This window comes from Lepidothrix coronata, unplaced genomic scaffold, assembly GCF_001604755.1.
Source record: "Lepidothrix coronata isolate B3197 unplaced genomic scaffold, Lepidothrix_coronata-1.0 Scaffold33, whole genome shotgun sequence".
In the NCBI taxonomy this organism is placed as follows: domain Eukaryota; kingdom Metazoa; phylum Chordata; class Aves; order Passeriformes; family Pipridae; genus Lepidothrix; species Lepidothrix coronata.
In genome coordinates, this window is record NW_016690213.1 from 3,472,100 (window position 1) to 3,544,188 (window position 72,089).

The following is a 72,089-nucleotide window of genomic DNA, read 5'->3' on the forward strand; positions in this document are numbered from 1 at the left end:
AACTTCTCTCTACATACCCTAATACTAATATGTGCCTAAATACTCGCTCTTTTCCTTGTGTGAGGTTTACAGACCTGTAGTTGTCATTTTCATCATAAGCCATTTTAAATTCACATTTATGTTTACACAGTAGTTAGAGATTGAGATGGGATTTAAAAACTAGGGATATGCATAGATTCATATTTTTGTCAAAGGAGAAGATTAAAATAAATTACTTCCTTGAAGGCTTCTTGGTTTGCCAGAAACCAAAGTTCAATATGTAAAAAAAATTATCATTTTGATGTTGAAAGTTTTCATATCATGTCCAGAAATGCAAATATCTTTGTTCTTTTCTCTTACTGTCTTTATCACCAGAAGGTTTTTAAGCTGATATTGCAAACATTTGTATTTAGTCACACTTGTGTAAAGTACTGATAACTTAAACTTTAGATATACTGTGAGCACTAATATGTAAATGACTTTAAGAGAACCAGTCAAAGATTACAAATGAATGAAAGCAGTTCTTAATCTTCTCTAAAAAAATGGTTTTTGTGGAATTCTCAGGTTTTCCCCTCAAAGATTCTCCTTTATTATGTTTATTTTCCTGTTTTCAAAGTCCATTCTGTAGCAAGGCAAAGTAGCACTTGCACCAACATGTAAACTTTGGTAAGGCTGTAAACATTACTTCACTTCAGCTGATGAGATAAAAGGATGTGCTTTACAAATAGCTGGACTGGTAATTGCATCTAGTAATTGAAGCTGCTCCTTGTGCAAGTGCACAGACTGTACTACTTCAGAAATTAGGTTACTATTTTGTTCCATTCACAGGAGTAAGAAGGTGAATTTTCCACTTAATGAAGTAATATGTGACAGAAGGGAAACAAGGATAGTCTAGTAGTCTGGATATATTCTTTACTGGTAATCTGGTAGAACTCTTTGCATATTTGTCTTATTACACCAACCAATGTAGAATACAGAAACAAATATTGTAGTTGTTTATACGAAAATCTCTTTTGAAGTATAGGGGCATTACAATAGCAGTTATACAAAAAATGAACAAGATTGGCACGTGACTATAGTAGTTCAAATTTGTAGTGTAAGAAAATAAAAAAATCACAGTAGGTTTCACAACTTGAAGCTTTTCTTGAAGAAAGCCAAGAAAGGACAAACATGAAGAAAAGAATGCCAACACAATGGATTTTTATTTTCAATATGGCTTTAACAAAAAAGGCTGAATGAGAGATGAGATTTGGCTGCTATCACTTAATTTCATTAAGGCCAGAAGAAAGAGCTGCTTACTAGTAGCTAAATGCTCAGTATGTGAAACAGTCTCTGAATGGTTGTGGGTAATAGGGGGGATACATGGCGCATGGATGGACTGAAGAACTGAAGTAAGTCAAAAGTCAATTTTTTTTCTTTTTCCTCAAAGAAGCAGCAGTAGCAGCACGAAATGTGAGGAAAGAAAGTGAGGCAGATTGGTGCAATTGTGTCTTACAGATGACTGTGGGAACTATTTTTTTCAATTTGTAAGATAATATTAAAAATATATTACATTAGTTTGATATAACTTTTTTGACAGATCTGGTGGCTTTTTTTTTTTCCTTTGGCCAGAATATCATGTATGTCGAATGTATTGTCACAATGTCTAAAGTAAAGCCATTGTGAAATACCACTGTGAATTTAACAAGACTTTAAATACTCTCCTAAGAGGCAGTGTTCTCCCAACCAAATGAAGGAAATATATATTGTAGTGTACTCTGGTTGGAAAAAATATAGCTTTTTTGTGATTAAGCTATCAACACAAGAGAGGATGTTAGGTGAGGTCGTACTCAGCAGCATTCTGAACTCTCTGTTGATTTCATTGATTTAAGCTGATGGTACAGAGCAGGCACTATCAGATGTGATAACTTTATTTGGAAGAAATTTGCAATTCTTGGGAAAACAAAATTAGTGTGGTCTAGACAAATCAGAGCAGTGATCTGAAATCAGAAGATGAAGCTGAAATACAGACACAAAGTTTTCTGCTTAAAATGCAGGAGAGTACAAAATAAGAAATAGGAGGTGCAGAATACTTAGTTTTCCCAGTAATAACAATAGTATGAAATTACATACATTTGCAAAAAGGGCTTATGCTACATTTTAAAACGTGATAAATAAACATGACACAAAAAAGTGAGAGAAGAAACTGATTATTCCTCCTCTTCTGGTGGTGACTATGAAGTCTCAACTGAAAATCGTGTTTTCAGAAATGTAGGCCAATTGATAAGAGTCCAGAGAGGAGCTTCCCTAAAGAAAACATCAGAAAACATGAGCTACGAGGAAAGACTGAAACTTAGTGAAGACTAAGACTAAACAAATTGACAGGGGTGGATTAGCATTCTGCTTAAGTGAAAGAGCTGGAGTAGATGGGTTTTTCTTAGTCCTGCACTTCAACAGTGGTAGTTCTGGATTCGGCTCTTTCAGCAGTAGCTGCTTGAATGAGAGACTATGCAAAAAGAGAGAGGAGTGGAGACAAAGTAATCACCACTGATTTTGTTATGCGACCTTGAATAACAAGTGGATAAAACCCCCTCATTTTTCTTAACTTCTCAGATACCAAAGGAATCGCTAAACCTCTCTAAATATGGAATGGTAATGCTCTGTCTCTTAGATCTGGTAGCTGTTACAAAAAAAATAGCAACTTGAAAACACAGAGATACAGTGCAGGAAACACCCCTAAAACTGGCTGCTAGTGTTAGTTTCCTCAATCATCACCACACGCTTGCTTCTGCCCGCAAGCAGATTTTGGAACGCACCATGAGCAGGATATATATCCAGATGGTCCCATGCAAACAGTCTGTTCAAGTGTATGAATTTCTACTTTTGGGATAAAAATATGAAGCAAAGTCTTGGGAGAATAATTTGCTTCATGTCTTTTGAGGTAAAATGCAGACTCTTTTCATAACATCAAAAAAGAAAGACTGAATTTTTTCATAATGCAGAGGCTTCCATCAGAGAGGTTTCCATAACTGTTCCTGATACCAGTTGAAACAATGAATATGAATCTTCCCCCTGCCACCCCTACCAGCCACCCCTACCAGCTTCAGCTAGACTCCTACTTTTTTTTTGGATCCATACATTATTATTTTGACCTTCATTTTACTGACTGAGGGCAGTAGAAAGTTTAATGTTTCCTTCATTGGAAGCAAAAATTGGTAAATTAGTTACTGTTTTGCAGCTTTGTTTTGCATCTCCCAAATTTTTAGAACTAAACCACACAAATGGAGATGTCACAGAATCACAGAATATGCTGAGTTGGAAGGGACCCACAAGGATCATGGAGTCCGTGCTTATGCCACATGGCTCTTGAGGTCTTGGTCCCTCTCAATACAAATCACCTGCCTCTGGCCCTTCCTTGAACGAGCTGACACAGATGTCCAGAACAAGTCTAAGGAATGGGACTCAGCTCCTCAGCTCAAGAAAAATACTGCACTTCTGGAGTTTTGCCTCAGTATTTCTGACCAAAGTAATTGAAATCTGTGATAACATTAATGTTGAACACTAGATAGCAGAGCATTTAAATGCCTGAAGTGATAGTGTTTGAGCTGTAGCCTTAAGCAGCTGCAGTTACATGTAGCCCCAGCTTCTGTTTGCCCTTACTGGGCTGCCCAAGCATGTGAGAGAGGATCTTAATTTGTAAAAGCTTCTTAAAATGTGACTGTGTTTTTTCCAGCACAGTCTAATTCTCTAGTCTAATGTAATCTTTGATCTCTAGAAACAGAGTTCCCTGATAATTTTTCACCAATGGCAAATAGTTTCAATGATTCAGGCTTTCTCCTCCTAGTTCATAAAATTACTATTAAGATATGCCTAAGCGTATAACATTGATGTATTTAATAAAACGTATTATTTATGTAGCCTAAATGGCTGATATTTGTGCCTGTAATGCATTTTCTTTTTTTTCCCCCACTGTGTCCTTACCGTGATTTACAAATCAGATTAGGTTTTTACTCTGCCTCTCTGAAGCATATAGTGAAACAGTTGGATCTCTTTTGTATACATTTTTTACCTGTTTATTAAACAAGCTCACTAAGCTTTTTATTTGTTGGTGGGGAAGAGTTTGATACCATACTGTCAGACGGATATTAAAGAAATCCATATGTGGAACCCTGTGAATTCACCTGTTGCAACTGTGTGCTATATCTAGATATGATCTGTGGCTGTTTTTGCCAGATACCCATAATCAATCTGCGCTGTGTATGCTGGCAGAGAACTGTTTTGTAAATCAAAATCATTGCTGTTACATGCTGATTTGTGCAGCGCACGGGCTCGCACATAAATAATCACTTTGCATGAGATTATACATATAGTCTCATGAAGTATTTTTCTTTTTGTTATCTTAACTTTTATTTAGAGAATGTTTGGGGTTTTGTCATAGAAATAATTTCCTGTCTTTCCCTGTACTGTTTGCACATACTTGTATGAGTGCTAAAGACATTGGAACTGAAACATGGGGATTTTTGTTGTTTTGTTTTAAATACTCTGCAGGAACATGAGGAAATTCCTTAATGACTTCAAACGCCTCTCTAAGTTGATGTGTGTAGGCTTTCTTCTACTGGGATTACTTTAACTGAACTGAAACCAAGTGAAGTGCTGCAGCAATGTATCAGAAACAGCTATATGTGGTTTTAATAATAAGTGCTCTTTGGAATAGTTAGAGGAGTTTCAGGGATCTTAACATCCTTTGAGTGTAATAATAATAAAGTGTTTGATTATGAACTAAATACTTTTAATGTACATGCTACTTTAGGAATTACTTTGTAAAATTAGACTGTGAAATAAATATAAAAGGCCACGTTTTCTTAGGGTGCTAATTATAAGTTCTAACTGTGGTACTTTTCAATATTACCTTTCTTCATCTACAAAGTTCAGTATGGCAATTTTTTTCCAACAAATTTATCTTGCGTTTGTCCTCTTCAAAGTCTTTTTTTCATTACAATCATCTCTTGATTCTCTGGATATCAGCCAGTTTATATCCATTTATACACTAGATCTATGCACAAGAGCTAGTTAATTTTCATTATGATGCTGGGCATCCTGCATTTTTGACCTGGTTTCTCAGATTGGTATTAAAGCTGAAAAAGCAAGCGCATTCCTGTAAAAATGGAGAAATGAAACTTTCCATGTCTGTCATGCAGTGTAAACAAACATTTTTCTGCTTAGGTGGTACATTTGTTGTCTCTTGGTAAATAGCTGCTATGTTAATGACTGCCAAAACAGGCAAACATATGAGTCTGTTGGTTTTAACGGCAGGAGTTAGTTCTCCCCTTCCTTTCTGTGCCTCTGCCTTGTAACCTGAACACTGGCTTAAAACCCTGTTAAGTGCAGTAATTTCTGCATTAAAATAGAGTGTTCTTAATTTAGAGGATATCATTCATTGTGTATCATAGTGGCTAAAGAGAAGATTTGTTCTCATCTCAGTGCTATTTGGGTATGGTAGTTTATTTGGTATGTGACCCAATCTTATATGTTCATAAGGCTTTTGTTTAGGCTTAAGAAATCCCTCTGTTAAACATATTGTTTACTCTGTATGAGCATTTCAAGTGTATTAGGTGAGACCAAGCATGTTAGGTGAGACTGGTTTGTAGATCTATATTCATCTGGCACATTATAGCTCTCATAACATGTTTCTAACGTAAAATGCTGTAGGCACATTTGCTGACTTAATTGCTGTCTGATATATTATTAAGTACCATATAGCTTTTACAGAAAACAGACTGTGGATCTTTCTTAACTAGTGAAATCAATAAAACTACAAAGAATTTTTATAACTTTAGATTAGAAGTTGCCTCAAGGTTATTCAATTTTGTTCCCCCTTTTCCCTTCTCCCTGTGTCTCACCTTTGTGACTCGTATTTTTAATAAATTTTTGACTCCTTATATTTGCACTTTTGAACATAAGCATAGGTACAAAGTTTTACTTCTTTGAAAGCCCATGAAGTTTGCACTGTGTTTAAAACTAGGATAGTGGATGAAGAATGAAAGAACAAAATTCAGGTTTGGCAGTAATGGTATTTTAATGATAGTATTTATGTTTGCTCTTAGACCACTTGGGGAATTGCATGTTGTGATTTATGACTAAACCACGCAAACCTCATTTCCTAGAGCAAGACACAAATGTGCGTAAACATAGAGATGCCTAACAGATGAAACTGCACCAAATGTAGTCAGGGATATGGATTTCTTTTGGCCAAAAATCTGGTCTGAATAGCTTGGAGGTTTGAAGGACACATTGTGCTTACCTTTTGGTGCCAGCATATCTCTGATAGCAAGGTATCTCTTCAGTTTGATGTGCATCACTGATCTTTTTGTAAATACTTGGCAAAGACAAAGCAACAAAGACACGGTTATCCTGAACAAGAAATGATGGTGGAGAGACAGCCCAGAAGTGAATGATGCTTAAGTAGGGCTGAAGGGTAACTTGGGGCTCTAGTAAGGGACCACTGCTGCTGGGCAGTAAAGCTGTAGTTACTCTTGAGAATCAGTTATAAAGTCCTTGTAGAAAAGCAGGGAGTCAGGTCTTCTGTTAAACAGCAAGAGGAACCTAAAATGCAGGGTGCCTCAGACACTGAAATGGGAAATTTATCATAAGTATCCATGATATTGCTAACTTGAGCACTGACTTTGTGAGAATTATGTTCTTCTTTCCTCCTCTGACTTTAATTGCTCCCTAAGTTATCTTCCTAAAATGGATTCATTGCTTGCATGCATTGTCTAGCACTGGTGGCACAGGAGGTATATACAAGTATCAAATGCAAGCTGAAATTGAATTTTCAGAAAGCTTTTCTACAGAAATGCAAACACAGCCTGTTTGCTACCAAATCCTCAGTCTCTTGCACCTGGGTAATCTCTGCTTACCAGCTTGGTGTTAATCAATGTTTGCCACCCAGCTCTGTGGGAACATCTGATGTTATGATTTAATCAACGCGAGTGAGGTAACCAACTTGCAGAACACGTTTTATTTAGTAGAATAACTATTATAAAGAAAAGACTGTGATCCAAATAAAAACTAAAAGTTGTCATAAAATTACTTTTACCTCATGGATGTGAAGAATGGTTGTAATTTCCATTTTGTGCAACCCTACCTTACAGAGTATGCCAAATTTCACAATTCTACCATTTTAAAAACAAGAACTTAGTAGGTATAAATCTGTGTTCCCTTACCAAAACAAGTTTTTAAATTTTTTTTTCCCCTAAAATTTATTCAAATCGTACCTGAGTTGAAACCCCTGGTATGAAAGGACTTGTTACTTTGAATGAGAAAGGAAACTCATTAGAAAACTAGCAGTAGAACTGTGATGAAGAATGAAAACTGTGGCATACAATCTATGTCTTTGGGTAGTAGAAGAGAGAAATTTTCTTGTGTTGGAAACTACGCACCACATAAACTGTGTTAACCTCTCACTGTAGAAAAATAAAATCCTTAAATTTTATGCCTCAGTGAAAAAAATTGTGTAAATAAAGTTCGAGTATACTTTGTCTACAAGTATTTCAGAATTAAGGGCAGGCCTGCCCAGGGAACAGGCTGCCCAGGGAAGTGGATGAATCACCCTCCCTGAAGGTATTTAAAATATGTGTAGATGTGGTGCTTAGAGACGCGGTTTTGTGGTGGATTTGTCAGTGCTAGGTTAACAGTTGGACTCAATGATCTTGGAGGTCTTTTCCAACCTAAATTGTTCTATGATTTAGACGTAACATAGTTCTGGAGCAGTGAGCAAGGCAGTAAAGGTAAAATGGTGGCTGTTGGATATCTACAGTATCTGTTTGGGCCAAGCTACTTGTCAAGATTGAACGCTCAGCAGCTCTTACTTGGCACAAACTAAACTTCTTTTAGGTCATGCCAACGGCTTCAGCCTCAGAGACTTGGAATAAGCAGGCAGAGATCTGAAAATCCAAGAGGCACATTAACTAAGTCCTTTTTCCCATGCCTCTCCCCACAGCTTTTGTATGAAGTTTGCAGGAAGTTCTGTCACAGTTTGGTGTGAGGAGAGTATAATTGTTGCAATGTTCTCGGGACAGTGCAAGCTCCTTTTCACGATCCAGCTTATACTAGTGGTACAATGGAAAACCTGTGCAGACGGAGCTGGAGATAGGGACTAGTTTTTCTAAGGAAACTAGGAAGTCCTTTTTCCACATAAAAATGTTTTAGTGACGATGATGGGGGGAATAAATGAAAAGTTACCCAGTATCTAAGTTTTTTTGCTTACCTACTTTTCTCTGAAAATGTGAGTTTTAATTAGAAAATTCAGCAATCTGACTATTAGGCATTGTAATTTGGATATTTCATATCCTCATTCTTTTATATGGGGGCATGATCAATAGCTGGAATAAGTCTCTTCAAATGAAACACAGTCATCCCTTTCTGCAGAACTGACCACTGTAAATTCATTCCTTTTGAGGAAACAGATGGTCTGATATCACCAGGTAAGAACTTCCATGAAGGCTTCAATATTTAGAAGTTGGAGTTGGAATATATAATTTTTCTCTGTGAATTAGTTATGTAGGTTGATTTTTACTTTTTTGTCTTTTAAGGGAGAACGAGATGTGAGGAGGCAAATATGTATGAGGTTTTTCACTGAAAACTCAATTTGAAACTTATCCTTCTCCAACTACAACCCATGGAAAACTCTCTTAAGATCTGCCTTTGTTCTAGTTAGTCTAATAAAGCTTTGCTTTGAATTTGCTGTGGTGTAGCAGTGCACATTTGCTTTGCATACATTTATCAAAGAACATTGTACTGCAAGGTTTCCCCTTGCGCTTTACTTGGGGAGAATTAGTCCTGGAGTTCCCATTGAATAGCAACTAATAGCAATTGTGACTACTGACTCAGGAATGTGGAAGATGGTGTAGTCACACTGGAAAAGCATCCTCAGGAAATGCAGGCTCTTCTCTAAGGAGCTGTCAAAATTCTGTCAACCTTCAGTAGATGGTGGAGACTGTCATCATGTATAGCAGATCCTTTGGTTGTTGGTAGTACACATACTCTAGGGTTATTAATATAGTAATAAATTATTCTAGGTGCTAAAGAGGAAGATAAGCTGTAAAAGGGTGTTATCCAAGGGGATCACTTATTTTAGGGTTATCTTGAATATGTATGCGGTAGAATGACATGGAGAGAAAATGAAAAAGCGGAGTTGGAAGTTAAATAAGAAGAAGAAGGTGAGATGAAGGAGAGATGAAGCTACAGAGACAGACACTGCAGCATAAGAATAGCAGAAGACATTCATTATTTTAGTGATGATATTAAAAGAAAAAAGTAAAGTAGAAAAGTGGGAAAGGCAAGGCTGCATACAGGAAGCTGAGAAAGCACTAAAATATGTGAAAAGGATTCAGTGAGATAGAAATAGATTCCTGAAGAAGCAACTGAATGACCTGAGACTGAATCAATATTTTTCCTTAAAATTCTGCTGAGATGAATTTTGGCTTAAACTTTTTGCAAGGGAGGAGGTGACAGATGGACCCAGAGAGGGTCTTACTTTTCATGTCCACACAGAATCTTTTTTTTTTATTTTTGTTTGTTGAAGGCATTAAAAAACACTGCTGGCAGGTTTTCCATTTCCTTTGGCTTTCTTGTCTAAAGAAATATTCAAACTGGGACAGGGGATGGGAAGCTGAGCCAGGTGGCAAGCCTATTCATCACCTATTCAGTGGTGAAAAATATTGAACGATCAAACGAAAGTGTCTTAAAATAACATTAGCACAGAGACATAAAAAACTGCCAAGGGAAGGAATTTATGTTAAGAGAAAACTTACAGTTTCCTTGTTTTAATGAAAGACTTAAACATTCAGTGAAAGGAAGTGTATGTACCATCTGCAGCTATAGTTTTTACTGTTGTTATTTTTTAGAGTAGTTAGAAAATCATAAAGAAATGCTTTTATCTGAAAGGAATTCAATTTGAATACTTTTATGAAAAATACCTTTTGTATGTTTATGTATGTGAGTATGACCTGTATGCCATAGGTCAACATCTCTAAATTTAATCCTAAAGAAGAAAAACATCTTTTTTCAGATTTTTGTTAAAGAAAAATTATTTCTGTAAATTACTGAATAAGCTGTGAGTTGGTTTGGTACATCTGACTGCTTTAAAATGTAAACCAAAACAACAGGAGAAAAAATTGTGTTTGAAATAAAGAAGCTTCAGATCTTGAACTGTAACTGTATATGACATATCATCCACAAATCACCAGTGTACACAATTTAAGGGGGCATTTTTTATAACCCCTTGCCTATCCCTTATTTTTCACAATTTGAAAAAGGTCACTTGGTGGCAAAACCTATGTCTAACCTTGCTTTGTCTACTTTGTGTTCATGAACTGGAGAACAGTGTCTGCTAATAAAGACCACAGTGTTTCAAAACCATTCTGAGGTTTTGGAGAATACTCCAAGTGTATCTGCTGGGACCCTCTAATATTTTACTGACAGCTGATATCTTTAATTATTTTTACTGTATTCAACTAAATTTAAAGGGTTTAGGTAGCCATGAATTTTTGGTCACTACCTGCTGAGGGGTCCCTTTCTTAATACCCAGCCATCTTAATCAAAATCATGCAGGAGATGAGAGCTGTGTAACAACACTACTTCAAAATCAAGTCATTGCTTTGTATTCCTAAAATAAAACTTGGAATGAATTTAATTAATGTTTATATGTTGGTAAACTAACACTGACCCCAGCAAATGCTGCTAGACTTCAGATAATCTGAAAGACTGAAGCTATACTGGACACATTCTGCCATAGAGAGAAGAGAAGTTTAAAGTATAAGATCTGCAATTTAGACAAGGCTTAGCCTAGAAAATGCTGTTGTAAACATCTTTATGCTACCTAAATTCTGTGTTAATTGGGTCCAGACTTTAGATTGTTGTTTAATATCTCAAATGCAAAATTTTGTAGTTGATTGGCCAGTGTAGAAATGCATGAGAAGAAATTAAGTGCTTCAAAGTCTTGGAAGAATGGAAAGGAAATACTTTTGAATCACAGATTTGGGTTGATATATTTTATCTAAAGCAAAAATCTGATATGTTTCTCCATCTCTTTTAAAGAAAAAAGGCACTTTGAGCAAATATTTTGTCAAAATATTTGGAAGATTTCTCACTCAATTCCACCCCCTGCCCTATTTGTGAATGCATATGAAGATTGAACTGTAAAAGCTTTAGAGACAATTTAAAAGAACTTCTGTTCTCCATCCAGTTCTCAAAATAAATAATGTCCCATTTTTAACATCACTGTCTAACAGTTTGTTAGATCTGCAGAAGTGGGCAGAAATAATGTCATATTAGCATTTATTAATTGTACAGATGCCATTCATCAGCCAACACTATTTACAAAAAAGTAAGTAAGATGGATTTCTAAGATCCACACTGCTTAAATTAAAACCATATTTCTTTATGTAGCAGATTCTATTTTTGAAGATTTGTTTCTCTGCACTTGAGTGCTTGGAAACATGATCTATCCTAGTCAGTCTTGTTCAAAGCTGCCCTGCTTGGTGACAGGGTTCTTGGGTGCTGCTGTTCTGCAAAAATCACTGATGAACTAGAAATATTTTGGCATACGCTTAGAGAAATAGAGGTGTAAACTGTCTCTAAAGGCATAGGTTCTAGTGTAAGAATGTCTCAGTGGCCACTGGAAAACAAAGAGATTAGAAATTAACTTTATTCAGATGTCTTTTACTGGTTTTAAAATCCAGTGCTCCATTTATATTCTGAATCTGGAGTTTAACAGAGCTTGAACTCAAATGATTGAATCAATTTAATTGTTTTATGTCAAGTAGCTCTTAGAAATCTCCCTGCTTGAGTGCTGGCTTACTGTTCAGCCACCTGGGGGTCTTAGAAAATTCTCAGACTTGTATCCCAAATGTATTTTTGAATTACATGCCGTGCTTAATGAAAAGCAGAGAGTTGATTGGAACAAGCAATATAGGAAATTAGTTTTCTGCATATATGAGGGAGAGATTTATAGTTCCTGTAGTATATTTTATGTCTTTGTAGGCTGGAAGGCAACACCTTGCATCATGAGAAAGCAGGCATGAAAGAACATGCTGGGTGATAAAGTTAAAAACGAAGAACTTTCTTGTCCCAGAGTTTGTGGGTTTGGATCCTGACACAATTGTGTTTCATGTAATTAGTAGTAAATGTTTTTTTTTTTTTAAAAAAAAAGGTAATTTCCATCATGACTCACTATGAATAGAAATACATTATATATAAACACATTGTTTGGTACCAATAGAGTGAGTTTTATTTTGTGGTTCGAGTAGTACTGTACTGAGCGTGATTTTCTGGAAGTAGAATACCTTGATTCCAGCTCTGCTGGTTACATATTTATGAATGATCTCTATACCTTCTTTATTTACAGCTGACATCTTGCATTTATTTACACAGAAACTTTTTAGATTGAGGTATCCTCTTCCTACGTGCAAATGACACGGCACGACGGCAAAAAGTTGGCCTATCACTATACAAATACTGTAGATTAATTAATTGATATTCCAACAAGGAAACTTTGATTTTCATTTTTTATCTGAATTTTGGCCCTAAAAATTGAGAAAATTATGAACTTCAAGGTGTTAGCTTTAAAGCCTGTCTGTGTAGAAATCTGCAGAATCACAAAGACTACCCTGGCAGTTTCATCCACATACTGCAATCTCATACCAGTTCCTGTATTGTAGCAATGACATAAAAGTAGATAGGTTGACAAATAGGTACACATCTTTGGAGCTGTGAAAAATGTGAAGACACGTTTTCTATCTTTTTTTTGACTGGATTTCCATTGAGAAAATATTCAGGAGTGGATTCAATGAGAGGAATTCTATAGAATTCAATAGAATTGCATCTTTGTATGCTTAATAACTACCTAAACAAAGGTTGAAGGCTGGGGGTAAATCCAATAAATGCAAGTTAAATGCTACTGTCTGACCCTTATTTGAACTGCAAGGTTGGATCCATCATAACCTAATTGGTTTATCCCCTTGTGTCTAAGGTACTCTGCAGTAAATAGAGTATTTTTACGTCCTGAAGAGCTTAGATTACAAATGAAAACTTTACTGAGCCTTGTAGATTTGATTAATAGAGGCTAAACAATTTGTGTGGCTAAAGATGCTCTGTTAGCATTTTGGAAATTCACACTAGTTCTGTATGTAAAACAAACCTCTGTTTAAACTGCAGCATCAGAGCTATCACAGTATAATTGGGTTATCATCTTATGTCTGAGATGCTCTGTAGTAAGCAGACTGTTCTTATGTCCTGGAAAGCTTAAGCCAGCCCAGTGGGAAGAATAGTGATTGTTCATTCTCTGTTAATATTGAATATACTAGTAATATTATACAACTTCAAAAAATTTTTTTCAGGTTGGAAAAGGGAGTCCAAGTCTATGTAATCATTTCTTGTAAGTAAGTTGTTCTCTGTGGTTGTGCAGGTAGCCTTCCTCTGTACTTTTGGTAACTATGGAAAGGAAGAAACAAAAAATGTGTTTTTCTAGAGTAACTGCAAAATACCATCACTCTGGTGTTACGGTAATGCAATAGCAAGTAAGATGTCTAAGATGAATCTATTAGTTTTTCTTATTAGAATATGATTTAAAAAACCCCCAACATTTCATTAGTTCAGACCACTGATCTTAAGTTTAAGTGAAAACCACTATGTTTAACATGAAGCATGGATCCTATGTTTGAAAACTTTTTGTGGGGTGAGATACTGACAGAAGGGTAAACTCTGAAGTAATCTGTGCCTCAGATTAAGTCTTCTGCTTCCCCAACTCCCATAAATAGTTCGAGCACAACGCAACTATTTCTCCTAGGATGCATGCATACATGAGGCTAGGCTGGGGAACATATCTGTGTAAATATTTATACAATATGTTCTGGGGATCCAGTCTTGTTGACACACTTAATATGCAAGAAAAACTCAATAAACTTGGGAGAGGGAACCCACCTTCAATAAACTCTTTCTCAGTGTGATTTTTTTTTTTTAATTAATGACAAGATTTTACAGAATCTGCAAATAAATTTGAAATATATCGTGAGGCCTTCTATCAGTAAACACTTAATATAAAGGGAAATGAGAAAGTCATGTATTTCATATCTAGATGTAGGCAACACTTGGGACAGCATGAAAAAGTTACCTCTTTGTCTGGAGCTAAGCAGATTTTTATGTATGTGCTGATGATCTCAGTTTTTTCATCCTCTCTCAAATTAGCTGTAATTGTTCATTACTCTTCTTGCCTATGAACTACACTGGGGAGAACACCTTAATAGTTCTTCATATGAATAGTGTAGGTGATCATACAGGTGTTGTCCTTCTACAGGTACTGTAGAAACAGGGGAATTGGCATAGCAAGCAACAGCACAGTCTGTGACTGCAGAGTTGTCTTGTATTCAATTTAACTGCATAGCAAAGCTACAAAGTGTATCTTGGGCTGTACTCAAAATTGTGCCATTTATCTCGTCTTCAAAGAAAACTGAGTGTTGGAAAAGTTAACAGTGAGGAATTTATTCAAGTATAGTGTGTATAAGCAACAGGATGTAACTGTATGACGTTTTCACAATCCTTTATGCTGTTGCCATTGATTCTACAAACTTTTCCTTATGTAGCAGAATTAGGTTTTTACGACGGATTGGAGGGGGATGGGGTCTTAAACTTCGGGGCGTCGGGGAACACAGATCGCCGCATCTGTGCCTTAGGAATCCACCTATCTTCATAGAAGAGTTCAGTAAGATTCGTTTCCTCACATGGTGGCACCAGTTCTAGATCCCTTTCCCCACCCACAGCGTGGGGGAGCCCAGTTCTAGTTCCATCTCCATCTGAAGAACCATTCCGACGTCTTGAGGGGCAGGGAAAGGGAACTCCAGTGCAGGGTTTTTCAGGCCCCGAGCCTGGAGGGGAGAGGTGCCCTCCCCTCCCCCCAGCACCCACGTGGTCCCATGGCTGGTACAGAGACAGCACACCGGCGTGGAGAGGAGGCAAGAGAGAGTTTATTGTTGGGGATGTTACATTTATAGGGTTTAGGGGGATTCACAGAGTAACCAATTAGAAGTCTCAAGGGGCTTACAGGAACACCCAATCACAGGATGGGGTTAACAAGGACCAATGGGGACACCTCAGGACACCTTTCCCAGGACATTCCTGCATGGGAGATAACCTGTCCTGGGGTGTGTTAGGAAGAAGAAACACGTGTTTGCAAAGAGACCACAAAAGGCCATTTTAAGACATGTTTAAACAAGTTTCTCATCAGATTTAGTGCTACAGGTTTTATATCCCAAATTCAGAAAAAACCTGTGTTTTCTGAAATCAGTCTGAGCTGTCACTAGAAATTGACACAAAGACTAACTTTGTTCTAGATGTTGGTGTGTTGAAGTGAAATTGTGTTTCCATTGAAGTGGATGGGTATTTAAGTTAGCACTTCCAAATAAGAGGACTGGATGTCATGTTGTAGTTTGGCTTTGGAATATGACAAATATTCCTAACAGAACTTCTAAAATTTCTGTCTTGCAAAATCAACCTGTGTGTCCCCTTTTCCTTCCTCCATTTAAGACAGTGGATATTTCATATTGTTAGGATTCAGTTCCCAGGACATGTTATTTTCCTTATACTTAAATAATGTGCATGTATCATGTGACAGAGATGGTGGAGAGCTAAGCAGAATTTTGTTGGTTCTGCAGCTCTGGTTATGCTCTGGTTTGGAATGAATGAGATTTTGCAAAGGACTCATGGACTTCATTTAACTTTCTAGAAAGTTAATGGGTATAGCTCAGGTTGGTTGACTGGGCTCTCCCTTTAATTGGTTTAAGAATAGGTAACTCTAGAGAACAGTTGATGATGTTTGTTTAAGACATCATCTTCAAGATGATCTTATTAACCACATTTAATAATTCTACTTTGTGTGTTCATATGTGGATCTGTCGGTAGAAATGAGCTATTAAGACATTATCTAATGCAGAGTATACTTAAATCACAGTACTATCATGGATCCATATTCCTACTTGGTGATAGGAAGCATGAGAGCATTTGCTTCTGGGAAATCTGTATATGAGATTTGTAAAATTTGTATATAATTGTCCTTAGAGAGATGCAATAGCTTCAGTGTAATAGCTGCAGGAAATTCCCTCAGTGTTATCATGTATGTTATATGACTACAATGTGCATGTATGATTACAAAGCACTTTAAGAAACTTACCGCCTGAAAACTTTTCAAAGTGATTCCAAATCGATTCCTTATAAACCAAGCTCATGAAAATTAAAATCAACTTTCTTATATAGCTGATAACCCCTTCTTATGACCAAAACCCTTACTTGGTTTCTATTACTTAAAATTGGAAAATAGGTAAGCATACTGGATTGTATCCATAAAGAAATGACACATGTACTGCAAGCTTACAATAAGATGCTGTGATTTTTTTTATTTTTTTTATTTGCAGATATCCTGTTTTTCCTCAGTTTACAAAGACAACTCAGTGTTGAGGGAACTGAAGACTGGGGTGTGCTGGGCTAACACAAATTTAACTGAAGCCAAGAATGCCCTGGTTTGGCTCTGGAAAGAGTACTAAGCAGCCAAGGACATTTGGAAGGCCAAATCTAAACCAGTACTCTGAGTTTCCTGTATTGTACTGGATACAACCATAATTATATGTTAGAATTTTATTCTGTCTATCCTGTCTTCGTATCTCGTTTTAACAGAGGATAGTCTGCTTTGTATATGCCAGAGCAGGATGACAATAGCTTCATGAGTGGCACAAACTATATGTCCTCCTTTTCTTGAAACAACTTTAATTTCTTGTCACTAATTCCCTGTTTTTTAGACAGAATTGACTATATGGCTCATGTTTGTCCTGGTCAGGATGTGGGGAAAGCTAAATCCAACATACAGACTGACCTAAAAAAGTTGTATTGGCACTGAGAGAGATTCAATAAGTAATTTATTTTGCAACATAAGTAGAAACCAGGGTGGTGTTTAAAAAATAAAAATAAATTGCAACAATTGTTTATCTGCTTGTGTAATAAGAGAGCAGACCTGGATTTCTTCAGAGGATTATTACTTGCTCCTGATCCTGTGCTTCAGTAATATCTCTTAACAGACCCTTCCTCTAGACCTGTTTTCACAGAAAATGTCTAGCTAAATATTTGTGTTAAAACACTCTCCCTTTCTGATGTTATATTCTGTTAGGAGCTAGAGTTATACTCCCTATCACTTTGAAAATTCTTTAAATATCTAAACCAAAATAAAATGCTTTAGTCTGAATGAAATATAAGATCCCCTAAGTGGTATCATTCTTTAATTTAGTTGATGATCCGTATTTTCGTGAATGTATATTAATGTGGAAATGAGTATTTAGCTTATTCATAGATATCCCTGTTTTATGTTTTCACCAAACCAATTATACCATCTAATTTAAATTATTTTCATCTTGTTTTCTAGAGGCTCCATGTGCTCTTACTAATTTAAAGCTTTCTGTCCTTCTCTTCCCCATTTTTCTCTCATCTTGCTTGTTACGCCTGAATTGAAAACATCTGGATTAAAAATGTTGAGGTTTTGATAACAAGTCTGTCTCTCATTTATTTTTCTTGTAAAATGCCACAGCATCCTTTCTATACTTAGAATCCAAGAAAAGTTGAGATGTATTGAAAGTTTTATCTAGAAAATAATTTTATAGAAAATCGGTGGTTTGATCAAGTCTGTTTTTTTTTTTTTAATATGAAGTTTTTACTTTATTTGGGGAGACAATTTTTCATTATACCCCAGGGAAAGAAAACTGCAATTTTTGAGTTTCAGCATCTGAGACCAAAAAAAAGTGAAAAATCACATGTATATTTAATGATTACAATTGTAATTACTGTGCTGTTCTGCTTGCATGTATTTTGCCAGCAAATCTCGAAGGACCAAATGCACACACACACACAAAAATAGATGAGGTGTTTAAAGTAGATGAAAAAACCTATGCAAGAATAACATGCATTAGCAAGCCATTTTTGTCAGGTACAGCAAAAGCTATGCAGAAATCTTGCATGTTACTATGTACCAGGAAGCAAATTCCATGCTTCCAAAGCAAGGTGTGACTGAAGGAAAACGAATGCTAGTACAGCAGTCTAGCCAAGGATCTCCCCATTTGTGTGTGTGTGTGTGGGTATTTTATTTTATTTCTAACCAATCTGACTACACTGTGACCTGCCCAGAAACAAGGACAAAGAGTATAGACTGGGTAATGAGCTTGTTATCATAGGTCCAGTGTTACCACTTAAAAATGGATTATGCAGATGAGTAACCTCAATCTCTTGACACAATTTGCAAGAGTGAGATTGGGAATTCAAGTCAGTGCAAATACTATTCAAGCTGGAACAGTTGCTATTGCAAAAATGGAATGGGTAAAACCAGGTATGAATGGCAGACTTGGGGAGTTGGCAGTTTGTTTACTGAATATCACGTGCTCAAATCTAAGGGAAATTGTTTTTCAGAAGTTGCTTAATTACTGATTCAGTCACGGCCACTGAAGAATAACACTTAGTAATTCTGAAAATCTGATTATCAACATGGGGTCCTGTGTCTTCACAAATGTTTTCTGTTCTGCTATTGGGCTATAATGCAACTGCAGAACTGATTTTTCTGCACATTCTGAGACAGTTTAACTGCAGCCTGAACTTTACAAGTCAGATGTAGTGTGTAATTAGAGTATTTGTTATGGAGTGAAAAAATTTTGAGCTCTGATATTGATTCATGAACAATGAAATAAATATTAGATGATGAGGAGTAGTATCCATTCATATAATAACAGGAAGAATATCCATTCATATCACATCCATTTCTTTTAGTTCATACTGAACTCTTGTGGAACTGTAGAACTAAAAAATGTCTGTGGCTCTGCCAAGGAGTGACTGCCTGAATTTCCACTGGAAATTCCAGTAAGCATTAGCACTTAATTATTGTACTCTACCTTAAAGGCAGGAATTAAGTGATGTGCAGCACAGCTATGGCCTTCTCCTTTTCGCATGTCTTAATGTGTCACAATATAACTGAAGTTAAGAACAGAGCTCCCTTGTTGATAATCTGGGCTTGCCAGGATCCGCAAGTACATAATAAATAACTGACTCCCAATTATATGACATAAATTGCCCCTGCTTTCTCAAGAGGATAATTGCATATTAATACATGCTTATTAATAAGTATGGTAGGTAGTGAAAAACAACCTAATTTCCTTCCCTTGTTTATAAAGCTAGACTTACCTATTTTTTGATATGTCCTACATACACAGAAGCTTATTCTTCCTTGATATAGTAATTCTCATAGACAAAAGACATAAAAGTGTCTGTCTTGCTTAAAACTTCAGTCTTGTTCTTGTGCTCTGACCTCATAGGAATATAGGGTCAACTCCTAGGATTTTGGCACTCCACATGGTGCTGTGTCCTGAGTGTTTAGGTCCTCAGTAAGATCATGTCTGGATTAGGTTTTGCTCACATTAAAGTCAGCCAGGCAAATAGCTGCTGCCATTTGATTTCTCACAGGCAAAGTTGTACTGCTTTCAATTAGCACTCTCCCCTTGTCTGCCCACCCAAACCTCCTGGAGACCAGGAATAGTGTAGTGAGTAACAGGAATTTTCAAATAGCACAGGATCAAATTGATTCCAGGCTCTACAGCTGTGTTGCAAACTAAGTTTGTCTGAAGTTTTATTTTAAAATATCTGGTATATTTATTTTCTGTATCTTCACTTCTACCACCTTTTAAAAGAAAAGCTTATTGGCTTGGTCATAAGAGTGAGGAAAGATTTTTAAGGTTGGGAAATAGCTTGCTTTCATAGCATGTAATAGAAAGTAAGTTTGAGATGACAAATTTTGTGGTGCTTGTTCCCAGAGCTTAAGCTCACGTAATTCCTTTGAACAGGAACTGTACAGATAATTATCCTTTAATATGCCATGACAAGAAATTCAAGTTACATATTTTGCAGTGTGTACTTGTGCTTCTGTGTGTGTATATTCTATGTGCATGTGAAGTGTTAGAGACCTGAAGTAATACGGTCCCACTGTGAGATTTTATGCAATGTACACTTAACAGATGTAAATGCTTAGTCTGGCAATCATGCCAATTGCCATGGAATAACATGCAATGAGCAGAAAACAATTTTGTGGTAACTGCAGCCCAGAGTGGTTTGATGAAAAGTCCAAGTCAGAAATTGCTTTCACGTCAGAAAACTCTGTATCATCAGAAATTCCTTAAATGTCAGCAAGGGTGTAGTCCTTACAAAAATCCTTGAATATTCTGGGGCTGTTTTTCCTTATCTTCCATTGTGTCTTTTTTATCTTCTTTCATCAGGTATGTGAGAAACCAAGTGTATAAATATTGTGCAGACTTGTATACACTTAGGGAATAAGTCTTACTCATTGGTGTATTTAAGCTTTTTGTTTTCAGAGCTGCTAAACTTTGAAAGAAGTAAAGTTTTCTGTGAAGAGCTGGCACTGCGAGAATCCTGTCAAAGGACTACCTTGCACAGAACCCTATCAGTCTTTCATCTATAAGCCAAACACATACAGTGCACTCATTTTTCTGTTTGGCACTTTTTGATTTCATAGAAAAGTTCCAGGGGACTTCATGCTCATCTTCCTTGCAAAACAAAAAAAAAAAAACAAAAAAAAAAACCAAAAAAAAAAAAAAAAAAGAAAAGAGAGAAGCAGAAAATAGATAGGACAAGCTTGACTTCAAACATTTTTTTCAAAACTATGACTAGAAAAGGTAAAAAGTCCACCTTGTTTTCATGACCGAAAACCAAAAGAACTTAGAAAATTATCTATTAGTCATTTCAAAATATTTAGAGAGCCCTTTTGCCTTTCAGGGATCTCTGTGCACAACAGGGTAACAGCAGGCTTTGAAGCTGAGAGTCAGAGTTGGCCAAGTCACCCTGCACAGGCTACAGAGCAGAGAAGGGACTGGGGAACAACTCAAGATGAAATGGGTGGGCTCTGCTCTTTGTAGAATGCCCAGCAGATGTTGCTGTTCAGAGCTGACTCAGTGCTGGGCATAGGGAAAGTGTGACCAGAAGGGGAAAGGAAGGAAGGAGAACTTTCTCCTTGCTTTAATCTTCCTATTTGGTTCTGTGCTCAGGTGAAGATGTCTGCCCCTGAACATTCAGCTATTTCAGTGGTCTATAGTCAAGTGCATACTATTTGAAAATCCTAAAGCCAAAAAGTATGTAAACTGTGTTTTATAATGGTATCTTAGATCCTCTGTAATCAGCTATAATTCAAGGTCAAGCATTTTTTTTTTCACTATGGGTTTGTCAAAATACTAGACTTCCTTTGTTCCTATTTCTTGTAACGGGTCTAATGAAATATGTGGTTTTGAAGAGAGGGACGTGCTTTTATGCTTTCTGGCTCCATTTGAACTGCATACTGATGAACAGTAAAATTTTAACAATTAAACTCTGTTTTGACGGTGTACGTCAACATCTGTTATCATAGGAACATATGGTTTTGTGATTTTTTTTTTAATTATGAAAGAAAAACTTTCTTATGTCCTTTCAGACATTAAGCAGATGACACACGGCACTTTTTTTTTCTTGCAGTGTTATACTTCAAAATCAATGTATTTTGCTTTTGTTTGTGTTAACCGGAAATTAAAAACTGGCACACCCTAATTCTGACTATGCTTTCACCATAAATTTTAACCACTTAAAGAAGTAGTCCAGTAAATAATGCTATCTGCCAAGGAACTATCTTAGGCAGAGTTTTCTGAACGGCTCCCTGCTACTCTGAAGAATTCCTTAAACTTTTGGTGTCAGTTGCTGACAGTTGAAAAAAGAAGCATGTTGCTGCCCTCACATTCTCACTGTCTAGTTCTTCTTAAGATTGCAATATTAAACCTTTCAAAGGTCTAGTAGGACAAACCTGATCTTGGAGGCATGATTTTAGATACTAGCTGTTTTAATGAACAGTGGAGGAAGAAAATCAGCATTATAGAATCATAGAGTGGTTTGAGTTGGAAGTGACCTTGGAGATCATTTAGTGCCAACTCCCCTGCCATGGGCAAGGACACCTTCCACTAGACCAGGTTGCTCAATGCGCCATTCAGCCTGGCCTTGAAGACTTTCAGGGATGGGACAATCATAATTTGTTTTGGCAACATGTTCCAGTGCCTCACTATCCTCCAAGTAAAGAATTTCTTCATAATATCTAATCTAAATCTTTCAGTTTAAAACCATTCTCCCTTGTGCTATCACTAGCTGCTGATGTAAAACATCACTCTCCCTCTTTTTCATAAGCTTGCTATCAGTCTTCTCTTCTCCAAGCTCAACAACTCCAACCATCTCAGCCTGTCAATATTATGCCCATATTCTAATAGATTTACGTGTGTGTATAAAATATATATTATGTATACATTTCTATTAAGTAAGCATTCAGATGTATTTTATCCTCTAACCCAGGACTAGTATCTATAACAGACTTTTTGTTTCCATACATATTAATGCTGTCTCAAAAGCAGTATTCCACATATAGAACTAGTATCAATAATTGGTTATTTTGAAGGTGGTTGTTCTCTGAAAATTCCTATACCCTGTTGGATGTAGTTGTGGTGGAGAGAGATCAGAATGCAGTAAGACATTCAAAATGTTTGATATGTGAAATTTATCATGGTGCTTAAGGAATCATGTAGTTTCATAATGATATGTGTATTACATGTACATAGAAAGAAAACAAACCTCAAATAGAGGACAGCTGTAACTACCATGAAGTACAGAAAAGGTTTAATGTTCATGCAAACCTCAAACTGAAACAAACCATTGAAATTACGAATGTGTATTATTCACCTATGCCACTTCTGACTAGCCAGTTATGGTAAAAGGAGGTAACTTCAGCCAGATGGTATAGAATATGCACAGAATTTTACTATTAGAGGCAAATATGAAAATCCCCCTCCCTGCTAAGTTCATGAATAATAAGATGGCCTCCATAGTAATCTGCAAATTTGAACCAGTTGCTACAAGATTATAAAAGCCCTAAGGCGGAGACCAAGTTTTAAGTGTGTACTTTACCACTCTTGTCTGAATCCAACTTTATTCTCTCAACCCTGTATTAAACTGCTAGCTGTCTTGTCTGGAAAAGGATATCAAGTTCGGTGTATCATGTGGTAGCTCATCCATCATTAACAGAGATTTAAGTAGACAGGAAAAACCCTCTTATTTGACTAGTATGTACATAAACAAGGAAGGGGAGGAGGAAGTTTTGAACAATGTTCTCTTTCCATTAGCCAAATAAACACACTGCTGCCTATTATAAAAAATTGTTTTGTTGCTGATGTTTTGGAAATTTTTGCATTCCATATATTGCATAATAACCAATAGAGTCTACCGTTTTCCATAGCGTTTAGTCTGTTCAAAGCTTCAAATCTCCTCCTTGGGCATGCTCAAATATAGGAATTGCTCTGAAGTAAGCTTTAAATTTAAAATATAAATTAAATTAAAGCTCTGTAAGTAGCTTGAGTTTAGGGTGTTTATTCAGAAAGAGCGATTATTGTGTGAATGATGGACAATGGTGCAGGTGGCCATTGAAATGATATTTATTGTAATCTTTTTTTGATCCATTATTAATGCTAAATCATGAAAGATAGAGAATGGATGGGCTGAGATCTAGAAAATACAAACTTCTGCAAATTTGAACTGAATTGCAAACACAAGCCAAAGGCATAGTTACCTAAACTATGGAAAAATCTTATAATGGGAGAAGACATGTTTGCCTATCTGAGACTATACTCTTTCAGCTGGTATGTTTATATCAGCTAAAATGTCACACATCCATTCCAAAGCTAGCAAGGTCAAACATCTTTCTTTCGCCTTTCCCAAAATTGCCATGACTGATGTATATTATTGCTCCAAAGTCTTAAGTCATGCCCTATGATTGAATTGCATGATAAAGAGTATTCCCATAGATTAATAATTAGTCTGATTGCCTAACCTGTACTCACTTTGGTAGTCCCTCGGAGGAATTGGCTTCAGGAATGACTCTGACGTGAAATGAGTGTTCCAAGGTTGAACCTTGTTTTACCAAAGCTAATCTCTGTTGCAGCCTATGGGAATTTAAAGCATTGAATAAACCTGAATCTCCATAGGGTTTTGTAATGACATGATATTCTGGGAGGGGGAAAAAAGTGTTCTTTAGGTTTTACTAAAAAATCCAGTTTTACAAACTGACTGCAAATCAGGGCATGGTATAAAGATGGCTTGATTCTACAAGCTAGAAAGACTACTTGGTATTGAGTTATTTTTCTTAAATAATTTGAAATTGTAACAGCGAATTAAAACTAATTATGATATAGTTCAACCCAAACATTCCGGGGAGATGTGCCAAGTTCTGTAGGGAATCTGATTTTCTTTAGGTAGTCCTTATGTTGTTTATACATGTTGATGTTTGATATACAAAACCATAGATAAATATGACTCGAGATGCTGGGTTTTGTTTGTCTTTTTACAATCTTGCAGTTAATTGCATTGCAGAGGAGGAGACTTGGTGCTTACATGTCTGAAGAATGATGTACTGTTTAGGGTCTGCCCCTTGAAGAAAATGTATGACAGTTTAGGGGGAGGGTAAATAAGACAGAAATTTATCAACACCAAGATAAGGAAAAGCAGATGTAGAGAAGAGCAGCATTCAAGGCTGAATTTACAAGCTGTTCATTCCTGGTGTACAGACAATGGTCACTGCTTTAAAAGTACCCTACTGGGTCGAGCAGCATGAGCAGAGTGCTTGGAGTTGGTCTGGGAGCACATGGAATAAATCATGCTATTTCCACCTTTCCTTGTCACTCACGACTGTGGGACTCCTTGTGGTCAGAGGATCATTAGTATTGTAAGTTGCCTCTACAAACAAAGTACAATTGCTAATCGCTGAGAAGCAGCATGCTCTGGTAAGGAATTACCTGCCTGCTGTTTTTGTGCTGTGTGTTCTCTGAAGTGTTTCACATGAACACAGCAGGATAAGACTTGCTTTCTCTCCTCTGGCTACACACTCATATTATTTTGACTTGTGTAGTCACTAAAGTGATGGAACTCAATGTATATAGAAGTTAGATAATGCTGGAAGGGTTGTCAAGTGCAGTTGTTTACTCTCACAAACACAATTTATGTTGCACAAACTGATATATCTTGCCTTGAAAAGCATTAATTTCTCCAGACAGTTTTTGGAAATGTGTCTTAAGACAAATTCTTCTTCTCACTAGAAACGTATTTCTAGCCTGAGCACACATATGGCTATGCTTTCTCCATTTGTTCTTGTGCCATTGTTTTTCTTTGCCTTAGATGATGTTTCTCCTTCCTGGATTGTCTCTTCCCCACAATGAATTTATAGATATTAGTCCTATCCCTTCCAAGCCTCTTGTATGAAATTCTGTTACTTCCCAGAGGATTATCAAACTTTTCTCTTACATAAATCTATTCTGAAGCAATCTCTTGAATATGACTGGCCATTTTTGTGTATATTTAGTGACCTACCTAAATTGATACCACCATAAACACTTTTAAATCCTGCTAGCTAATGAGAGAGTAGCAGATGTTTTTAAATCCAGGCATTTATCTATAACTCCACCTTGAATTCCAGGCTCCTGGGATCAATCTATTTATTCCTGTTCTGTGTCAACCAGTTGTTTCTCTATCTAGCCTCCACCTCCTGTGTGCTATCAATGTCTTCTAATTTTGCATCATCAGTATATTTTGTTGGTACTTTAGTGGGCTTTAGGATGAGTACCTTAGAAAATTTAAAAGATCAAGGAACTCCACCAGCGATACCCTTCATTGCTTTCCTTCTTGTGTCTACCTATTTTCCTCTCATCTTAACCTCATTCTAAAGCTGGCCTGTTGTCAAGGTGTATAGCAATTCAAACAACTTCAGTCCTTTTCCAAGTATGAGCATTAGATTTGCTGGTCTCTCGCCCTACCAGCAGAAATGGTAACTTAAAAAAGCCTTTATTATCTTTAAGTCTGAAAATTATTAAATAGGATGCAATAAAAGACTTGGGTTTGAGAGGGCTTTAGGGCTGTTTCTGTGAACAGAAGAATAATACGAAGAAGCAAAGGGCACAATAAATGGATATTCCCTCCTACCAGCAGGTTTGAGCCTTTTTTTGACCTGACTGGTTCCTGTTCTTCATGTATACATATTTAAATTACTACATGAAGTGTGCTTTTCTTCTTTCATGTGTGTGAATCTCCTTCTGTATTTTGATGTCTTTTTCTTTTCTTTATATTCCTGAACTGGAATTAGGGTATATGTAAATCTCATCTCAAGTTCTTGCTGTGGTGTGTCAATTGTGTGTGTGATTCTGTTGGGAAATCTATGATCTTTTACAAAAATTCACAGCTTTGCCTTTTGACCATTGGCTGCATTCAAGAAGGAGGCCAAGCTATGGAACACTGATATAGCATATGCAGTAGCTTAACCATAGTCTAAACTTCTGTTTTGTTTTCCTTTGGAAATGCAAAACCTTCCCTCAGTGAATGGAGATTTCCACTCTGTCTCTCTGCTTTTACAAGTGGTGCAGTGTGTTTTATTTTTGCCTTATGGGGCAGGGGGGCATGGGTTGAAAGATAAGAAAGCTGTGTTGTAGCATACTGGTTCCAAAAATGATAAAATGTGAAAAATAACAGACTTATTCCAGGGCCATGCAATCAAAATAGATTTTGCACTGGAGATATAAAAAGAGACTATGCAAAACATTCCTGAAATAATTTATGCTGAGTTCAAGTTTAAGCCAGAGATATAATAGTATGTTATGTGTTCTTTTGGCATTCTGTCTGTAAATCAACAAAATGATCTCAACTTTTGCACTCTGGTCAGTGCACTGATTCCCTTAATATTGTACAGTGAGAGCTATGGGCCTCCCAGTCTTTCAAATGGCTCATTTTCAAAACCAAAAGGCTTTATTGTTTTTTTTGTGCCATCTATCAACTCCTCTGACAGTGATATGCTGTGGCTTATTAATATTCATGGACTGAGAGCTATCTGCTTCTTTACTTACATATATTCTTCTGTGTTCTGGGCTGTCTTGGTGCCACACTCACAAAGAGAAGCATTCACATGTCTCTCTGCTTGGCAATTCATGTTTTTCTTGTGCTTAGTTATATCAACCACCTGTGTAACCTACCTGTTGGTAACCCAGTGAGTCAGTAACACTTGCCAGTCCTGGGCAAGGGCCAAGTCCTACTGTGGGCAAGGTAGCTTGACTTTTGCAATCCTAGTTCAGAGTCTAAAAGGTTTTTCAGTGTGTGTGTGGCCTGACTGTGCCAGTTGGCTTTAGGGCCAGCAGATGGGCCCTTGCTCTTCTTGGCTTGTTAACACAGATATAGGTATATCTCAAGGGTAAAGACATATCAGGGCATCTAAGATTGAATATTTTTATGCTGTGAAGGTATTTATTTTACTTCCTCTTTCTCTACCATATCATTTTCCTCATTGCTTCCAAATATTTTAACATCTTAATTCAAGGAGTGGGTTTCTTTTAGTTTGTTTTGGGTTTTTGTCAGCTAATTATTTATTAGCTGAAGTTCTGCTTTATTAGGAAAATACATGGGAGACTGCTGTGACTGGAAGGACCTTAAACATGAGCTAAATAATTTGAAGAAGCCACTTGCCAAAGACTGCAGAAGAGAAATCTAAATTTCAATAAAACTGATTAATCTGCAAAGTTAATGAAATGTCTGAGTAGCAGGCAAAAGTGTATTCAGTTGCAAAAAAAAATGTCATTGTGGATTTAGAGTCTGGTGCAAAATTTGTTGAAACAGTTAGTAGTTTTGTTGGTGCTCTCAGCTGGGGCTAGATGTGGCCTCCAAATGCAAGCATTCTTAGGACAAAAAAGCATTTTCTACTCAAAATGATCTCTCTATTCAGAGAGCTGAGATCCTGAAAGTCTCCAGAACTAAGACTTCACCAAAGAGTTATAAAAGTTGCATGCAAAGTTGCATACACTTTTGATAATAAGGTAAAATGAAAAATGTAGGGGAAACATACAAAGCCAACAGCAAATTATTTTTGTCATAAATCATATAAAATGTGTAACATTACAGCAATCAAACTTAGAATAGGAAATGCCCCCGAGATCTATGTATGTACCTACATGTTTATAGCATTTTGAAACTAACTGAGTTCCCATAGTGCTAGGGCAGGTGTCCCCTGGTACATGTGACAAAGAGTGGGAAGTAACAGCCACTGCTAGGGCAGATCCACCCTGTAAGACTGGCTGCAGCTTCACTGCCTCATACTCAGCCTGTATGTCCATCAAGGCTTGTACAGCCCACAGGTCCTGTCATAATTACTTTTAGTTCTAAGTGCCTGCATAATGGAAAAAATAGCTTTTGTCTTGAAGAAATTGTGTGTTTACAGTGTGCCTAGGAGGATCTGTGTTGTGTGCCATGAGTGGCTCATGAGGTGTTTGAAGGGACAAGACTACATGGGAACTTTTGAAAGACTGACCCAGGTATGGGGCTGAAACATGGCATAGTCAAGCTCCAAACCTTGCTTTGAGTGGAGTCAACCATCTCACCAGGTCCCAGATATCAGGAATCTTGAATGACCCATGTTAGCATGTTCCAGGTTTTCCTCTTCATCCTTGCAGAAAAAAGTAGTTTAGAGAAAACTGGTGTTGCATGCAATGTCAATGAGGGAGTTAAATTACTGGACAGTACAGATATATAGTCTGTAGAGGTCAAAAGGAGCCTGGATCCACCCTTGGATATTAGCCTAGCATGAAACTGCTTGGCACACTTTAAAAATTCATATTTGATCTCCTTTAAAGAAGTCATAATGAAAAGTATGTTTGTATTAAGACTGCAACGTGTTAGTGACATGAGAATGGGCAAATTACAGTTACTGGGTTGAGTTCCTTCTACGTTTATTTTTATTGAGTTACATAGTTTAATTATGCTGCAGTAGGGGATAATTTAACTTGTCTGAAAAAGTCAACTTACTGCCAAATTCACATATTTATAATACCTTAGGTTAGACTGAACTAGAGCTGTATTTTGAAAAGGAAAAAGTAAATTGATATTTTGCACTGGAAGTGTAAAATTTTTAGGACATAAGGCTAGGTAAAAGGGCAATTGGGTAATTTCAGTTAAAATTAATGAAGCAATTATGTTTTTAATGGCTTAAAATCTACTTATTGATATTTAGATAGGACACTGAATTAGTTGCGTAGCATCCTTTTGAAAGTTTAACAGAAATATTACATATTATAGCACTTACATGTAATTTTAAAGGACAACTGTCTGCTTCTATCCTTCGTTCTGATACCTTCTTGTTAAATTTATGCAGTTATCCTGTGTATGATAGTAGGTTGCTTTATGCAAGCAGTGGGAGGAATGAGGTATAATGAATAGCAGGAAAGTGTTCATTCTGCCTAGGGAAAATAAAAAAAGCAGCACATTTCATATACCTAATGTTTGTTAGGAATGGCTGAATGATATTTATTTTTTTTAATCAGAACTATGGAAAACATACAACATCTTGTTTGTGTTATATACTTCTCAGATGTTCCTCATTAGTAGGATCCTTTGTATCCAAGCATTCCTTCATCCAGCATTAGTTGTCTATTGTTATACACCCGAACTCATCGCAATTTGCTGGTATCACAGCTTAAAAATATCAAGAAATATTTTGATAAAAGCAATGTAACTTATAGTTCATCTATGAGAAAACTAAAATCTTTTTAAAGTCATAGTTTTATTTCTTTTTTAGAGGAAAAGTTGGATTTAATCTTTTGTAGGAGAAAAATATTATTTCTTTCTCTTTACTAAGTCTGAAAAAACTTTCCCCACAACTGAATAGTAAACCTTTGGCTCAGAGGGCAGGCAAATGAGATGAGGAGTTTTTCTATGGAGAATTGTCAGAAAATGAGGACCTCACATATTTTAAGTATGTATTGCAAAAACACAGGAATAAGATAATGATTTTAGATTTACATAATTTTTTAATCTATATAACATATGATGAAATTGTTAAATTATTATTGATTGTAGCCTCAGAAGTCCTATTTTCCTTATTTTTCTTCCTCTCTATCAGTTTTCTCAAGTCAGTTATACATCAGCAGCAAACAAAACAGACTTGCGCTCATACAGTCATTAAAAAACAATCTAGTTAAGATTGAGTATAAATTTAGCTGAAGTTGAGTTGCTTGAAATCCGTGAAAAGGACTTGGAGAGTATCTCAGTTAACTAGAGAAAAAGGTTTGATAGGTCTGATTCTAAATATGTATGGAAACAGGGTTATTTTGAGACAGCTAGTATATCTTTAAAATGTAACACTGTTGTCAGCTTGCATTAACACTTATTTGGCAGAACTGGCAGCTCTTTTATCAGTAAAGCACCTGGCAAACTGAGATCTTCATCAATGACTGATTCTCTTGGACTTTGCCACAGTACAGTCACACAGCTAGTGATAGGGAAGGTGCTAGTATTGGCTCTTCAGGATAAACTCCCAATTAATTTCAGAAGCATTACTGGCCTCTGTCTCATACTGTGGCTTTTACAATATTTTATTTTCCAAAATTTTACTATGAGTTAATTTGTGGTAGGACAATGTTCAGCATTACTGCTAAAGACTAGGCAATATACATGGAGGTAACGCATTGCAACATTTGCAAAATGTTACTTTTAAGATAATTTCAAATATCTCATATCTGCTATGTAATAATACCAAAAGACCTCAAATCTTTAAATAGCCTTTAAACATGATTAAGGAACAAACAGATTTGGTGAGGCATCTGTAGTTCATCACTGCAGTGTATCATGCTGTGAGGTTAATATGGATATGAATAGTACAATAACTTGTTAAAAATATGGATGCACGTGTGTAGTTTCAACCAAATATATTTTTACAGTGTTATAATGAAAAATGTGTAACTGTTGCTTAAAACCAACTAAGATTTTTTTTAATTATTTTTTTCCTCCTTAAAAAGAGTAGTTTGTTAACTTTCTGTTTCTTTCTAATTTAATTTTGTTAAAACCACTTCACAGCAAATTACACCAGGAATTCAGTACCAATCTAGCTTGAAAAGTTTGCTCTGTCTTGAAAGTAGAAGTAAGTTAAGTTTGTAATGGAAATTTTAGATGTAGCCTTGGCCTATATGCTGTGAGCTGGTACTGCTGTAATATGTCAGCTTTTTTTTTCCCAAATGTGCCAATTTTTGCTTTCACAATGAAATATGATAATTCAGTTATGTTTTCACCACACAACCTTTCTCTGTGTTCTTGAATGATGAGAAGAGAATTAAGAGTCCGTGTACATATCACAAGAACTCTCTAAGTTCCTGGTTTCCGTCTTGTGTTTGTAAGCTCAGTGGTGGTACTTGAAATGATGAGACCAGAAGAATTTGGCCCTGCCTCTGTGTAAGAAATACTGGCAGTGGAAGTTAGTGGTGTGTTGCAATCTGCTTTATGACATGTTGGGGTTGGGGGAGGAGAGAGCCCTACCTATCACATCTGCCTTGGGAATCTCCCCAAGGTAAACAGGAGGAGAACAGCATGTATGAGGGAGGACAACCCCAGTGTCAATGAGTAACAAAAACAGCCAATAAATTTACATCAAGGATGTCATCCATGACATCCTTGAATATATACTTAAATCTGTGATCTGAATGTACCATAGTACATTTTAAAAAAAAAATCACCCTTGAATAAATGAGAATATCTAATTGAAATGCAAGGCAAAGGGTCAAATGAGAGATTGAGGGAGAGATGAATTAAGAATAAAAATGAAGCAATGGTGGAAAAAAGAGATAAGAGAAAGAAATCTTTTCATCCAAGCTTGTCAGAGAAGGTTGCTCAGCATATATTATGAAATGTATTCTTTGGAATTATTTGTTTCTTCCTTAATAGTTCTCATTTGTAGCAGTTGCCACAAGTTATAATTACCAAGGCAAATGCTAGTTTAACTGAAGTTCACTGCAGATATTTGAATGGAATTCAATTTGCCTTGGATTTAACAGGGAACAAATATCAAATACTATTTTTACTAGTGCAAATTTGGGCTGAAAAAGTGACCATAACTTCATGAAAAATAAATCCGTCTAATTTTTAGTTTATTTGATATAAAAGGTGCCTCAGTTACAACATATTTATTGATCTGAGTTAATTGGCTGGAGAATTTGCATTTTCTGCATCTTTCACCAACTCCTCCCCCCAGAAAAAAATAAAAGGACTAGTTGTTTGGTCAGAGTAGAAATCACAGCATATGACGTACCTATTTGTATGCACAATGTGAAAGAAAAAACCAATAAGTGCCTGCAACTAATAGCTAATAAATATCTTATTGGTTGAAAATTCATTAATTTTTTGATTACTTAAAAAAAAGGTTATCAAAAGAGATATCAGTCTCAGGAGGCAGACTAGTTTTATCTTCTTCTATGAAAATAGAAGATTCTATTTTATTATTTTCTATTTTCTTCTTTATGAAGAAAATTTATGCTTTCCTAATGTTTTAATGCTTGTTTCTTGTGAAAATATTACCTTTCAAAATGCTGACTGTTTCAATTAATTGATAACTGTGTCATCAGGTATATTGCTGTTACCCCTGAAAACATTTGAGAAGCCTGAAACATTTTTTTGACACTTAAGGTGAACCAGAGACTTGCTATTTTGTGTGGATTTGTTATTTGGAGATACTGGATCAAGCCATCTCAAGCATAGGCTAATGCATATCCTTGTATCCCCTGTATCACTCAGGATAAGCAATACTATATAAAATATGTAATGCCAAACAACACAAGCAGCTCTAGAATCCCATAAAAGTGTGGGACATGATGTGAGGTTTTAACCCACAGTATTGAGGTTGTTGATTAAGTCATACAGGGGGAGAAAATGAGTGGGGAAATACTGAGTATTTGCTTTAATGCATTTGGAACATGAGAACATGAATAATTAGAACAACTAGGCATATTTCTCACAGAATCTAATGAGGTTGATCAATCCTATTACAGATTCAGCTCATATTAACATTGCAGACACAACTCCTAACATTCCAAAAGGGTCTTACTTAAGAGAGACCTCTGCAAAGATCATGAGAGTTAGCAGATGTTGATAGAAGCACTGTACTTGTAGGGAGAGTTTTGGAGGAACCACCATATTAATTTTGGTTGTCAAGTCTGATTTACTCATTATTAAACCAATCCAGTACATTTGGTTATGGAGTTCTATAGTAAACCAGAACAAGAAAGAGTTCAGTGTTAACAAATTATCTGAAAACAGTGTAAAAAAGACATCTTGTGGAACATCAGCCAAACAGAGAGTAAAAACAGATACCTACATTCAAACACAGAGGAGTTTTTTTCTACCTTTTTTTTCTGAAATTTTACTTTTCTCTTAAATGTGGTATATATGTTTGCTGAGGAAAATTTACCATGGATTTCAAAAGTTATTTAAGTTGTAAATGTCTGAAGTTTGAAATCCCCAGTATTAGACAGGGATTCAGTTTTTATTGTATAGGTGCTCAGCACCTGCTAAAAATCAAGCATTTTTTTCGGAGATAGACAGGGCAAGCAAAAACTGATGCACTTGAAATTACTGATTGCCTTCTGAAAAGATACACATGTAAGTTTATAAAGATGGAATTGCTTGGTCAGGGATGGAGAAGTAGCACGGCTGAAGTGAAAGTGGCTGGTGCTAGAGGAGGGAATTTAGATGAATAGCTAAGAGGTCGACTGAAGTTTCTGGACTTTAATGAGTGGAATAATTTAGATGTTGAATAAGTGATCTTGCTCTTATTCCTAGATGTTGATAATTTTGTCAAGTGTATTGCTATTCTCTCCTATGCATAAAGGACAACAATTTATCTACCTTCAAAGGAACCAGAGTGATTTAGGTACTGACTTTGATTGAATGTCTTTAGAAATATGTATAATCATCATGTGATTATATGAGTTAAATACCTCTTTCAATTATCATAGAATGCTACTGTCCTTTTAAGTCTGTACTGATAAATACAGAAATCTGATATTGCTGTCTTTTTGAAAATAGATATAGATCTGTTGTCCATTGTGTTTAAGCAGGAACCAAACAGATTCAAACAGTCCTAAAATAAAAGTGCTATTAAATTATACTGATTTGTCACGAGTCAGCTAAGAAATATAGAGTAAGGAAAACAAAACAAATTGTGCTTCTGACCTTTGATGTTTTCTTTTCTCTTCGTACTTTCTTATTTTGAGTGAAACATGCTTGAATGATGTACTATTCAAGACCAATTTCATTCTGAATTACTTTTACTGTGCTTCATACCTCATGTAATTAAAACAGTTGTTCAGAGTATGCAGATGACTTGCAGTTTATGTGAGATCATGTCTTCAGGAGATAATGCATGAAGTGTATTACCAGCTGCCTTTGAAGCATTTCAAATTTGTTTAATTGCAGTAGAAGCAACCACATCCTTTTGACACAACTCCATTTCATTGAGTTCCCATTTGCCCTCAGAATCATCCATAGCTGTCTTCCAGTGTTCTAACCAGGACTGAATCATACAGTTTTGGTTCATAGTTTCACCACTGTATACTATGTTTTGTTCTCTTATCAAACACGTGCATAGTGCTCAAATTAAAACAAGAAAATTAACGAAACCACAACCAAAACCTGACTTAAAAGTTTGGAGAAGGGATTAGCAAGATAACTATAAAAACCCAAAAAGCTTAAATCCTATTAGTGAGTCTAAATGAAAATGACATTTGAAAGAAGGTAAGGTGATTTCTGGTCAAGTACATACTTAAAACCTAATGAACAGTGGTATGTGCTGGTGCTGAGCACCTCAGATTTGGAATTCAACATATGTTTGTAGAGATCTGAGCTGCAGTCAAGCTTTATAAATGCTGAATGAACATGGTGTGGAATGATCTGTTATTGGCCTGGGCTGAATGGCACTTATTTAACCTATTTTATGTAGTTTATCCTATATGGAGCTTTAAGAGTTTTCAGTTTGCTGTTTGGTTGTTGTTGCTGCATTTAGCCCTTCATAGATAAATGCTAAAAGCCTCTTTCTGATTTTTATGATTCATAGCTTAGTGATGCAGTAACAAACACACTTAGAATGCACAAAACAAAAAAGCAACCAAAACATTTTGAGTGGCTCTGAATATTTGACTTTTAGATAAGAGACCACTGCAGATGTCAGAATTTGAAGTCTATTCTCTGGGTTTCATTTTTACTAGGTGTATGTGCTTCTGACCCATAATTTTAATCTGTTTTTTTAAACCAGAAGGAATTTATCCTTTAAAACCAAAATGTTTACTTAGTAGTTAAATAAACCAAATCTCTGTGTGTTGCTTTCTCCTTTTAGTGCATCTTATATATATGTTTTAGAAAAATTCCTAAACTTAACCATAATCTTATTCACTTACAACTTTTTAATTGTTCATGTTGTTTCGGGCAAAAAACAAATAAAATTTCCAGAACATTAAGTGGTAATATATGTAGCTTATGGCTTTAACCCAAAGGAACTGAACACTGTAAGTCCGCTGCATTTTAGGGATGACATTTGGAAACTGGCAAAATAAGTCAAAATATTGGGAATGCTAATTCAAATTCTAGCACTGTCCTTGCTTGACTAACTTGGAATTTCATGTTATTTATATAATCGTGTAAATATCCTTTTAATTTGGATCTATTATAGCAGTTTAGGGAGATTCCAGAAGCTCTCACTTAGATCTGGTTACCTGTCTGTCACCGAATCAGAAGTATGGAATCCGTTATGTTTCAAACTAACATTTGTCTCTACAGTCAGTGTTGCCTCTGAAATAGAAATTAAAGCTCAGGTTAATGAGCATCTCAGGCTAGGCTGTCTTTGGAGGTTGACCTGTCCCAGGCTTCTCATCTGTCAGATATAAACCTGCTGCCTGACTCTGCTGCAGGACTGTGCATGTGCTTCGCTGCATCTAGGACAGCAAGATGCTTGTCCAGCATGCTCTGAACAACCACGTTGCAGTGGTGTTATACTCGGATGTTTTTATGTTCCTACCATGGTCATAGTTAGTCTGGGTATTCTGTCATTTGCATGCCTTTTATTAAGTGTGGCCTTCCTTCATGGAAATAGCTTTATGATCCCTGTTGTGCAACAATGTATGAAACTGCAAACACCTGGAAAGATTTTCCATGGTGCAAGCATTAATGCATCAGTGGCCAAACATCTGGAACTCATTGGAAGATTCCCAGTGGTCCTTTCAAGTGCTGATTGAGTTTTCTTTCTTTTATAAGATGCACATCTCTCTTGACGTTGATTCCAAAAACGGAGGGGAAGTGGGAGGGAAGGAAAGTCTCTGACTGGGAAATGATATTATTTACCGCCTGGAACATTTTCTAGTAACAATTTAAAATATCAACATGCGTGTATGTAAATGTTTTGAAATAAAATATTCACTTAAAATAATGTTACATTTGTTGTAGTTACCAAATAACAAAATTTTGGATATCAGGATGTCTGTAAATACTTTGGTCAAGAAGTATGGATTTTGACTTAAAATTGATTGCTTTTCAAAGAAGTGGTAAAACTGACCCAGGCCTCAACATAGTAACTGAAATTTCCTGATTTTCCATACAATTTCTCATAATATACGTTCTTGTCCTATGTTCTATGGCTTTTCTTTTTCCTTGTAATGATATAAATGACCCAGAGGTGAACAACAAAGAAAGATGAAGCAGGTTTCTTCCTTTCTGGTCTTTCAGACATGAGTCCTTATTATGACTTGTTGCTCAGAGCTACTGATATTGGTGCTTGGTACCACACCCTTCTGGGGATATCTGGCACATTGTAGCTTCACGACGTCTGCAAGATGGTACAAATTAATCTCCTCCTAAAGTTAGTAATTTTTGAATGGCCACAGTGGCATAATTTTCAAGACTGTATGATGACGTGGAAACTGCCTGTATGCTTACTTTTTTAATCTGTCTTCCTTTTATTTTATTTTTGTGTAACAAAGTAGGGCTTCATCCTGGAATATTTTGATGCTGCTCAACATGGACATTTTGTGAATTCTTTCTTGTCAGGCTGGACACTCAGCTAGTGTTGGAGGAAGGAAAAAAAAGGCCTCCTTATCATAGATGTTATTTTCCCCAGTAGCATGCTCTATATGGGACGCAAATATTTTGATGACTTTATGCTACTCAGAAATGATTCTTAGAGGGAGATAACATCATAGGTTTAGCAGCTACCTCCATGTTCTGCTGGAGTGTCAGAAACCAGTCACAAGATTTAGCCTTCATTGCAAAACTCATGTTTAAAGGTTCCCATATGCATATTTTGGTTGCTTCTAATATTACTTTTTAAGTAGCAGTAAGATACTGATTGTTGGGTTTTGGTTTTGTGCGAGTTTTTTCATTTGTTGGATTTTGGTGGGTTTTTTTTCTAAGTAATAAGAACACACAGTTTTGACCTGATGAACTTGAGTATCTGCAGGTTGTTTTAATCCCTTCTAATCTAATGCATTTATGCTGAGTTGTCATACTCGATTGAAAAAAATGAAAGCTGAATAGTCATTTGCATAATTCATATTTGTTACATGGCTTTTTGGATTTGCTGAGAACAAAAAAATAGGAAGTATAGTTTTGTAAACTTAAACTTGTACTAAAAATAAAACAGACATCTGCCTTGTCTTCTAACTTCAAAAAAAACCATTATTAACCTGGATGTATTGTTAGCAGTGGTTCTTCGGGAGCATGAAAGTGAAAGATTTGAATAAAGGGTTGTGAACTGAAAAAAAAGTTTTGAAAAGGTAAAGGAAGAGCAGGAAAATATTTCCCCTCTTCCCAGGAATCGTTCTAATTTAATTGTATATACAACTGTTCAGAACAGATGGAAAAATAAGTAGGTCATAACCTTTGCTCTGTATTCACTTTCTTAGGAGCAAAGCCTTTAAGTCTCAATGAGACTTTGTCTTCCTTGAGAAATATTTAGGGCTGGTAGAGATTGAACTGTAGAACAAAACAGAGGATACAGTGTGAGCATTTTGAGATGATTTACTCCAGACTAGCTCTCATGTGGTCACATAGGCTGCATACCTATGTAGCTGAAATGCACCTTTAGTTTAACTTCAGCTGAAACAGATCCAGTTCTCATGCTCCAAATAAATAGTCAGTATCCGGGGACAATTGGGAGGTTTAATATAAACCAGTAATTAGACTCAGCCATTGCTGGCTTCTGTGAGAACTGACCTAGGTCATTGACTACTGATTGTGAAGATTTTTACTGGTAGTAAATGAGTGTGATCTAAAAATGAGTTTTGGAAAAGCCTGAACTAGGTATACATATTAATTTTACTTTTCCTATGGAATTTTGGATTCCATTTTCAAAAGCACGAACAGTACTTATAGCCTATCCTCATTTTTTTAATGCAAAAGTTTCATGTTGGTTTTGACTCTAAATAGAGTATCAGAAGCATTTTTCAGAATCTTATGATCTATAATCAACTTACTGGACTGCAAAGTGTTCTGAATTCCTGACCTCCAGAAGTTTGGCATATACTAAAATATGACTAGAATATGTTTGACGAAGATACATAAGGATGCAGCAGTGACTTTGATGAAATTTGTCTTGTGGAATTGGTAAGTTTTATTGGGCAGGTACTGATTTTACAAAGAAGAAAGTGTCCAGTGTAATTCTGGGTGGTAAACAAAGCTTAATCCTTGTTAAGAATACATATATATTTTTATATATATAAGTATAAAAAAGAAAGAACACCTCTATTATCTTTTCTGAGGTAAAAGAAAGCTTCATTCAGTGGCTAGAGTAACAGGAAAAATTTCAGTAGATTTAGGATGTCACATAGGACTCAAGTCTTGCCAGAGACTGAAGTCAGTGGGATGTGCTAAATATGTTTTTGGCCCAGAATCTAAGACTTTTCCACACTCACATGAGACCTGTGTGGCAAATGTGGAAGCTTATTCCAGATCTGCTGACTCCTAGTCCAGTCTTCAGGTTGCAGGAACATTCACTCTCCTTCTGTTCCTCATCTTTCTGTACTAAGTTTTCTTGAGTGTTAAGCAAGAATAACAACGGGTTTGTAGGTCAAACAGATGAGCAACGGGTAGATTTAAATATTGCGTCCCATAATCCATATACTCTGCTTCTGTATTCAGTGGAAGTAGCATGTAGGAAGAACCTTACATATAAAATGATAATAGTGTATCCTTCATCTCTACAATTCACTCTTCCTGGTCACCTTCCAGGTTTGCTAATACTGTCAATACATATCCCATGTTGGGCCTTGTGGAGAAATGTAAACTTTTAGTGCACTGAGACACACCAACTGTAGTGCAACTTAATGATAAAAGAGCCATTGAAATATATTGCTGGAAAGCCAGAGTACATTTTTGAAGCATGTGTTTATAAACTCCTGGTTCTGAGCACAATGGCTGCATTATAAGCAAGAGCTGGGGAATAGGCATCACTCCAAGTGGAGTCAGGAGTGGAAAAGGAGTAACAGCTGACTTCTGTTTATCAGAGCCGCTTGAGCAGGATGTGCTTTCACATATCTAAATATTTATGTAAACAGATGCACATTAAACCACTTAGAAATAAATAAAACTTTCTGAAAATAGAACTCCACAATGATGTCAGGAGCTGTTTATCTTTAATGACTGTGGGAATGGGCTTGAATATACAATTATTTCATTGAAAAACAGGCAATAAAACTAGCTTCAGATATAATTTCTAAAGGTTATATGACACATCTTAGTGTGCTGAGTGTACAGATTTACTACGTTTTTTTTCGAAAAACAACTACCTTCTTTCCTAGCTTTGCACAATGGTTGATGGCATGTACTTGTTGCTAGTACAGCCTTTGAGTGAGTGCTCCTGTCTGCCCTTCTGAATGCTGAGGCAGAGGAATACTCCTTCCTGCAGTGTGGTGCTCTGTAGGCAAAGGGCAGAGTCTCAGTGTTGGCTGTGTTTTGCCTGCTCGGTACAAACATGCCAGATCTGCACGGATTTTCTCCTCTTATCTTGCATGTCTATATGGAATCATGTCTCAGCAGACAAGGATCGATTTTAGTTTGTTTGTGTACGAATGCTGAATTAGAAGATTTTATCTGCTACAAGTGATTTTTCTACACTGTGCTACTTCCTCTGCCTCAGTTCCGCAATTTGAAAGATAGTATAGCAGAGTCATGGTTTAATGGTTTTTTTCTCTCTATGCTTTTGTAAATTTTTTGTTGTTGTTGCAGGTGGATTTTAACTACATTTTCTGTGTTTGACTTCTTCTACTTGAGAACATTAGTTAAGAATTTTGATAGGTTTCTGTTCTACAACCTTGATTGCACTGTTGGCTCTCTATGGCTGCTGGGTCAGTTTTATCCCTAACAGCTTCATGTAACAGAACCTAGTAAAAGGAACATTCAAACAAACTGTTCATTGTAAATTTGGGATAAATTAACTTTAGGGGATATAATAACCATCAAGATGTATTAACAGATTTTTATGACCATTTTATATCAGTAAATGCCTGTCTTTGTTCCCTGTGTTCTTACTGTGAGAACAATGCAGCTGGTCAAATGGTTAGAGAGTTTGTGGTTGAAAAAGGAAATTAGTTCTGCTCAGTCTTGAGTTGAGGCAGACAAAAGCAATTGTTTGTTGTTTTTGCATGAAGCACGGTGTTTTTAAAACTTAGTGGTTCAATACCTTAGATTTGTCCTTGCTTCCAGTAAATGTGGAGGTGCTGATGTTGTAACCACGTCAAGCATTTGTGTTCTGTGATTATTAAATTCTTGTACTTTCTTGTTCCCAAAGAGTTTCCTTTCATGAACATGACAAACCTGACAGTAAATCCTTTTGCCAGAACACTCATGGTGATAATGATTGACTAAAATAAAGACATGATAAAATTGTTTCTTATATGAGGAAAACCCTGATAGTCAAATCTTGTTTATTCACATTGTCCTCCTTGCTACTTAAATTTTTTAAAATTTGTTGATGTAACACTAATATTTATGCTCACATGAAACAATGGATAAAAAAAAGATCTGGAAAGTTTTTTTTTTCTTTTTTTTTTGCAAGTGATTCTGATATTTAATTAAAACATTGATTCACACTTTCCTTTAGGTATGGTATGTATGAATGGCAAAGGAATTTCTCATCCTTTTCTACCTGCTGTCTTCTGAAAGACAAACCACAAAGTTCCTTAATTTGGTTTTCTTTGTTCCACCTCCAAGAGCTACAAGTTTGTAAGGAATTTATTTCTTCTGGTGAAGAAAAGAGGAAAAGTGAAAATTTTAAATCCTTATTTTTGTGTAGTCACTCAAAATGCTGCAAAATTAATTATATGGATGTGCTGTGAAGATTCTTGCATTTATCATGCTTAGAGGAAACTGTACAAGACACTGGGGACAAATATAAGTGTTTTCAGTGTAGTTTACTCCTGTTAACAGGTCAGGATACAATGTGATCTGGGTGGATACCTTTTGACTTTACTTGCAGCTGTATAATTCTGAGTAGTTTAATGCCCTTTGGAAAATAGAGATGTATTCCTAATATTCTTGCAGTTTTCTGTGCTCCTTAATCATTGTCATCAGTTCAATGAGTTTTCTGTAAGCACTCTTTTCACAAAGCTCTTTCATGGATGTTTTTGTGAGAACGTGTTGAAGAACAGTGAATGAAAGAAATCAGAGTCAAGGAAAATCTCTTTAAGAGATTTCCACAAAATTGTCTTGGGAAGAACAGTTTCTGTCTCCCACTGTTATGAAGGTGTTCTACATCTAAGTGCACATTAATAATCAGAAGAGTCTAATTAACTTCATGAATTTTAGATGCTTTTTTTGAGCATTTTGTAGTATCACTGTCTTACACGAGGTATAGAATGTCAAAAATCCAGAAAATTGATCTTTTATACATACTCAATTTCCTATTACCTTGAAGTCTCTGCTTAAAATATTCTACAATGTGCATGCACACACCCTCCACCCCCCTCATTAAAGTGTGTGCAGCTAGGTAATGTCTCATAAGAGGGTTTTTTGGGTGTTTTTTATTACTTAGAGGTTCTTTATGGATGGTGTGTGAGCAGATGATGTGTTCTTTGACTTTGGGTTCATTATTGATCATGCTAGACCTTATAGACATACACACACACACTTCAGCACTGAGTTTTTCTCAAGAATGCAAATCTCAAAGGATACCCTGTTGCTATGAGTTGATCTACTATTATTGAGCTATATTTCAATTTTTCCAAGGTGCCCAGTATGCAGTAGTAGTGTGCTTCCCTTTGTTGCTGCTGTTTGTTGCATGATTATATCTATCCTGCATGGTGCATGTTCTCTAATCATATGTTGAGAGAGGAATCACTTGTCACAATCATGGAAATGTTGGTTGACTGGGACCTTTCAAGGTCATCCAGTCTGACTTTCTTCTCAAAGCATGAGCATCAAACCAGCTTTAGTTAGCTTAAGACTTGAAGGCCACATGCTGTAGCCTCCTGGCCACATTAGGAGCCTGTTACTGGACCCTCTTCAAAATCCCCATATTCTTCCTGGAGCAGGCGTTCACAGATGGATGAAGTGCTCCAGCTGCAGCCTCACCAGTGCTGCACAGAACAATAAAGTGTCTTCCACTGCTCTGCTGCCCTTGTTCCTCCTGATGTAGCCCAGCTGTGCAGTTTGGCTTAGTTGTCATGGAAGTGCACTGTTGCCTTGTACGTAGTTGGCATCTGCTGTAACTGCCCAGCTGTTTTCAGCAGGTGCCAAATCAGCCCATGCTGCTGCCCCAGGAGCAGAGCTTTTCACCTCTTGTTGAACTCTGTAAGTTTTCTGCTGGGCCAGGCCACAGCTTTTACCAGGTCCCTCTGATTTGAAGCTCCACCCTCTAATTTCTGTTAAAGTGTTTGAGTTCCCGACAAGACTTCTGGGTTTGCCATACACTGAATATTTGTGGCTTGTGAGAGTGGAGCATTCATGTGGTGTTACTGCTCCAGACAGAAAGTAAGAAATGTAAGAGACAGTATTTCATGTTACTATCCAAATGACATTTTTTCATTCATTAAACTCTCTGTAAAGACATTTTGTTTGACACCAAAGGCATTTTGAAGACAGATTTCCACATGGATATAGTAATTGGAGATAATCAAGATAGTGATTAATCTTTATGCATGCAACAGTGATGGCTTTGAGAAAGAAGTTTTGCAATAAATTTGTTTCTGTTGCAAGCAGTTTATAAGTATTTTGTAAATCTATGCTCCTAGTTTGTGTTCATTAGCATTCAGGAATGGTCATGTTGTAATACTTTACAATGAGATTGAAATCCTTAGCTGTTACTTGTTTGTTTTGAAAGCTTCCTATTATGATAACCAAATCTTTCTGGCATCATTCATGGTAGCCTTACAAAGACCTTGTGTCACACGAGTTTGAACTACCAAATCTTAAAAAAAATTGCATGCATTGTGAATGGCATATATGTACAACACCTGCAATTCCTTAACAGTCCATTTTAGATTCTAAAGAGTGCCAGTGTGACAATGTACACAGTGAATGACATCCTGGGTGTTGGGTTTTTTTGTTGTTGAAGGAGTCAGTAGATACCATTTACTATGCCATATTAGGAATATAAAAGTCAAGATGGCCATTAGGCTTTTCTTGATAATTCAGGAAACCAAAACTGACAATGTGTTCTGTAGTTGCATTGCCTGCCTGAAATCCTCCTCTTCCACTGTGTTGACATCTCTGCTTATCTTCTGCTCAGTGTCATTCAGAACTGTTTGTGTCTGCCAATGAATCCGGCACACATATGGCTTTATCATGTAGGGTTCCTACCTGCCAAAAGGCATACAAATATGAGGGGTAAAAAAATTTGTGAGTTTTTGCTGGAGTCTTCAATTGTAGGTAAAGAAATGTCTGAGGAAGACTTCCAGCCATTTGCTGAGGGATATTGCTTTTGCTGATTTTGTGTGCTATTTTGACACTGACTTTGGTCTGCCTGTCAGTGACTTATTCTAAAACGTCCATAATAACAAGACTGTTTATCTGTTGCTTTAATTTCTTCACAGAAATGCCACCACACAAGTGATCTTTAGGTGGTTCTACAGGAAAATAAAAAGGAATTTAGTAAAAGTGCCATAATGACAACATCACTGTCCTTTTGTGATCCGTTTCTTTAGGGAAAGCTATGGAGTGATATGTTTCCATAAAATGTATTTTTTCTGTGCTGTCCTTGGTGAAGGTAATTTTGATACTAGAGCATAGTTTTCTACTGCTTCCCTCATACTGCTCCTCTTCTTCATGTAACTCTGCTATCTTCAGGGACCATTGAATCCAGAACAAGATGTGGGCAATGTAGGGAAGTGGTCCTATCTTGTGGCAAGGTGTCCTGGTTCTGGCCAGGATAGGGTTAATTTTTGCAGTAACCAGGAACAGACATGGCTAGGACACAGAGGTTATTCTATACCACCTCATGTCATGGGGTGGAAGAAGGGAGTCTATTCTGGAAAGTAGGGGTTCTTTTTGGTTAAGAAAACCTGGTGGAGGGAGCAGTCGAGTAGTGCTGCTTCTGAGCATTTTGCATGTAAATAATTTGTCTCTCTTGTACACTTTTCACAGAACCACAGAATCACAAAATATGCTGAGTTGGAAGGGACCCACAAGGATCATCAAGTCCAACTCCTGGCCCATCGCAGGACTGTCCCCAAGAGTCACAACCTGTGCCTGAGAGCATTATCCAAATGCTTCTTGAACTCTGTCGGACTTGCTGCTGTGCCCACTTCCCTGGGGAGCCTGTTCCAGCATCGAACCACCCATCGAACCATCGAAGAGGTGAAGAACCTCTTTCTAATATCCAACCTAAACCTCCCCTGACACAACTTCAGGACATTCCTTCAGGTTCAATCACTGGTTGCCACAAAGAAGAGATCAATGTCTGCCCCTCTTCTCCCCCTGCCTTTGAGAGAGTCAAGAGCTCGTCCAAGTTTTGTGTCATCTGCAGACTTGCTTAGTATCCCTTCCAGTCCTGTCTCCAAGTAATTTAAGATGTTGAAGAGCACAGGGCAGAGATGGAGCCCTGCAGAACCCCACTAGTGACAGATCACTAGTCTGATGTCACCCCATTCTCTATTACCTTCTGAGTTCTACCTGTGAGCCAGTTGCTCACCCACCACACGATGTGTTTATCCAGCTGTGTGCTGGATCACAAAGATCCTGTGAGGGGCAGTATTGAAAGCTTTACGGAAATCTAAAAAGATTACATCAATGGGCTTTCCTTCATCAATTAGATGGGTTACCTTATTGTAGAAGGAAATCAGATTTGATAAGCAGACCTTTCCTCTCATGCAACCGTGCTGGCTGTGACTGATTAAATGCATTGTCTTTCAGGTGTTTTTCAATACCTCCCAGAATAATCTTCTCCATAACTTTTCCAGGCACTGAAGTGAGACTGACAGGCCTGTAGTTCCCAGGGTCCTCCTTCCTGCCCTTCTTGGAAATAGTGGCAATGTTCACCAGCTTCCAGTCAGACTCCCAAGACCACTCAAAAATCATTGAGAGAGGTTTTGAGATGACATCAGCAGCTCTTTGAGGATTCTGGGATGAATCCCTTCAGGCCCCATAGATTTTTAGGGATCCAGCTGGAACAGCAGATCGCGCACAATTACGGGAGTTGATCATCCTTGCAGTCATGGTCCTCCATCTCGGGGCTCTGAGACCCCCTTGGTCCCTCATCTGTGTTGAAGACAGAGCCAAAGAAAGCATTAAACACCTCTGCCTTGTCTCTGTTCCTGTTTGTGAGGTGACCATCCTCATCCTGTAACAGGCTAATGATATTTCTATACTGCCTGTTGCCATTAATATATTTGAAAAAATTCTTTTTATTGTCCCCCACATTTCTGTCCAGCTTCAATCCAGTTGAGCTTTGGCTGCACAGATTTTTTCCCCACAGTGGCGAGCAGTATCTGCTGATGTTCCAAGATTGCAGACAGGGGTCTTGGAACATCATCCATCCTGTCGGCCATATCATTTAAGTAGTGTATATTTGCAGATTTGGAATGCTTAAGAAAGGAAATGATAATACCAGAGTGAATCCATGCAGTCTTGGAATTTTTTTTGTTTATTTAAATAGATTTAGAAAGTCCTGCACCAAGGTTGTTGGTTTGATCTCCTAAACAGGCCATTCACAGAAGAGTTGGACTTGATGATCCTTATGGGTGTCTTTCAACTCAGAATATCCTGTGAAATCACTGTGAAAATGAACTTCCGAAGCTGCTACTGGTGACTTCAGAGATGCATGTATTTTTGTGGAAACCTTTGCATTTGAAATTAATGAATTAAAAAAAAAATAAAAATTGAAAGCCATTTCAAAACTCTGAATTGATTTCTAAGAAACAGATTAGGGAAAATAATTTCTTATCAGTTTTTCACTATGTTCATTCACATTGTTCACATTGCCAGGTGCTTCGGTTAAGTCCTGTGGTCCTATGGATGTTCTTCTTTTTTTCCCCCCTTTCTGCCATAATTTTTAGGTTTATATAATGCCAGGCTGTGGAACTTTAGCCTGTTCATATAAATCTGAAGGTGTCAGTATCATTTTGGATACCAGAGTGTTTCATCACAAGAGAAGGTCCTGGTAAATAATTTTTAAAAGTAGGTGGAGATTTATTGCTCTATTCATTTTTATGGTTTCTTAAACCTGGCTTGAGTCACTGGGAAGGAAGCCATGGATTCTTGGTATACAGCCTTTGAGCAGCCTGTGTGTTACTGTGCTGAATCACAGTACCTGCACCAGCCTAAACAAACCGTTTTTCTCAAGCCCCTGGAGATTCTAGACTTATGAATAGCAATTTTCTAGTCCAACAAATATAACTATAATAAAAGCATAAAATATTTTGAAATGGATAAATATTCATCTACTTATGCATGGTCTGAGCATAATTAAATTATAGCTGGTGTTTATGATTCATTCTATGAAGGTTTACAAGTGATGTTTTTGTGGTATGAGAAATATTTTGAATGTTGAATTGCGTTGTGTGATACACTCTTATTATTGTTTCCATATGCACAAACCTTGGGAGTTTTATTATCCATTGAACTTTCATAAATCATTACGAATTACCAAAAAACTTGTTACTTAGGTCAGATCACATTTTTCCATAGTTTTACTGAAATATATTTAGTGGAGATATTTTTCTCTTATTTTCCATTTTTGCTGCCCTATGATGTTATATGACTTTGATTGCTATTACTTGACAATTAATTAAAGTGAAGAGAGAAGGAAAAGGCACAAGTTCTTTTTCTCAAACTGACTCATGTTTCCTATATGAATTCAGGCAAATCCCTTAACTTCTACATGTCTGTTTCCACATCTGTACAGCAGGAGTAAATTTCCCATGGGCTTTATAAAAATTAATTAATCTTTGTAAAGTACCTAGAAGTTCTGAAATAGAAGAGCCTGTAGATTCCAACATCTAATAAATTATATCACAATGGCGTTGATTAACTGAGGACTTGGTCAAAGGAATGTGCTGATTATTTGTACATTTGTGTCAATAGCTGTAAGTGGTGTTAATTTATGTTTCACAGGAATATAGGATTATCACAAGCCCTCCTTATTGTTCTTTATGCTTAAATAATTTCAGCAGTAAAACTGACAAATGTTAGTCCTACCAGACTTACATCGTTGCTGAAAAGTTCATCTACCAATAAAAAAAATTGGAGTAGGACAAAAAAGTCTGGACTTAAAATAAGGACTGGAAAAAAAAAGTATTTGTTATCAAGGTGAATACTCTCAAAACACTTTGCTTGCATTGTTGTCACCGTGGCTCTATTTTTTGTTCGTAATGTCTCTTGCCTGTTATTGCTCAATATTTAAAGCTTTCTCTCTTGGGCCATAAGAATAAAAAGGATTGGATATTTGCAAAGCAATGCCACAGCCTCTGGAGAGCTGTGGCTTTGACCTATTTCTGTGTATTTCATGATAATTGTACTGCTTTTTCTGGTTGACCTTGTGATCGATAGAAGTCCATACTGATGCTGATTATTATTTTAAATCTTACTAGGAATAGCAATTACTGCAACAAAATGCATTTCAAATTTCTTTTGGGTGGACCTGGGAGGGATAGACAACTCCACACTGAGCAGGAAGCCTCAGAAAGGAGTAAGCAGGTTTTCATCCCCTAGAGTGACAAGGGAGCTGTCTTACGGAGTCTTTGGTGTCCTTCGACATCCAGTCAACTGAGATTGTTGGTCTGATCCAGCATTTGCTTAACATGCAAGATTTTTCAGGTTCTGGGGACTTCTCTGAGCTGCAGTGTAATATTGTCATTCTGGGCATTGTTTTATGAGTATTACTCAGTAACAAGAACTGTCACCTGAGGCCCTGTGAACATAATGCAAAATATAATTCTTGATGATCTGCAGTAGTAACAAAGTCCACTAATAATTAGCTGCATAATTACTTTAGGTTAGACCTCTGGAAAAGCCATTTTCCCCACACCCCTGTCTTTTTCATCCCCTTTGCAAATTAGCCATTGCCCAATACAAACTTAAAGCATTTGGCAGGCATAATTAGTCATCTCTTACTCTGTATAAAGTACCCTCCATGTGCGGCACACATATAGAGAAAGTTTGGGTAATGGTTGGCTTGGCAAAGAGATTTTTTTGGATGGATAAAAATTCCCAAGGCCTCTGTTTATTTATATAGTTCTTGGAATAACGTTGTTTTCAAAAGGCTGCTCGCCAGCTGCTGAGACAGCGTTCCAGCTAATATATTCCCAACGCAATCACCACACTTTGCTTTTCCCATCATAATATCCCCAAGGCTGTTCTTGGTTAAATCTCATGACTGGAATATAGGAAAGTTCACATTAAGTCAAAGCTCACAATGCCACAATGTTTCTTATTTTTCTTCTTCTTTCTTTTTTTTTTCTTCCTTAATTTCTTTTAACCAAGCCTCTTTAAATGGAAAGGTACCTATTTCAGCTGCTTTAGACCAAACTGTTTCTCTGTATGTGAGGAGAACAAGGCATCTATAATGCAGTGTATGTCTGGATATACAATGCCAAGAATAAATGGGTCACTATGGTGGATCTCAAAAAGTGTATGTGAGGAGGTTACTTCTATAAAGTAGATTAAACATTCTATTTCAGTCAGTATGATAAAAGCAGAGCCAGTGCTAAGGACCTCTGTGGTATAAATACCCTTTTAGCATTTCATTGTTCTTAGCAACCAAACTACTAAGGCAATGAGCCAGGACAACAAAGTACACTTTTCCTGTTTGTTTTTATTTGACCTTTTTTTTTTTGAGTCATAAAATTAAAGAGCAAGACTTATATGTCTCATGGTCATAGTGAACAGAGAGCCCAAGGGACTTGAATTTACAAGACTAAAGTTTACAAGAAATTTTTTTTCTGATTAGGTAGACTACTATCAGTGAAGAAAATTCTTGCCCGTTTTTATTTGTCCTACCCAAGGCGCTTGTATTTCTTGCACAAGTGTGAAAAGAGAAGTAAATAATAACACCTAAACAAAACAGAATGATGAGCCAAATGATTAGTTTAGATTCATGGTGGTGGTGCCCTTCTGTCCGTGTGATGAAAGCAGGACTAAAGGTTCCCCAGGCAAAAATAATTCATGTATGCTTTTGCAGTCCAACTTGACTCCAGGAAAGATGGTTGTTATATGCTAGTCTGTGGGATGTACAGTCTTGGATAAATGTCTGTGCTTTATGCACTTTTAACAGAGGTTGAATACAGGTAGAGTCAGGCCCGGCAAATCTGTCCTGTAATATAACTTTACTCAAGATATTTGAAGTATCTGCTGTTGTCCTGCCCCTTGTTGACTACACCAAGCAGCCAGTAAGACTGTTTTGTTATTTTGTTTGTTTCTCTACATAGCTACATCTCTTGATTCTTGTATCCAGGGTAGAGCAATGTTTCACCACTGGTTTAGCTGGTTTCCCTGCATTCAGTGAGTACCATCAATTTCCTTACTTGTTACAAAGAGCCTTCCTTCACTCCAAACCCATATGTTTAGGTAGAATGTAATTTGAAGTTTGTACCGTTCTTGTCAAAATCCATGCTTCATTTCCCTCTTTCTTAGGGCTTGTTTTTTTAGGAGTTATTGTTAACCACAGGTCATCCTCACTGTGATAAAGCAGTGCCTCAGACCTCTCGTGCTTCCAGTGATGGCAAGTCTTTGTGCTACGGGGAATTCTGTGGCAGACATATTTGCCAAGACATTAATTCTAAGTGAAAATGGATTAACCACCCTGAGAAGGACACTGTAAAAAGGTTCAGAAGGCAGGATATTTCGCTAAGTGAGGGATAACCACCACTGCAGAAGAAGAAATAAAGGTTGCCTGTGACTTATGGATTATATTAATCACTTTAGATAGCTAGCAGGTAATAAATATGTGCAGGTGTTGGTATACACCTGCACATCTACAGAACTCTTTTAATTTCAGTAAGACTCCAAAAACATATACCAGTGAGTTAAAAAAAGTGATGAAACCATCCTGGAGAGGTGCAGAGGGATGGAGACCTGGAGGACAAATGTATTTTCAGTTTCTTTTGGTAAGTTAGGACAACTGAATGGAATGAGTCAGAGGTCAGACATACATACTGTTCAACCTTTTAGGACATTTCTGTTCCCCAGTACCTTATCTGGGGCAAAATAGAGACAGCTGTGCCCAATGTGCCTGGGTTACTGACTTGTTCTACTGCCATATCTTGAAGCTTTTGGATGAAGAAATGCTGCAATATAAAAGAGGAAAATATATTTAAAAAATATAACAAGAACTTTTTGCCACAACATTTATGCAGAAAAACTGAAATTACTATAGAGCAAATAATGGGAAAAATGGCTAGAGATATCCAAGAGACGTAAATTGAGTTGAGCTTCCCAATTCAATACCCAGAAGGGCTTCCAAAGAAGTAACTGCAGAAAGCAGGGGAACTCCAGCTTCCATAGAGGTCACTCTGCAGAGACAAGTACTTGAAATATTATTTTTGTACTTTGAGAAAACAAGGGTTGTTTGCCTATTAGAGGTCATTGTAAATATTTTTCATTCCTGTTCCCCTTTATTAAAATTTTGTTAGTTTAGAACTACTTACTGAACTCATCCCTTCTGAGAGGAGTTAAGTTTTCTGAGCATCCAGAGAGGGGAATTTGATTTTCCCAAAAGTCTGGGTATGAACTTAAGGATCCCGCAGGTTGCTTGTCACAGGCATATGATTGCAAGATTATTGTATATTGAAGATCTTGGCAGCAGAACTCCGGGGAAACAACATTTTGTTGAGAGTCCCACTGTGTTTTATAGATGGCACTATTAAAAAGCCTGAATGCTTTTCCTGATGTTTCATTAAGTACACATGGGAAAGCAATATTTGTGTGAAAATGAGCTCAGCTCATGTGTACAATCTGATTTGTGTTATCAGCACTTGCATCTTTTGTGCTGAGAGTTTTTATATTTACAAAATCGTTTATTTCAGCATCATGTGACATCTAGCATCTATACCACTTGGATTGGAGGACCAGAAAAATGTCCCATCTTCCATTGTAAGATGTTCTTTGAGATATAAAAAACAAAGATTACATAGATTGTTTTAGAGTTTTTCAAAAATCAGAGATCATCGTAGAGTAAGGTAGATTGGGGAAAAACCCACAACACTAATTATTATGGCTATGACTAACTTTTCCATTGCTGAAAAAAATATTGCCCTGTTACTTTAATTCGCTTCTGAACAGGAATGTATGTATCTGAAATTATATGCGTATGTATGTGTAATGCTTCATATTAATGAAGCAGATATGAACATTTGTTATTTGTGTGTGCATGCTCTTACCGATCAAAAATTTAGTCTTTTTTAAACTTTTTGCAGATTATATTAATTCCTTTTACAAAAATGCAAGGAAAAATTATAAGCTCTCATAGTTTAAGTTGTATGTAAATACTTCACTAGCTCCTGTTTCTTTCCTCTGCATATTTAAGATCATAAATATACTTACCTAAATGTTTCAGTATGAATAGCTGGTGGGGGAGGGAAGGGTTAGTCAGGCCTCACATAGATAGATGTGATTATTAATTTAAAAGCTACTGGCTGGGCTACTTTAATAGCTAGGTTTGGTCAGTTATATCTGGTTTCCACATGTGTTTCCTGTTTTTCTTCTAAATTCTATACTGCTCAGGGACCTGGGGAATGGAAGTCCAGGATTTTCCTGAAGGGAAGGACTGCTTTGTTCGTTACTGCCATGGGAATGTGTTAAATTTAAGTATGTGTTGTACATGTCTTAGCTGTGTTTCCCCAATGGCAGATACAAGCTCAGCTCATTGGAAATGTAAGAATAGGGGAAAGCTATAGTGGAGTACTACTGATTTTTTTTTTTTTTATGTGGGTAGAAAAGGGGGTGGGGATGTGTGTGAGTACTGTTTACTCTAGTCCTCTCTTTTGTCTGCCAAAGTCAGTTTGAGTAAATTAAAGCAGTGACTTTGAAGTATGCAAACTAAGCTAGTTCTGGTTTTTAGCCTAGCATAAACAATGTAAAATACATCAGTAGTCTTGAACATTCAGGAAGAGATAAAACATCCCAAGCAGAAAACCTGGGAACATTTCAAAAATGTGTTTATTTGAAATCTGTGACAAGGCACAATTGTATTTTTTTTTCTTCCCTAGACAATAGTGTTTTAATTATGAGTCATTCTGTCTCTTATTATGGTAATCCACCATAGGCCTCTATAAATTGTTTATTAAGAATTAAGGTTCTGACTGTCCAGCTAAGAGAAATACTAAATATAATAGATATAACAAACAACAGGTACTAAATCTGTTGCAACCAGGTCATTATTTTTCTAAATTTTGCGTGCACACTTTTAGTGGAATTACCACAGTAAAAAGTAGGATTTTTCTGGCTACTTTATCATGAGGGAGGGCTATAAAATACGTTCCAGTCTCAAGTACCATAATACACCCAAAAGAAGGCATTTCTGCAGTCCACTCCAGGCCTCTTATAGTAGGTGAATAAGTCAGAGTATAATTTTATTAAACTCCTTTTACAGTTGATAAAAAATATGTTCTTCTGCAGAAAGAAACACTACAACATGTAGTTGCTACAAGAAACATCATCCCCATCCAATCCTCAAATATTATCATGTTCAATATTAGCCACCCCTAATTTTATAGCTTCTAAGTCTCCAGAGCCAAGCTGTCCTGCTTTCAGAGTGCCTCACAGACACTGTTAGGGACCAGCCTTAAGCACAGCCCTAAAATTCTTTTTGGCTGGTAGTCCTCAAATAGTTAGCTAGACTTGGGATAATTAATTTCACTGGCTTCTTCCTGACTACCCAAGACATCAGAATAGGAACTAACAGCCTCCTAGCACACATTTCTTCCGTGCCAACTCCAAATTATTTTTATTTCATCAAATTGTATGGAAGAGTATAGGAGATCTGTGTTCCTGACTCCCTGCCTGATTTGTGACCAACCTATCCTTCCATCTGAGCTGACTAAAGACTGTTTGGATACTGAGGTTCACAAATTTACCTGATATCTAGGCAAGTGGGAAGACTCCCTTGAATTGAAGAGACAAGTCGTAATGGAGTCCTGGGTGTTGCATTTTCCCAGAGTTCAATCCTTCACGCCTGAGGCTCGGTAGTGAGTGCATGTGTGTGAGTAATGGGGTGGCAACGGTTTGGTCTCAGTCTAGAGATGTAATGTTGATGCTGGATTCTCTTTGTATTGTCCAGGCGGCATAAAGAGAAGACAAAGTAATGAAGTCATATGTGTATTAGTTAATTATGGTCTTTAGAGAGAGGAGATGGAAGCATTCTTAATCATATATTAAACAAGCTGCATTTTTGTTTAGCTGATTGAGGAAAATGTTGCTCAATATACTGTTATATCAGGTTTTAAGGAACCAAATTAAGAACTTAGGCAAGATGAAAACTAAAACCATATTTCAAAATGTCAAGAACTGGTTTGGGATTTCCAATGTCTATAAAAAGTATTCCAGAAAATTATTTTTCTTATTATTTTTTAAAGAAACTGCAACTTTTGGAAAAAAGGCAATAGAATATCTGTATGATAGTATAGTTAATCACTGTCTCCACTCAGAAGATTTTGCAGAGGACAAAAACTTGCTGGGAAGTCCTTGTGTATGTTTCACCAAATTTCCTGGAAAAAAAAAATAAAAAAGAAATATGGTCAAGCTATGTGACTTGGAAGGTGAGGAGCAAAACTGATCACCTTGGTAAATGAGGACAAAGGTAGAGAATATTACCGGAGAAAACAGATCTGTGATAATAGCATTTTTCTCCTCATATTTTGAAGAGGCAATAGAAAGCAGAGATACTGTGGGGAAGTATGTTTTCAAAACAGTTAAAGAGGAATATTTAATATTTGTAGATAAACATAGAACTGAAGAGCAAGACTAACTGCTGTTGAGGCAGGAAAGGTTTTATAGCAAAAAGATTTTATATACAAAACCTAAGTGTGTTAAGGAAATTAGTGTTGTTTTCTAACAATGTGCTGGATTCAAAGCATCAGGGATAGGAAAACTCTACCATTACTCACACAGGAGTGAGTACCATAATTATGAGGTTGTTATTCTGCTACCCACTATGGAGGAAATACTAGAAGTACTTACAGGACTAGATCAGCTTTGCCAAATCATAGTATAAACAAACATGAACAAACCAGTGTGACAGATGAGGTATTTTGGCATCTTCATGTTACAATCTTAATCAGAACCTTTCCTTTTCCACAGTGGTCTCAACCTTGCTTCAGGTAACACTAGAGATTTTTGTTCAGCTCTAGTGACCATGAGTTTCTGATATTTATAATAGCTTTTCTTTCAAAGAGAGTGAACTTATTTCTCAAGTGGTGCCAAGTCAGCTCTATTTCTGCCACATTAGACAGAGCTCTGCACCTAAGCCTATTTCGGGGCAGAATGCTGCTGCTGGTATGCAGTTACTTTCTCTAGTATTAATATCTTGGCTATGTCTAACCGTGATAAAACTGCATTTTTTCGTGTTAATTTCAAAAACATATTGTAATACTGTAGTTGGAATGTATATTAGAGTTCCTCTCATCTGGAGAGAAGTCTTGGCTTGGTGTACTCCCCAGATAAAAATTTCTCTTTTGAGGTCTCGCGCTGCCCGGTTTCATTCCTACTTGTGTTGTCTGAGAAGATGCTTGAGGGGTTTTTTTTGTCTCGAACTGAGATAGTAGCAGTTACAGTTTCATGGGAAAAACTTTCTTTGATCTATAAAGAAGTAAAGATTACTGGCAAATTTATGTAACAGTTCGTGCTGTGTGTGACTGTTCCTGCAAAGACACTGCTTTTTCTCAGAGTTACACAGAATCACTGAATATTCTGAGTTGGAAGGCATCCACAAGGTTCATCAAGTCCAACTCTTAAGTGAATGGCTCATAGAGGGATCGAAACCACAACCTCTTGCTCTCAGAGTTGTCTATATTTCAATATGTGTTTGGTCAAAAGAGCCTTTGTCATTCTGATGTGTAAGAACAGGTGCTAAGTCACAGTTTCATACACTCAAACCACTGTGATGTGCTGTATGAGGGCGCAAAGAATGTGTCTGAATGCATTTCATATGAACACTGAATTGTTGACTCTTATGGTGACTTAACATCAAGGAACAAAGCTTATTCTAATGTCTGCTGCTACCACAGAGATGGTTTTCATAAAATCTGAAAATGTTTGATAGATAAAATTTTAAGCAAAAGTTACTAAAAGCAGTCACCTCCGTGTGTGTGTGTATGTTGCTGTGACACCACATAATCTGAGAGTGGTTGGCCCTTGATAGTGAACCCGATAGTGTTATTTCTGGTTTCATGAAAGCAGCTACAAAAATTGTGAGTGTTCTTTTTTCTTGGTTTGCTTTGGTTTGGGTTTTTTTTTTTTGTTTGTTTTGTAGTAGGGTTTTTTTATGGTTTTTTGGGGTTTTTTTGTTTGATTGGTTTGGGTTTTTTTTTAATTGGCTCCTGAGAAACCAATTTGACAAATACTTTGTCCTCAATTTGAATTTGTTGCTCAAAAGTCCTGGCAGTGCATGATTTCACACTTTTTGTGTCACAATTTAACAGCAGAAATCTGCATAAAATATCTTTTGGAAAAGTACAAATAAAATAGAAAAGTGTTCCATATTTAGTTTTTCTGAAAACTCCTTGATCTTCTCTGTGGACTTATATATACTGTAAAACTGTTTGCTATGAAATGTGTTGGGATTTTTTTCATAAGTTAGGTTTGAAATTCTGAAGTTTTAGAAGTATAGCAACAGAGTTTTATGTTGGTAATTTAGGATTATTTCACCCATTTTACTGAATCTGTTTCAGAATTGCCACAAGATCAGACCACTATAAATCAATGAATATTGACTTTTATTCTTTACATTTAAATGAATACATATGGGAATATGCCCATATAATGATTTTATTTGAACTGAAAATAAGGCACATATCTGGAAGTCTATAGCCATTCTGTCTACTCACAGGGTCAAAATAGGAATGGAACAGTTCTGCTCTTGATGGATTTAAGGGTTATTGGCTTTTTCTCTGACCTGATCCAAGGACTTGATCGTAGAATCCAGAGAGCTTTCAGTTAGGTCACAGTATAATCACTATGGCAAGAACAGGAAATATGAAACAACACTTTTGACCTGATGTTGAAGTACCATGAAGCAAGCTGACTTAGAGACAGGTCCTTCTAAGTGTTTTTCATACATAAAATATTTTGAAGTAAACTAGCATTCCTGATGGGGCAGTGTAAGTTGTGTGTGTTCCTATTGGTATATCTTTGCCTTGAATGGGAAAAAAATATTATAACTTAGGAATAGTAAAAGATGATTACAAGAATATCTGTTCTTCTTTTCCTTTTCTCACAACTTTCTCCTTGTTGAATGATCAGATAGCAGTGTTCACAACAATCATCTTACCAAAGGAAAGTAAATATTTAAGTGTAACTGATAATGTGTTGAATGACAATTGTCAAACTTTTTGAGGAAAGACTTATCTTCCATCACAGTAGACTAAGCTTAAACAGACCCATGAGGAAGAGCCTGTTGAATTTTCTCTGCACCCACTGAAGGTTTCTGAAAACAGTCTGGAAACTCAAGTTCATACATGAAACCAAATTCCACTGGATAAAACCCAAAATCAACACCAAAATGCTATGTATATGGTGTTGAAGAGCAATGCCACAAGAGGTAGATGCTTCAGATAAATATGCTAAAATTCAACAGTGACTGGTATTGTTGGAATTGAATGACTTCTCCAAATACTTCTAATTTTCTTTAGTTTGATCCATAACTTGGATTCCATTCCTACCTAGTTTCTTATTTTTCTACTCTGATTTTCTTTAGGGATTTAGTGCTTTGTTAACTCTTTTATAGCCTAATGGAGAACTATAAAAAGAATGAGAAGAGAATAATGTAAAATGCTCTGATAATGCTGCCTCTAAGGATATTTAGGTTAACCTAGAAGTTTTCCTCTAATAAATATGTTAAAACCCTGTCACAGTACTGTGCAGTGTGTTTCTGATTAAGCAGTATTGCCACTTCATTTATTTCTGCTGTATTTGCCATTAGCTATATTATAAAATATATTTAGTTGAGTAATTTTTTTCTTTTGATTATTGCAATGGCAGTGCTCCAGATACTTTTTTGGAACTCTTTAGATATTGAATCTCTCTGTATAGCTTATATTTTAATCCTGAGAGTTGGACAATTCAGGCAATGTGTAGAGGGAGTTGTTGTTTTGTTTAGACTATTAAAAAAAATCCTTCCTTTTGGAATTTTTTTCTATCTTAGTCCTGAAGTTTAATTACAAGAAGTTCAAGGACAGTTTTCAATGGAACAGATTATTTCTTGGCTTCTAAATTTCACCTTGAATGGAAAAAATTAGTGTGGACAGAGTTCTGGGGGGAAAAAAAGACATTAAAAAAGATTGCATAGTTGAATTTGTTATTGTTAAAGAGAAACTGTTTTTCTGCTTTCTGACTTGCACTGGAACAGAAAGGGAAAAAGAGGTATATTCAGTGACTTTAGCTATTGAAATCAGATGATGCAGCATGGATTTAATAGCATATTATGACAATGATAATTTTTGAAGGGCTTAAATTAAGGAGGAATTCCAATTTCTGAATGGGAAGCAAAGTTGAAAGTTACACCTCAAAAAAACTCAATAAAAATGTCTGAAATGAGAAAACTCAAGGAGAGTTTAAAGCATTCAAGTCTGATCTGATTGTGGAAATACAAAGGAAATTCACATCCAAAATTGTAGCTGTGGCAAAAAGAAAATCCCTGAATACCAAACAAACAAACAAACCTACCATGCTTTCAATAGAATGAAAGCCAGATCATAATATCCTGTAGTTTTGTCTCTATGTTTGTGTATGCATCATATTCAAACAATACTCACACTTAACTGTATCAAGATGCATAAAATGTTGTGATGTGTGTATATATGTGTGCATTTATATATACAATTAAGATCTATGTGTGTATAAATAAAAAATAATTAAGCTTATATTAATTAAACATGAACTAAAGCTTACCAATAGAGAAAAAGAAAATCTTAAATTATCATGTTAGTCCTGTCCAATTGGTCATATTTTTACAATTCATTAACAAGTAAAATGCAATAAAATAATTTTTCTTTTTTTTTCTTACAAATCCTGAGCAATTTCTGTTCTCAAAATCCACTGTTTTTCCCATCAGAATTAACTCTCAAATTTACTGTGGGTATAATCCAGCAAAATGGGTCAAATATGTACTCTATGTAAGTCTCATGTCCATGAAATGCTTAACTTCATGCAAATGAAAAGACTCCTTTGAAGTCTTAACTTCATTTTAGACATCAAATTCAAATGAAAAACAAAACTAAAATATCTTTAAAAGTACAACTAAATCCCAGTATCTTCAAAAGATTTTTCTACAAAAATTGCTGGCAAAGATGTATGACTGTATGGTTAAGCTTTATCTCACTTTGTTTTCTTTTAAATTCTGTCTGTTCAAAGCTGCTTTATTTTTAAAGAGTATTGGCAAATACTGTGTCATGCTTGTCCTTTTCTTGTAATAATTCTGTAGCAAACATTTAGATTGATACCAATTAGGATGCTCTATAAAGATAAATATTTGTGGCAAATATTTTTCAGTGCATTCCTCAGAGGCCAGTAGTTAATACCAGAAGCTGGTTTGGGGAACTTCATTAAAACCATTTACCTCCCGTATATCTAAGAATAAGGATTGAAAGAATGTCTGTGCTCATTGTTTGTATTTCTCAGACAGTCTTCATACTTCAGAAAGTTTTCATACTTCATAAGTGCTGCAGCTGAAGACTTGAAGTCATTGGGAGGTATAATCTGTTTATATATCCTATGATAGAAGATTATTAAAAAGAACTTGATAATATGCTTAAGAAAGCAAAGTTACTAAAGAAAGCTAAGGCGGTAATAGTATCTTCTAACCAGTTGATGGTATAACTAATTCCAACATAATAATAATGACTTTGTAGTGTTAAAAGGTCATCCTGCCAACTGAAAGTAGTCATTTCCAGACATGATCAGATAGCTTTACTGGGCCAGTAGTGTTATGATTGTTGTATTTCTGTTGCTATGCATGTCTTGCATACTGTCTGCTGGAAAGCCCTTGTAGGAGATTCTTTGGAATAAACAGAAAATGAGATAAATCTGGATTTTATTCCCTTCTATTTCTTCAGATTAAACATTAACATAGCTTTCACCTGTCATGACGTTGGTTTCCCTTTAGCAAGTACTGATGGAATAAGAACTTCACTGAATCTCTGGACATTTTACAAAGACGTCTTTATTTTCACACTCTTGACTAACAGCTTAGAAAACTGGAAGTAGGTAAATTAGTCAGATGAGGTTTGCAAACAAAGTTTTGTTTAAGTTTCTGTAGTCTGTTAGCCTGCCATGATTAAGCTACATCACTTTCCATAGACAATATCATGCAAGAATGTGATGTCTGTGTTTCGATACCCACAAGGCCTTGCCTCCCTACTTGGGTCAGCATTACGAAGGTTTAGGCAAAAGTTCTGAGCAATTATTAAACTAATGCCTCTGGATCCAAACCAAGACAGTTAAATCTTTTGGAGACCAGTGTTGGTAAATGGCAATATCCTACCAAGATCTTCTAGCTTAATTTTTGCTGGAATACCCTTTTTCCTCAGATCATGGACACACGGAGTTTGCTCCTACGATGCTGGGGTTCTTGTTCCATTTCTATTCGTTGTGTAGCCATTCTGCAAGTGCCCTGATGGGCAACATAACCTCTGCACTCTTCAGACCTTTCTGTCTCAATCTGTCTGGACTGGAGCCTGATACATGTGGTAGCCTTGCATGTAAGAACCGTTCTAGCAGAAAAAAACATGCTCCTTAATGTAAGACCAGGCTCAGGTTAGAGTTGCAAATTATTCTTGTTTGTAACTCACACAAAGAATACCTTTTAGGACTAATGACAGGGGAAATTATGGGAAAACAAGGGGAATAGGTGCTATTAATGTGGTCAAGCTATATTACTCTTGTTCACAGTTAAACAGCCTTTAATTAGTTTGACCACAGCTTCAAGACTTCTTCAAGGTCTTTTGTGTTCCTGGAAGGAAGTTTCTTTGAAAAGAAAGACTAGGAGTGAAAATGGGGTAACCTTTGGAACTGTTCTTGAGATGAAGATAACTCTTGGCCAGCTACAGTGTCCCTGCTAGCTCCAGGCTGCTGCGGGATAGAATCACCCTGTGGGCTGAGCTGCTGAGTATCCTGACCTAGTGCCTGAGGAACTGTTCATCCTTACCTGCTCGGGATGATACATCTAAGAGGCCCTTAAACCTACTTGTACTTTAGCTCATTCCCATTCTGCAGTTAAACAGAAGAACTATGGGGGAAGCATTGTTGTTTCTGGCTCATGAATAGTTTCTTGAGCTCCCTATCCACTGAGTTCTTAGCGTTATGAAGTAGGTATTGTGTAATGTTCTTGGGGTTTATGATGTGGCATGTAGGATTAATAAGGCTGGACATTCCTAACCTAGGGCATTTTTAAGTATTTAAATTACTAATTCATACTTTTTCAATAAAAATATGGTTATCAGATGAGAAACTTGGTCTCTTTGTTTATTGATCCTGAAATAGACTGTGAAGACATTACTATGGTTTTATGAAGGAAATCTAAAATTAATGACAATGTTATAAAAGCAGTTTACTTGACCTGTCTCATATTACTGTTCCACATTTTATTCAGTTATGTCCAGACCAAAAGAACACTAGGGAATTGTTGTTCTTGATTATTTCAAAATGAGAAAAAAAAAGAAATAATTGTTTGACATTTAAAGCCATCAACTTTGACTTCCTCAGGACTTTTTGGTATATACTGTAAGATTCCTTAACTTAGCAATAGAATTATGTACTATGGATTTTTTTTTTTATTTTTCCTCATCCTCCACTTCCCCTCAAACCTGAATGTATCTGTGCCATATAAGAGCTGGAACATAGATAAAGTTTGGGAAATCTGGAGTTTTAGTCTGAAAAAAATTAAAATCTTCTGTCTTTTACTTTTTTTCCTCTTCTGGCTAGACAAAAAGTTCTCTTATAAGATGTTCTCTTTGAGAATAATGCACGGGGTTTTTTTAAATAATCAATGGTGTCATAAAATTATTGTGTAAACTTATAAACTTCAATTAATTTGTAAAATTTTTAGTTCTTCAGGAGAGTCTAAAAGCTGTTGTTAATATTTAGCTTAGCCTGTCATCATTTTCCTGAACTAGCAATAGCTTCATTATACACTAAGTGTGGTATCCATGTTACTGTAGTAAGATTAAGAATAAATTCTTGGTTTTCTGATGCTTTCATGCATCATCCAACTATTGCATAATAACCATGCAAACTAAAAGTTCTGGCAAGTATTCAGAGTCTCAGGAGGTATGAAATATTGTAGTCCTGAACAGTGACAGCTCTGCCATTTATAGTGGGCTTATCCAGAATTGTTGGCCTATATGTAAGAATATGGAGCCTCTATATTTCAAATATTTCCTTTACAAGCCTATTAGTATTAGCGTATTCATGCTTAAGATGTTGTTTACAGCAATTTCTTATTCTATTATTGCACTTTCACTGTTTTTCCACTCAAGCATTATCATAGGGAAAACCGATTTTGGATTTCTTTTTTTTTTTAACTATTTTTTTAAGAAATGGGATAGACTCTGTAAACATGGGATTTTCAGGGAGGACAGACATGCTTTCTGTGAAATCTTGCAGATTAATTATTTCTGACAGCTCACCTGTCACTTTAATAGGTTTCTGTTAGGTAAGGAAAAACAATTTTCCCCCCTTTGGCTGCCATGAGAGAGGTCAGGAACAAAATAATTGATGCTTTATGATGCAACATTTTTAAAGGATTTGTTCTAACAAAGGCAAAAACCTTCTGTAGCTGCAGAACAAAGTATAAAAAATCAGTTCTTGTATAAATTCTGGTGATCTACCCGTAGTTGGTCTATTGCAGGGACTAGAAAGCAGAAAATAATGGCAACAATAAAAATCACTACTCAAAAAAAGAAAAAAAAAAGATCTTGGCAGCAAGTTTTCTTAGGCAGCCTGCCAGTATCCTGATTCAGTGTTTATGGGAACATCTTGAAATGACTCCCAAATTAATGACTGTATCTTCCATCACTACAGTCTGATGTCTGAACATGAGGAGAAATAAACAATAGTTAATGATCTGGAAGCTGCTGGCAGTTGCTCTATTAGTTCTGGTTCTTATTTTCACTTACTAACAGTGAACTGTCCTGAGCAGATGTTTATCTTTGAAAAACATATGCAATGGAAAATTGCACCTCAGATTGCTATCCATTCCACAGTCTCTTTCACTGTGACAATTTTGCACAGAACAAAATTATTTCATTTTGATTTCATGGGTAGCTAATTTTGAGATTAAAAAGTCTGCTTTAAAATACAGTGGTTTTTTTGGTTGGTTGGTGGGTTTTTTGGTTTGGTGCCTTTTTTTTTTTTTTTTTTTTTTAATGAGAGAACCTAGGCACCTGAACATACTGTACTGCGGGGTTTTGTAAGCTCAGTAGGGATACATCCCGAACTGTGCCAAAAAGATTTTTCCTGCCCAGTATCATTGGCCAGGCCAAGCTGCTGGGGAGAAACAATCAGTTTTCTATGCAGAGCAGTCTGATGATGAGTTGCCTTAAGATTCATGATCTTACATTTTACATTGAGCGTGCATATATGATGTAAAGGGCTTCTGTGACATTAGCTGTAAACACAAAAGTGGCTTTTTTTATTTTTGTCCTTTTCAATTATTTGGAAGTGAATTTATTGTTTTGCTGGATAATGTTAGAAATTGGGTTTTTTACAAGCTTTTGCAGGCTTGTACAGTATATAATTGTATACAGAGGTAAGATCCATGTGATAGATTTCACAATCATGCGATAAGTGTTTTCAAAGTCAGTTCTGAATTACATAATTCTAATATTGGAACCAAGCTTCTCCAGGTCCCTTAGCAACTTCATAGGCTCACGTGTTTCTACAACAACGCTCTTTATTTTTGCAAAGAAATATTCTGTAGCAGCTGGGGATGTAGGACTGGAAGGGTACCTTTGTTTGCCAAGCCCAGAACTCTGGTGTTACAGACACCATGTTAAATAACACTTTCCCTATATTTACAGTGCTGCATTTTAAGATTTCTTTTTCCTTTCCTGCTTCCCTAAATGTGGAATTCTTATCTTTCCTCAGAAATCAAGAAAAATCTTTCATTCCTTTATACATAAAAGCTGCAGCTCTTTCTAATATACCTTTGGTCAAGGAGAGAGAGAGAGAGAACGTGTGTACTTTAAATTATACTCCCTCTCCAAAATACCTATTTCTAGTCCTTGAAAGAAGACCCAGGGTTATGTAAATCAGCATTATAACGTTCTGCATAATTTTATTTAAAAATTTGTTTTATCTGAAGTCTCACATTTCAAACTAAACATTTTTCTTCTACTGAATGCCCTTCATTTCAACTTATGTTACTGAAAGACTAGATTGTATCTAGAAATACAATAATACATTTTCTTTTTGTGTTGCAGTGATATTTACAGTAATATGGTGTCATAGAAAAATTCTAGAAATCCTCATTTAGGATAATTTATAAAATGCATAATTGCTATGGGCAATTTAGAATTCTCTAGCTAGGATTGATGAAAATCTTAGTTGTGTTAGGATAGATTAGTTTCTTATATGCTTATGAGTTCTAAATCTATTTGCTGGCTTACTCTCTAATTGCTCTCATTCCATCTTTTCTTAATAACTTCCTTTACTTCTCCTCTGAGAACTGTCACTATTTTTCTAGCTATATTATGGGGAGCTACATCTCTAATGATAACCTTCAAACACTGCTGGGGTGGTTGAAGAAACTGCTAAGTGACAGAGTAATGGGATTCTGTTGCCATGTTAATTATTGGGTTTGCTTCTTTGAATACTCTTTCCTGAAATAAGCGTATCAGATGTCATCTTCAAGATTTATTTCTTAGCTTGAGAACCCTTATAGGGATCTTCCTTGCAAATAGTGCTAATGATCTCCAAATCCATTTTAATTTCAGAGTTTCAGAACTGTGGTATGTAGAGCATCTAGTTTCACAAGAAAATATAGACTATTTCCAGGATGCTTCAAAAATAAGAAAATAGTTTTCATAACAGTGGCTGCTGAAGTTCAGGTGAACATGCATTATTAAACTTTACTCAAAATGTGGTTTAGGAAAAAAAATAGAGTTTTACTTGGCACAAAAATTTAACTGCTTTGTGTTGAGTCTGGGTAAAAAATTTACCTTCTGTGAATTCATTGAAATGTAACTATTTATTTTTAGTCGATAAAGATAAATCTTGACATGAAAAAAATAGCCTTCACCTTCATATGGATGAAAAATATCCTATTAAGAAAAGCCTCTTACAGCTACTCTAACAAAAAATGAAATTAAGTTTTCAAGAGTCAATTATAATTTAAGGTATAGAGAAATGCTCATGAAATTAGGGCAGCTTGCCAGGCCACAAAACCTTTCCCATTCTACAATTCTTCTCTGTATTAGATACAGGAGAAGCCATGAGATGTAGCCAGAGCTGCTGAATTTAGAAGAGAACTCTTTCTGAGGTTTGGCACATTGAAATTAGCTGCAATCATATCAGTCACATTTGGCACCTCTGCACTTTCTTGTATCTTGTGGTTTAAAATAATATAGTAGATACTCTATAGGTGGTCTCCATAGCAGAAATACTGTATTTTATAGCCTTAAATACATCCTAGTCTGCAATTCTGTTGTTTTGTCTAAACTGTTTTTATCAACTTTATCCGTTCGTGCTTTAGATCATTTGGCAATGATCTCAAAGGCAAGTAGGAAACTGCACAGTTTACTGCTTGACTCGTGTAAGCCTGACACAGAAATTAAATAAACATTTCTTACCAAATCACTTTCCAGGCATAGGCACATTCTTTTTACCCTGAAAGATTTATAGTAAAGAGTATTCAAGGCATCAGAGTTTGGTATTCTGCTCTGGAGCTAAGGGTGTGCATTTGTGCTTTCACCTGTTTTCAAACCAGAGTTTGTTTTCAGTTGGACCAGCTGCAAATAAACATAAATAGGTATTAGGGGATTGAGAAGAAGGAGGAAGAGAACAAGGGTGCCTGGATATGATCCTACATTGTACATTAAGAGCTCAAGAAACAGGTCTTGCCCTCATTTCATGTATTCAAGTAGATCTTTCATCTTTTTTTTGTGGATGATTAGGTGCAGCACTCAAAGTCAGGTATCCATGTTTGGAAACATGAGCTGGTGTCCCATGTGAAGAGATGGTTTCATAAAATAGATCCAATAGAATTGCTCTTATTATGGCCAGATATTGTTTATTATTTGTAACTCAAATTAGTGGACTTTTTCCTTAAGCACAATGGAAGTGAAAAACAGTTTTTGGTTTGGTTTGGTTTTTTTTAATCCAGAGTAAATTCAGAGGTTTTTCTGGTTTTTTATATCCAGAGTAAAGATCTCTCTGGCTAAGCCTCACATGAAAGTATCTGTAGGCAAAAAATGTGCACCTAGTTTTCAAGTTTAAAAGTAATTAAAAAGCAAAAAGGATAAATTATGGTCTATTGAAAGAGAAATCTGTTTTCATGTCCTGGTACCAAGGAGCCATACTTGGATGTAGGAACAGTGAACAAATGTAAGTTAATGCCATTCTACCCATTTCACAGTATGGCTTTAGAAATGGCATCAAAATTAGACAAATAATCATAGATTTTGGAAGAGAAGGGATAGGTATTTACTTCAGATCTTCTGCCTAGCAAGGTGAAAGAGGCTTGCTTGCTATCTGACACAAGGAGTCAAGAGCTTCTGTTTAAGCTGTAACACATCTATCTATAAAATGCTAAACTTTATTTGAAAATTATGTTTGGTGAACTATCTATACTGTCTTAGATAGACTTTTAAATAGCCACATTTTTGAAATGTGTACCTCATTGTTGATTTTGCTTCAACGACTGGCTCTATTAGTCCTTTCTCTGCTAGCTGAAAAGCTATGGACCATCAGAAATTTCTTCTTTGTTAGTCTCATTACTGCTTTTCAGTTTTGGCTTGCACTTTTGACAGTGCCAGAATGCCCCCCACCTACCAGGCTGCTTCATTGCCCTAAACACTCAGGAGGCATTCACTGGTCACCTTTGCACTCTCTGTTGACAGGGAGTTTTAAGAAAAATCTTGAATAATAATAATAATTACTTTGAACTTCTACAAGATCTGCTTACATTTGGCCATAAATATCTCATTCAATATTCAAACAGCACAAGAAACTGTGCAAACATTAAAGAGTATTTTTTTTCATAAAACAATTTTCCAAGTGTATAATTATGCAATTATTTAGGTAATAAAGTTTTAAGCTGGTACACACCTGTTACTTCCTTATACTTTTTCTATTAAAACGAAATGCCCTTAAGCATTTCACTTTTGTTTTATATTCACTTCATTTCCCAGAATAATTAAAGCTTAGTCATTCTTTATAATGTCATACAGGTAGGAACACAGGCCTGGTTTACAACGCAAAAGCAGAACCAGATCGTACTTTCAGTCAGCTGTTGTAAGAGTAACGACTTTTCAACAGTTCTCAACTTTCTGCATTACATAATACAAGAAATAAAAAATTCAGTGGCAGAACATCCAAGATCACATTTCTAGCTTGTGTAAAGAAATATAAATCTCCTGATTTCAGTAAAAAAATGAGGTTACGCCAGCTGAGCGTCTGGGTCTAGCATTCAAGATAATCTCCTATTGTGTTAGCAAGCAGTACTATATCATCTGACATTAAGAAAGGCTGGGACAGATTAATAGGGTCGCACTGTTATTTATTTACCTGTTTTATGAGATCAGAATTTTCAAACCTTAGTGTTTGCAAGCAATACATGAGTGCCCACTGTAGGGCTTGCCTGGTGTTCAAAAGCCTGATGGCATGAATCTCAGTGCAGGGCTTTGTTTCAACCAAGTCCCAAAGGCAGCTTTCTAGTTTCATTTTGCTTTTTTTGCTGGATTGTGATAATATTCTTTCAGTGCTCCCTCTTACAGAGTACAGCTATCTTGAAGCTTATCTAGTACTGATCTATGTCATTTAGGAAATGTTGCTTTCATCTGAGAACTCATAATATTCAGTCAGTGTGTGCCATTCATAACTAAATAGCCTCTGCTCTTCATTGTTCTTTTAATTAATGATTGTTGATTGGTTTGCCTTGCTGCACATTGTTGCAAGGCATGATCAAAGAAAATCCAAGATTAATCTGCTAAACTAGATGTCAGATTAGTAAATTCCTCTGTGCTATTACAAAGATTTTTCTCCCTCAGTAAAGGCCTGTCAGTGGATGATGGCTTGGCTGTACCTCTGACAGGTCAGTCCAAAGGTCAGTCCCTGAAAACATGCATACATTAATGCAATAAAGCATGATGACTCGTTTATATCCAGTTTATAACTCCAACTACTCTCTTCATGAATGTTCATCAGGTACCACTGAGAAAAAGATAATTTACTTTGATTGCTTCTGAATACAGCTGAAGAAAAAATATATACCCTATCATGTTGTGAATATGTATAGGTTTTTCTCAGGTCAGTAGTGGAATCAATTAGTCTAGTAAGCCAGAGAATAGAGTGTTGTGAGTGTCTTTTCGTCACCTAGCATATCTCTTGTACTTCAGTAACCACTTTAGCCAGAACTTAATTGACAATGAAGACAACCTGATTTCAATTTAAAAAAGTAAGAAGTAAATAGTGGGCTGAAGCCCCAGTCATAAACTTTCATAGATATCACAAAACTTCCTGGTATTTAATAATCTACTTTTCTCCATTTATAAACTCTTTCATGAAAGAGATCCCCCCCAAAAAACCCAAACTGAAACACCCAGTAGCAAAAGACATAAACACAGTAACATGCACATAACTGTTCTATTTATGGAGCTTTGGTGCAGCTTTACTGGAGACTCTTAGTTGCTCCCTGTCTTCTACAAGGACATCTTGCAGACCCTGCTAGATAGCAAGACTAGATTTCAGCTGCTTCTGATCCTGTGGTGCAGCTGCTTTCATCTGCCTTGGCATGCCAGAAATCCTTCTTTTCTCTGTCTGCCACTTCATTAGCCACTGCAGTTTTGGTGTTTAGCTCTTAGCCGGAAAGCAAAGAGCTCGAGCTTTAACACAGCCCTTCTGCTTAATAGCTCAAAGATGTTCATATGAATCTCCCTTTTCCAACCTTTTTTTTCATTGATAACATCTGCATCCCAGTGCTGGAAGCCATTGGTTGAGATGAAGGATTGAAATAATTTTCCCCAGCGACATAGATCTACTGGGTTGACTGGGCTTCTTTCTTTTGCTTTATGAAATGTTTCCTTATCTCCAGAAATACCTTTTTAGCAGGAGAAAATAAATAGATGTGTTCCAGGCCTGCTCATTGGGCCTTTCAATTCATCTCATTTTGAACATGTATCAACAGAATGATTCTCTGTTTTGGCCTCTTTCCCAGTGCAATGGCTTTCATGGTGCTGCCAGATGCTTTTGCTGGTAGATCTCTGCTACAAAGCTTTTACCTTATCTAATTCTTCTTAAATTTAGGGTTGCTCTTTTTTCTTTTCCTTTTTTTCCCACTTTTTACTTCTTTTTCATTTTTCTTTCTTTTTCTTTTACCTTTTTCCTTTTTTTTTTTTTATTTTCATGTGAGTGCTTCTGTTTCATACTATTGCTGTCTCCAGCAATCAGGATAAGCAGTGATCTCAGATATTTATAATTTAAGAGGTCCCAAGCAGATATCAAGTGTATTAAGAGTATTTTCAGAGTTCATTTGTGATCACCATATCTTTTGAGTTGGTTTGTGTTTAGTTATGGAAAGCTTTAACTGATTCTGCATATAACTCAGTATTTGAAATGCCACAGTGTTCTTCCATGATTGATTTTGCTATTAGTTCATCACATGTGGTCAACAGATTAAATATCATTATTTCTATGAAATGATCATAAAATGTTTACTCTTCAGTTTAAAGGTCAAGGAAAAAAACTATTAGCTCAAGATCTGTCAAGTTGCTCTCCTCAGTTGCCCTTTAAGCTACTACAGTTATTCATTTTTCCTCCTGTTTACTGAACAATTTCTGTACATGTTCATTTTTACAGCCTAATTAGCTTTCTGCCATGAATAAAAGATGTTTTCCAAAACACTGGAGTAGGCAATGGATTTATAAAGTGGTAAAAAATGCATAAAACATATAAGGGAATTTAGTAAGGGAATGGCTGGCTCAGGCTGATATTGAAGGGACACCTTAGTTGGAAAAGTGGAAAAGAAAGTACCATTTGTTTAATGTTTTTAATTTATTGGAAAGTTATTTAATTATAAATGTTTCTCCAAACAATTGTTGATTCTCTGCTGGCAGAGCACTGTTGATGGTTTTAGTCAGTTTTGTGTCTAAAGCAAAGTAGAAGATTTAGCTGATTCTAAAACTGGGAAAGAGCAGTATCATCTCCGGACTTATGTTTTTTAACAGGCCACACTATTTCCACAGGCCATAGTACTTAAATGTTCCAAGGATAGTATATGGTTTCCTGTAAATCTGCAAACTGAACAGAGGTCATTTTGCACCTGAACTTTTCCAGGCATGTCAACAGACTGCTGCAGTTTCCTTAAGAAAAAAGAAAAAGCAGAGCAGCTGAAAATAATTAATATTGAACTTGACACATCAAAAATGTAATTTGTCACTTGTGATTAAAGCATTTATCTTTAGTTCTATTTTTATATTCATCATGGGTCTCCCTTAGCTATCATTAGGCTCCACATGGTTGGAGTTAGTGTGACCTTTGATCCATCACCATAGACAAAGGGATCTGTTGCTGCTAAATTGGAGCCCAAGCTAGTCAGCAACAGTATAGATCAACAAATGTAAGCTTGGTTAATAATGACCAGCTTAGTTACTCCATTTAATTTTTAAGTCTATGTGCTTAATGTAGATGCTGATCTGCAAAAGAAAGATTAGATTCATAATAAAATTTAACATTAGGAATTCACATTGTGGTAATTCAATCTGATGTGAAAAGTAAAGATGGTGGAAGTGATCTATATTTCTAGTATACTCATATACTATTCAATTGAGAAAACAGAGAGTGATAGTTTTACAGACTTTCCACTGTTTTTCTCATTTCTCTGAAGCCTTTCAGAGGTTTTCTGACTGCCACAGTCAATGGTTTCTTATTTTCTAAGTGCAAGGAACGAAATGTTTGACACATCACTGTCCTACCCCATCATTGTCCTGCCACCATATTACCCTCTTGCTTATCGTTGTAAACCCATTCTGTGATATTGTATACACAGTGAAGCAATGCTTAAAATATGATAAATTAAGCTTTTAATTGTCAGCAGTGTTGTTTTTTTTTTTAGCATGGGCATGTGTAGCTGAAAACCAGCAATATTTTTATGGGTAACTACAAGTGATGTCTTTTCAGAAGAAAACCATTATTTAATTTACTGTACAGTCACATAGAAAGACTCACATTGCAGTAGTAAGTCACATTGCCTATTTATTAAACTAATTTCAGTATCTCAGTTAAACCCAGATTGTGTGTTCTGTGGTGCAGTTTATTGTGGACATGATGTGAAATTCTAGTTCCTGATCCTGTGTGCTTACTGAATGTGTCCTATCACTTTCCACAATAATAAAATCCTAAGCCAAGCCATAGCTTGATCTCTGGCAGGTAAAACTCCCTTGGGAATAGAGTGAAGACTATTAGATTTGTAGTCCTATTATTAAGTATTTGTGTGGTAACAACACCATTATTCTAAGGTCATTAACACACTTCCTCTTTTCCTGCAAATGGTTGTGGTTAAAGTCATTATTTTAGGCATCTACATTTAGTTTATCAACATCTAATCATAAATAGCTTGCAGTTTCTGGAAGCTGGAACAATAGTTATCAGCAGGTTATTATCCAGAAGACCAGTTTTCCCTGCCTCACACTGGCTTCAGCAAACACCTCCATGCATGAAGCGTTATTTACTGTGGCAGTGCTGAGGACTAAAACTCTGAATCTGAGTATTTAAGAACTGAAAGCACTGAAACACTGTTGTACTTCCTTGATGTGTAAGCACAATGTAAGCACAGTGTACGCATAGTGCTGTTTTTTTCAGCAGTTACCCCTGCACTGAGTCACTAGGTTGCCCTTTGCTATAATGTGCCTCTCTCACTGAGTTATCAGCAAGGATCTAAGGACATTCGGCTGTGTTGTCCTGTCCTTTGGCTCCAACAGTTGTGAAATATTTTACTCTTGTATTAGGTTAATTTTGGTAGATGGTAAATAGATGTCCAAATTTTCAAAGTCAAATTGGAAACTCACATCAAATTTCCTCATTGATGTGCCTCCAATTCTTGTTTAAAAGGGAGACATATAGCACAGATACGGGAAAAAGAGAAAAATATTTCTTTTCTATGGCCTTTAGGTTTCTCATTTGTTTGTTTTATGACTTCCTGAATCTGTGTTTGTGTGGCAGCACCTTTTCCCTTCATTTATGTATTAGTTTCTTTGGGAACATTTTTCTGAGCAAATAAGTACGTAAGTCAGTATTTCTACCACCGTTTTCTGTATCAAGCCAAATAACTTGGTATTACTTGGTAAGGTCTAGTTTAATCT